Source organism: Schistosoma mansoni, chromosome 1, assembly GCF_000237925.1.
Source record: "Schistosoma mansoni strain Puerto Rico chromosome 1, complete genome".
Classification (NCBI taxonomy): Eukaryota; Metazoa; Platyhelminthes; class Trematoda; order Strigeidida; family Schistosomatidae; genus Schistosoma; species Schistosoma mansoni.
The window spans coordinates 42,869,776-42,941,864 of record NC_031495.1 but is presented as its reverse complement, the minus strand read 5'-3'; the positions used below and the strand labels follow the sequence as shown (position 1 = coordinate 42,941,864).

The 72,089-nt window shown below is 36.6% G+C and overlaps 5 protein-coding genes across 5 annotated transcripts in view; 3 read left to right on the top strand and 2 right to left on the bottom strand.

The window, feature by feature from the left end:
- Smp_165040 (putative tbc1 domain family member) overlaps window positions 1–13,756 on the bottom strand; it is a gene marked incomplete at both ends in the record, with an annotated part of 15,644 nt that extends 1,888 nt beyond the window's left edge. The window contains 7 exons of the mRNA XM_018794501.1: window positions 3,133–3,287; window positions 6,086–6,200; window positions 8,320–8,394; window positions 10,219–10,399; window positions 11,669–11,775; window positions 13,452–13,625; window positions 13,682–13,756. Of these exons, the coding sequence (XP_018648907.1) occupies window positions 3,133–3,287; window positions 6,086–6,200; window positions 8,320–8,394; window positions 10,219–10,399; window positions 11,669–11,775; window positions 13,452–13,625; window positions 13,682–13,756 (882 nt within the window). The remainder of the gene's footprint in view (window positions 1–3,132; window positions 3,288–6,085; window positions 6,201–8,319; window positions 8,395–10,218; window positions 10,400–11,668; window positions 11,776–13,451; window positions 13,626–13,681) is intronic.
- Window positions 13,757–22,290: 8,534 nt separating this feature from the next.
- On the top strand, window positions 22,291–38,003 carry Smp_165030 (hypothetical protein; the record flags this gene model as incomplete). Its single annotated transcript, XM_018794500.1, has 11 exons — window positions 22,291–22,316; window positions 22,347–22,504; window positions 22,538–22,611; window positions 24,336–24,556; window positions 26,208–26,793; window positions 28,885–28,970; window positions 29,847–30,024; window positions 30,455–30,617; window positions 35,913–35,969; window positions 36,370–36,461; window positions 37,704–38,003. 11 exons carry the CDS (start codon window positions 22,291–22,293, stop codon window positions 38,001–38,003), a joined length of 1,941 nt encoding a protein of 646 aa, XP_018648906.1.
- Window positions 38,004–38,926: 923 nt separating this feature from the next.
- Window positions 38,927–48,087, top strand: Smp_079570 (hypothetical protein; the record flags this gene model as incomplete). The annotated part of the gene is made up of 4 exons (XM_018794499.1): window positions 38,927–39,431; window positions 43,166–43,337; window positions 45,228–45,372; window positions 47,251–48,087. The coding sequence occupies 4 exons, from the start codon at window positions 38,927–38,929 to the stop codon at window positions 47,734–47,736; spliced, it is 1,308 nt and encodes a 435-aa protein (XP_018648905.1). The 3' UTR covers window positions 47,737–48,087.
- Window positions 48,088–50,741: 2,654 nt separating this feature from the next.
- Window positions 50,742–54,026, bottom strand: Smp_079560 (putative DNA replication licensing factor MCM2). Its single transcript, XM_018794497.1, has 8 exons — window positions 53,993–54,026; window positions 53,785–53,957; window positions 53,586–53,752; window positions 53,159–53,547; window positions 52,806–53,126; window positions 51,426–51,560; window positions 51,269–51,382; window positions 50,742–51,235 (listed from the first exon to the last, which is right to left on the bottom strand). Exons 1-8 carry the CDS (start codon window positions 53,996–53,998, stop codon window positions 51,029–51,031), a joined length of 1,512 nt encoding a protein of 503 aa, XP_018648904.1. The 5' UTR covers window positions 53,999–54,026; the 3' UTR covers window positions 50,742–51,028.
- Window positions 54,027–60,464: 6,438 nt separating this feature from the next.
- Smp_054840 (putative DNA replication licensing factor MCM2) lies at window positions 60,465–71,853 on the top strand (the record flags this gene model as incomplete). The annotated part of the gene is made up of 7 exons (XM_018794496.1): window positions 60,465–60,642; window positions 65,032–65,282; window positions 66,431–66,670; window positions 68,036–68,180; window positions 70,867–70,985; window positions 71,106–71,288; window positions 71,584–71,853. 7 exons carry the CDS (start codon window positions 60,465–60,467, stop codon window positions 71,851–71,853), a joined length of 1,386 nt encoding a protein of 461 aa, XP_018648903.1.
- Between the last annotated feature and the right edge of the window lie 236 nt (window positions 71,854–72,089).

The window sequence follows — 72,089 nt, the reverse complement described above, 5'->3', positions numbered from 1 at the left end:
GAAGAGGATTATGATAACCAGAGTAAATATTCAGAAATTCGGTTGCTAAATTGCATAGTATATAAATAGAACTAACAAAATATTTCTATAAAACGTCAGTATTATAGTACTTATGTAAGAATCAAGAGATGAATAATGAGAATACGTAAAAATACAAAAGTGAAGGAAATTAGAAAATTATCAGTATGAGGCCGTGGAGATTATTAAGTTTTTGATTGAGACCACTATTGAAAACCTGGAAGCACTGAACGGCCGTTTCGTGGATGCGTACTTCTGAGAAGTCCCATATTAGGTTCTCAATGGTGGTATAACATTCGTCGATTCATGATTTTAATCAAAAAAATTAGTCGAATATTTTTGAAGGAAAGGGTCTAATCAAAGTTCAGTTAAAAACTCACTTCAGTGCCGATGGCCTAGATTGCAAGAGTTGTTGTACAAACACCTTTTATATGCAGAGGTTAGGTTTTGTGGACATAGATTCCGATAGGTTAAGCAATATACTACAGACGAAAACGTAAACCTCATGGTAAATTTGATGGAGGACAGTGGTTAACCTTGAATGCTTAATTCAAGTCAACTCGATGTCCTGTATCCAACAAGTGAGGGAGAATAGAACTCTTAATCACTCTCATCTGTCCTTTGCTCAACCAAGACGGATGGTGTTCTGCTGTGAGATGATGGATTTGTTGAATTGTACACCCTATATAGCTGACCCCACAGGTGCGGTTGAATTGGTAGATACACATGGATCTGGTGAATTCAGGCAGTCTGTCTTTAGTGAATGTTTTAGCATAGGGAGGTTGTAGAAAATTGCACTCAGTTTGGCTGAAGCAAATGTTTTCTGCACCATCTTTCTTAACTTTCAAGTTATGATTTTCTCGATGGCATCATTTAGGGATTATAATTTTAGGAACAGTAACCCCATGGCCATACCATCCAGCTGTCTATGGTATTCATTGTTGCATTGGAATGTGATATTCATCGTGTATCTAAGAATCCACTTTTTTTTATTAAGGATACAGGAATTAAGGTTTCTATACGCTTCATACGTTCTTTTTCCATTACTGCAATCAATGTTATGGAATCTTCTGTTGGATTATATATGCATGCTTACAACATTCTACTCAACCTTTGCAAGTTCAATTTTTTGATACATTATGCTGATAAGTTCTTGTACTAACTATCAACCAACTTGACTTCTATAAGTATGCTAAATTTCGTTCGAATTAGACTTTGAAGTAATACAGGTTGTTAGGATTTAATGAGAACCCAACAAAATGAAATAAATTGATGTTGTTCTGCTCTAATCGTTGTTCCAGCCTGATCGAAGAACGAAATTCACTGACGGATTTATCAGGGATAAAATTTATACCAGATAGCTTCGACAGAATTTACTAACTTTGCATTCTCCAAAATAAATTTTACCCATAGTCATGTTTCCACTTGGGTAGTACGGTCGTAGTTCGTGTCGTTATCTTTTCACAAATTCAGTTCAAATTTTGGAAACATATTTATTTAACTTTATATATATATATATATATATATATATATATACTATGTCAGTTTTAGCTAATGATTCTAACTTTGAATACATACTCCTAGTAGATTTATTACTTTTCCAAATGTGTGTTTTAAGTCAAGCTACTTTTGATTGATTTATGTGTAGCCACGGATGTTTCATTTTCTTCATTTACTGATTTGTATTCAGAGAGGTGGCTAAACTACTGAGGTCGACGTAAGGGGAGAATCAGTGAAGCAAAACTGTAAGTTGTAACTTATATCAAATTGACAATCCACCAAATACGAAACGGAATAAAATACCTCGTACGACTTTATTTGGATCGACTTCATAAACGAGGAAAGATACATTGAGGCTTGATTATTATGTCACAGAATAATCAGTAAACACTGATTTACGCTTGAACAGCCAATGAGTAAAAATCCCACACACATACTCATAAATCCATGCTATTTATCTCGTACATCAGACAACAAGATAATCTCTTTTTCCACTTTAGATAAGTAATGTTTTAACAAGGTGGTTGTAACTGAACTAAATCGAAACTCAACCAATTAATAGTTTATTTAAATAAACTCTGTTAGGTTTTACTGATATAAACCAACATAGGTAGTAAGGCGTCTAGGTATTTTATTGAAGTAAACTCCACTGCATTCTTACCAAATACTGGTAACCTAATGATGTTAACATAGAAATAAAGAAGCCATGACAAACAACGAAAGCTATTTTTGGGGACATTATTTCACTTAATTCAAAGTTTGCAAAATACTAACATTTATTTTTGTCCCTAGATTATTCCATGAACCACAAGCTTCGTTTGATGCATTATTCACCGTAATACCCTTTTCTATTCCAGAGCTATTGTAATTTAAACGTAACCTACGGTACTTTATTTTGCTACCCTAATGTCCAGTTTGCACATAATTGTACTTTCATAATGGTTTGTGTGTTGTAGTCGTGTTATTCATTTATTCATGCGTTTTTTATACTCATCTGAACTGAGAATTGGGAATAAATAAAGAGGTGTTCCAGTTGACTAGTCCTCTCTCGCTTGTAAGTCAATCATGTGACAGAGTAGTTTTCGTCTCTGCCTAAGGCCGCATTTCTAGCCCCAAAGATGAATCAGTTAGCTTATTGTGTGAAGGCCTTGACTTAGATCGAGACAAGTTCTTACCAGTATATTATTAGGTAAGCAAACCGAAGACATAACAACCAACCATAGCTTCCCGGTTTAATTAGTAATCTTAACTACAAACGACATAATTTGGTCCAATTACCATAAATTAAAAAATATTTTTTCTGATGTGCTTATTTTGTAATACCATCCATCCTACTGCTACTTCAGACAATCTAGTCAAGATTATTATCTATACTCCTATTTTAAAAATTTAGCTTTATATTTTGTTTCATTCGATAGGTAATGATATACCTGGGTATTTTATCACTATGGTAATTAGATAAATTTCTATATCCTAAGCGAATTTTAGATTCAAGAATTGTATTTTTATTTACGTTGTTCTTCCGAAAATTGGGGATATGATAAAATCAGATCACATTGCTAGTAATGTTTAGAGTAATGTTTCTCATGGATGAATAAAATTATGTCGACTTACATGGTTAATAAGCACATCTTCACCGACTATATTTTTAGGTAGATTACGTAAAGATCCCATTAATTTCTCCATTGAATTCAAACGTTTTCTTGAATTTGAATCTCCCAGTAAAAGTTGAAATATAGAAAGTGCTATACGAAACAAAACCTTCACACCTAAAACAAGAATGAACAAAGAATATTACGCAAAACTCCATACCCTTTGATAATACAAGATTTGAATTTTTAATGCTCATTATTTCTCCTGTTACAGTTTACATTTTAAAATATTCGATGTTTATCAATATCCGTTTCATCTAAAAAACTTGGCAAGCGGTTATTTAGAATAGATGAGTAATCTAGATGGCAGATATTATCATGCTTGTATTAACTGTCTGTCGTTGTTTTCCCGTAAATTTTATGCTCTAATCCAAGAACAGTCATGCAACACAATTTATTACTCAAGTTTTTATTAGGAGAAACTATCGATAGTTCTTTGAAACGTCTTATATTGAATTATATCAATGAAATTAAGCCAGGAATACTATAAATGGAACGAAACATTTCATTACGAGCAAATACATTATATAATTCATCGGAAGATGAACTTGGCATATTCAAAGATGACAGTGATACAGTTACTAGGAATTGCACAAAAGACTTGGACGTGAAACTAATCAAAGCTTAAGAGAGATGAAGATCCACACTTCTTTCCCGGAAACATCAGAGAAATATGAATCCAATTACTCCAGTATAACATTATCGAATATTCAGCTACAAACAATATCGTTTAATCTTAAGTTCTGTATTACATTAACTAATGTTAATGAACCCAACGTTAAAATTCAGTTTTAAAGTCTAATTCGTAAGATAAATGACCTTACCCCTGTAACTGATAAGGATTATTAACAATTCAAAACAACTCTTGTATACTGTTATCAGAGAGTTCTGTTTAAGTACCTTCCAAGGTTAATAATCATCCTTTCTATAACTGAGTTATATCTGTGATGTAGCTAACATGATCATAATCTACATTCGACCGACAGAATAATAGATTAAATCACGTGAATGATAGATATTATCTGTGCACGGAATAACGTGGAAAGAAGGCTATTCAACATAAGGTTGGTTAATTCTGTTCAGACAATCCCCAGATTATTTAAGTAACTTATTGTGTCAGTGAATGAAAATAAACAGATTCAGCGAAGAAAACTTTTTTTGACAAAATCATTTATCTAAGCTTTATATTATTATTTATAATTGTTTGATAAATATATGAGTCTATAAAAAGATAGAAGAGATAGCATCATAAAGTGGATCGAGATTTTAAATATCAAAAGAGGTTTGGGTAGTAGTCGAGAGTTGAAAGAAGAACAGGTTAATAAAAATAGTTTATGGGTCAGAAATTGAAGGGAGAATTGTTCACTTAATAGATATGAAGAACATTTTAATCACTGGAAGATTTTTATCATAATACAAATATATATGAACGAAGAATATTTTTTAAATAAATTCTCCCCAAGATTTACAATTACATATCCGAATGAATGATCGAAAAAGTGGCCAGGTTTAAGGTAAATACATCGTTTAAAATCACAGCATTTGAATTTAGGATTGCTTGTAAAATAAAATGAAATTGTCAGTGTTTAAATGGATAATGTGCAAATCGATATTGCATACTATTGTATTCTATTATGATGAGAATCTTCCAGCGATTAAAATGTTCTTCATATCTATTAATTAAATAAACATCTATCATATGTCTAATCAAAAGTTATTAGAATTACAACTAGGTGACAAAATAAGTGATGATTATTTTTATGATTAGAATGGGGTTTGTAGAGATTGTAGTAATTTTAATTGTGGAATCCATGCGTTGACGTAGACTAGACCACTATTGAAAACATGGGAGCACTGCATGAGCGTTTCGTCCTGTTTCGAGTCCCACATGCCGGATCGTGGATGTGAACTGCTAAGGAGTACAATACTAGGACGAAACGACCGTCCAGTGTTTCCAGACTATTTTTATATCTATTGGCAATTAGTTTTAACTTTTGTGCTTATTATGTGTTTTCAATAAAATAATCATTTACATCAATTGCCATAAAAAGCTTATTACAATTTGTATTAAATTGACTAACTCTATAATTCTGTCCTTTAAACAATATATATATATATATATATATATATATATATTCTTGAACTAAGCAGTCAAAAAACATTGCTTTCGTATTGACCAAGTTTTTATCAGTTACTTGGCCTTTCCCCTGAGTGTATGGTAACTTTGTGATGCCAATGCTGACTTTGTAATCCTAAAATGTGTTTTGTCGATAATAAAAAATCTCATTCTTCATTGAAGTATTCAACTGCCACAAATCAAAATTTAACTCTGGGAACATGATTGTTCTACTACGTAATTCGACTGCCCAGTAGATAGTATTTAATGCAGATTATTCAAGGAGAGTTATAAAAAGAGATTTTACCGTAATTCTTATGTAAAGCTGTTTAGTATCAAGAAGACAATTTGTCCTTCTGGGATGATAACTGAAAACTCAACAATATATATTCATAACTTTACTTCTAAAAGTTTATCACCACACGTATTGCTTTTCTGTAAGTAATTAGGCTTTTTAAATCATTGTACATCAAAACAACTATTATAGCACAAACTTTCTGATTTCCTGCACATTCCTCCCATGGTAGCATTGATATATCTAATATCCATCAGTATAATACTTTGCCTCAAGCTGAGCACAAGTTATGGTTAAAACAATTACCATCGTAATTCACTGACGTAACAAAATGTATAATATTCAGAGACCATCGTAGTTAATAAGTTAGTAAAATAATATTTTATTAGAAACCCGAGATCTTCAATATAAAGTTACACTTGATAAACTGTTAAGTGATTGATCCTTTCTTTAACGTAGTGACTTGGCAGATATGTTGGATGTAGAGAAACTGTCTATACATACCTTCGAAGAAGAACATATCCCATATACGGAGGACTGTAGACCATGGCAAATTGCGTGTATACAAACACATGAACCAGTCAATAGCAAAATATATTGGCTCTGTATTACATTTCATCTATGTTCATGAAAGAAATAAAACCAATGGGACGATTCACACATAATATCTTTTAAGATAACAATAAGCTCACTGAATAAAAGTACGGTTTCTCTTAATGTTCTTTTTTATCCTATTCAAGTCTATTATAATGAAACACTCGTGCTTTATTTTCGTAGGCTTGGTATGGTTGTAGTGGCTTAGCTTCATCAGTCAATCACCTTGATAACCGTTATTATATAAATCCCATCGGTATTTGAAATCAGAAGGCAATAAGAAGTGGCGAATACAGTTTATCAGCGGATAGCACAGATAACAAATTTACAAGCACCTAGAGCAAATTTGGAGCAGAGAGGCTAATGTGTGTGAATGAAGGAATACAGATGCCAATTTATAGTCAAATAGAATCATTCGCAGCTAGTCAAGGCAATTAATAGGATTCGAGCGCACATATACATGGGAAAGAGAATGATTCATCGAGCGACATTCTTAGTGGGGATGTTCCATCTCCATAAAGTAGGACGCGGGGAACTGCTGCGAAGTAAACTCGCCCATTGGTTAGGAGACGGATTGTTATATCCTAGCGAAGACATAAGTGCAGATAACTCCCAGGACCTATTAATGGATGATTATTCTATATGTATTCCCATTGTCTAACTATTGAGTAATTAGATTATGTATATCTATATTCATCTTATTATAAGCTTCATTTCGACCTATTGATTATTATTATACGATTTACTGTTCTTAAATTATACTCAGTTTATTGATTACTGTCTCCCACGTTCACAGCCCCATTTGGCTTGATTTTGTACAAATATTATTTCCTAATTTATGGTGTGATGTGGTCTGTTTGCCTGGTATATAAACAGAGTATGTTTGAAATACATGGTTCGCTTAGATTCGCATAAAGAAGCTACTATTGTTGTTCTGGACTCGAGTGGACGGGCTAGGCGGATTAAGGATCAACAAGGACGCGAGATTACTCATGCTGATTGGACGTCCTTGATTGTCACCGTGTTAAGGTTGGAGGAGTCGTATTTCTATTGGTGGATAATTCAAGCGAGTTACGTCCTTGTTTAATTTGTAATGTCATAACAAATTAGCGACGACCTTGACCAAGACATAACACAGATATCTTGCCTACACCACAGGCGACCGAATTTAGCAAAAGCCGACTGGGCCTTCGTCAGAGACCAGGCCTTCAGTACTGATGGGACTCCCAAGATAAGTGAAGTGATCGATGGGTTCGACCACTTCGCTCATTCATTCAGGTGATGACGCAAGCCGATCCTGAAGTAACATTTTGCGTTTGGAGGGAGAAAATCACTTCACAAACATGCTTACACTGTTGTTTAAGGTGGTTAGAAGAATATGTATTTTATCAACTTCTCCAAGTAGCAGAGCTATATCATCTGCATATTCCAAGTTAGCAAGTGAATCTCCCGGTAGAAGATCAAACGATGAGTGTTGTCTCTAAAGTCATGTCTACGAAAAATTTGTATAGAAATGGGGAAAGCAGACAACCCTGACTAACGCCACTTAAAGTAATCTATTCCAGTGATAGTTTGCCATATGCCCTGACTACAACCAGTAGTGTTCTAATAGGCAGTTTGTACAAGGTTAATGTACTTCTTTGATACACCTTTAAACGACAGACACCGCCGCAAAACCTAGAAATCAACGAAGTTGAACGCTATCTTATGGTCAAGGAATACAACTATAGTCGAACGTCGAGAAGTATATCTATGTTTCATAACCTGCCAAAGGGTGAATATTTGGCTTAAAAATCCACGTTCAGGTTTGAAACCGGCCTGGTTTTCTCGGGTTTCAGGTTTGTTTATAGTCCTGATGAAGATTGACTTTCCAACAAATGATGAATGTCAGTGGTTGACTATTTTAGGCATAAATATTCTGCTAGTCAAATGGTAAATCCAAACAAACTATCAGAGTTGAAGCTTTTGTTTCAACTGTTTTGGATAAACAATCTGGTAACATTGCGAAATGATACTTGTTAACAAAAAAGTACCTTTATTTGATATTTAATAGGCCATTAAATATGCTATTTATCATCATATTTCAAGCATTTTTCTTACCAAACTCAAGAGAATGAATTTCACTGATACACTGGAAAACATACCATGTGATGGTATATATCTGGTTGATATTTCTTCACCAATTCAAATAAAATGTTCAATTCAATTTTAACACGTACCTTGAATTAAATCAGAAGTTAACAGTTATCAATATAACTAAAGTGAAAACAATCATGCATTTCGGAATAAAAGTAAAGATAAAAAACACCGAAAGCTCAAATTATGTATCTGTTTTCCGTTGAGAATTAAAGTATGATATCTCTGAATTGAAACTAATCCCTACGGTTAAGGAATAATTACCACTGACAGGTAAAGAATGGATAGCTACAATATAAGCCAGCAGTAGTAGAAAGCTATCAACAAGGATTTTTCCTGATAGCTGAATGGTTTTTGTTTGGTTCCTAAATAATGAAGTTTTTACAGCTATACGTTTCGAGGGCAAATATAACTATCGATTAGATGGGTTGCTCAGTCAACATTAACATCCCAAAAATATTTTCAAACTGATTGTAGATCGGTGAATTTAACAGACGATAACTGTTGGATTTCTGAAATAAATACTAATTAAACATGTTGGACGTGAGATGAAGTCTAATTCAAGTAGTAAAAATAACAAGTTCATTAAACATAAAAAGTAACAAACTATGCCACATAGTAAAATCTTGAAAAAAAAACTTTTTATTTAAAACAAAGTAAATATGTTATTTTTAAAAAGAAATTGACATGAAAACGTGACAATGGTTTTACTCGAAAATATTGTTGTCTCATTTTTATGCATCACATGCCCCCAAATGCTCTGGTACGGCCGAGAGTGGGAAGAGTCCGCTCTCCCTCTCGAAATGCTCTCACATGGCCATGTGTATATAACATCTACCAGCAAAGTCTTACTCACTGCCTTCTCGTGACATAACTGTTGTTTACGAAATAGAGAGGACGAGAAGCGAATGTCTGGCGCTTTAACCGGGGTGGTGGACACGGAAAGTACATCTAGGGGAGTTGGAAAATCCTGATTCCAAACCAATGGTGCACATGGGCTCCAGGATCCTCAGGGAACAAATGGCGTATGAACCAATTGTTGGTCGCCAGCTACCATGGGGTTGCATCTACTCACGATGCTCCACTGTCTTGTGGGTCAGACATTTGGGTCAAATGCTCGTGGTGTGGCCCCCTAAGAAAACCACCTGCTTCGGGTTGGGCACCTGGGCAGTATCACAGCCCTCACACAAATCGAATGAGACTTGTGCAGCGCATATATATCTGGTGTCTCTTTGTACCAAAATTTATGTGTTTAAATAAATATATAAACTTTTCCATTTACTGCTACTCATGTTCTGTAATCTACACCTCATAATCATGTCACCTTTCACTACGTCTTCCCTTTTAAATGAACGTGAATAATCGGGATACAAAACAGAATCGGAAAATTGCTGTTTATTTGGTCTTAAGAATACGCATTGTGAAGTCTATATGTGAAAGAGAATAAAACATTCTTAGTGGAATTACAGTACAGTAGATTATAATACTTTATTTTACATGTATTCAGCTTGCCCTTTTATTGTAATCACATAACCACCTTTTTAATTCATTTAGATTATCTTGAATGAAGAGAAGCTATGAAATGAAATAAATTCTTTATATATTAAAGTTTGATTTAAACAGATCTACCAGGACCATTAAATGTAAGAAATTCTTCAATATGTTCCATTTTTGGTGTATTTAAAAACGGTTAGCCAAAAGAATTGTATTCGTTTCCAATGATTGTTGGTATTTATCTGGAATCCCTAGTAAAATACTCTCACGTATGAAAATAGAAATATTTCTATTTAATAGTGGAACAATAGGTATTACCGATTTACTCAATTAGTTCTCTTGGTCTAGTTAAGTGAATAAATGACCAATCTCTAACAGAAATATAGTCATATTAGGTAAGATAATTGACTTACAAGATCTGATTTAAAATAATCGGTCATATATCGGTTGCATAAACAGACAAATGTCCAAAATGCATCCTCTTCTGGCATATGTATAAGTAGCGCTGCAGCAATCGGTGCTTGAGCTTGGCAATAGCCAGTAGCTGGATGTAGCAGAGAATATGCTTTGAGTACATTGAACAGAGACGCCCTTCTAATAAGTGAATAAAAATTGAGAGAAATAACTGTGTCGAAGATTTTTCAAAATAGTGGATGGTTAAGTCAAAGTATCGAAATAGATAGTTTATACTAAATCTTAAATGCCTCATTATTCTGTGCACGTTTACTTCCTTTTACCCATGTTAATATCTACACTGTTTTGCCGACTATCTTTCAATAACCCGTTTTGAAACATGGTGATTTAAACTGATATAATTTTGTACTATGTTACTTATTATTGCACAAGTCTACTAAATTCTCATAGCAAAACCAGGTTATTCCAGTTGCATTTCGTAGTTTGTCCTTTGTTCCAGGTTTGATAGACTTGTACGCTTCGACAAGTAGCTGGTTTCTAAAACTATTCCTTTGTACGATAGAGAAACATAATAATGATTATGTCATATGTCTTTGATCAGTATATTTTCTCACATGTAATCGCATACTGGTCTCTCTAGTGAATACAAGAGTTTAGGTCTTCATAATGTTTCTTTATAAAATGTGACGCATATCAACTCCATCCATTTGAAGATGTCTCTCACTTGTGACAAAACGCTCGCCCCATCACCGTCTTTAATGTTCAAAACTTAATTTGAAGTTATCCCGATTCTGGCTCTTCAGCTAACTTGAAATTCGACATTTTGGTAAAATTGGATGCACAGTCAATTTTCTCAAATCCAGTTCACCAACAATGATTGTTCAAGCACGAAACACATACAACAGCATCCATCCTATCTTTTTATCAATACAGAAAACTGATGGATATTCTTGCGTTGCATCATCTTCGTAGTATTCAGAGCCCTGAGTAAGACACTTGGCTCCCCCGTAAACAGTTGTTCTCTTTACTTCTCCTTCTACACCCTTCAAAATTTCACAAGTCATGTCAAAGTTTTCCCCAGATTACACCAAAAAGTTTATTAGCTTAACATATGTAGAGCTAACAGCTCAGGAAAATATCGACTTTCTAATTGATTGTCTTGCTAACCAGACTCTTAAATTTTCACCAGCGCTACTATCAGATGAAACTTTAAGTTATAATACTGGAAAACAGTGATTTTGTTTTCTGCTCTGTGCATAACCAAACTATTTAAACTGTTATACTTTGATAAGCGTCATGCACAGTATGATCTATTGAGTTGGCAATTCAGTTCGACACTAAATATGAGAAAATTTTCAATATTATGCTTTGATCTATGTGAGTGAAATATGTCTAATCAAAGACGGCTAGTGTAGTGACTACTGTTAATTAATGGCAAACTTGACTTACCCTATACCATGGCTTATAGCAAAAAGTACGTGATTAGGCAACTGTCTATCAACATCTAATTTGATTTGTGAAATTATCTTCGGATCACCCGGCATTCTCAAGAGTACCTGAGTACGGTTTAAATAAGAAAATTAGTAGTTGAGAAAAACAGGTTGCAGAAAGACTGTTCGTCTACACTGGTCACTAATGTACCAAGGTGTTCATAATAAATTAGCTACTTTTGCAGTTGCAAGAGCCTTTATTTTTGAAAAAATTCAGCATGACTGGCGAAGTTCAACCATGTTAGGAGTGGGACGAAAATCACCGAATGAACCAAACGGTAATCAATTGAGAATCGACTAACGTTGAGAGTATGAACTAATAAATTCTAACTTAGTGGATTTAAAGTCCCCTTCCGTCTCTTAGACCTGAAGGTATATCGCATGATTTCTGGTTAGTTGGTGTACACTGTTTAGAAGTCTCAAGCCACGAAAAAATATCTTTCATGTGTTCTTGAATTTCTAATGGCCCTTCATCTAAAGTAAGTCTGCAATCAAAAATGTTTTCAAAATGTAAAATCTCTACAGGTTTCCTACTTGAAAAACTATTGTCTGTCAAGGCTTTCTCTTACACTGATTATATTATGTTAAAAAAGGTGGGGAGGATAGAAGAGCGTGTACTCTGTTTTCCCATTAAAGATGTTAATAAGACTGAAAATGGATTGAAACAATAAACAGTATTTGACTGTTATAGAAAAATAATTTAGCAATAATAATGGGAGTTTTATTCCCATACAGCTTAAAAATTTGGGTTCCGTTCCATTTTTGTTGACATTGAGGACACATTAATCAAGTCCTCACGCTTCAATAAGTGCTTGGACACTACCGAATTTTCTACTGGTGGAAATCGCTGAGCTCATCAACGGCAAGGTCATCTTGGGCCCCATTAGATAGAACTACTCTGCGGTCCTATGTTGAAGAAAGGTTTGCCTACACTCTGTATGAAAATACCATAATCAGGATGCAGAAATTGTTGAAGTGCGCCTTCTGATTTATTTAAAAAGTGTAAGGTACTACTCCTAGATTCACTGGCGCTCTGTAGGAAGCCGTGGGAAATGATTGAAATATTTTTGTATCTGAGTAGATTTTTTATTGACTAAGTTGAAGCAAAGGAATGGATAAATATATAAACAGTGAAATCAAGAGCAGATTATTCTAGTCTCGGACATATATGGCACCATAAACATTTTATTTTAGCTGCAAACGTCCATGTTCCACTCTCCAGACACATCTTTGTATCAACAGATAAACAAATAGTCATATTCTTAAATAGATATAATCCACACAGAGATAATGCATGCAGCGACTAACATAGACTAAGTAGCTTATGATCTTTACAAGTGATATTCAAGATGGGTTTCAATTTAAACAAGTTTAAGCTGCAACAGGTGACGACTAGGGTTTACCTTTTGCAAACTCAACTACTAAAACACTGACGACTTTCCCTACATCATGAATCTATAATCTAATTATCAAGATAATTTCATGGGGCAAATCAACTCAAAACACCTCAGCCTATGATAATTATCATGTGTTTGTTAATATCTAAATATCTTTATTGTCAGAGAGGCTGAATATTAAAAAATATAAATGCGAACCGAAAGTCATCTTACTAGTTATCCTTACCAGTGATAATACCTAGGTAACCCAAAAATTTATTTTATAAGTCTTTTACATTATATTTAAGTGATATTTTCTCTGGAAAGTGAAAGTCTACATATTTTGTGTATATGTTTAGACCTTACCTGATATTTTCCACGTTCCATATGCATTATTTGATGGCTACCACAGAGATATTTCCACACTCTTGGACGTATAGCAGGTGCAATGCCTTTCCGACACTGATTTCTCACCCGATCTGTTTTATGATACATCCATTTATCCCATTCAGTTAGCATATTTTGCCATTTCAATTCTTTCTGTCGTATTTTATTCAAAGAGGATTCAGAAAGTTTCCTGCGTATTTTGGTTTAACCTGATGATTCGCCTTACCGCATGTTTGCTTCGCAGAATTGTTCACCTTCGAAAAATCCATAACGATCAACAGCATCGTTTACCATCAGGATATTGGCTGATTCGTCGAAACCTTTTTTATAGTTAATGAGAGGTTGTGTTTGCTATAAAAAAAACTAACCGGAAGCCATGTCATTTCAAGTTGTTGTGATTAAGCAGTCTAAAAGTACACATTCACAACAGGCTGCCTAACAATACAGAAATTAGATTTCTATGCCTTCTGGTTTGTATCGGCTTCAGAGAATTCAGGAATATTCAGGATAAAAAAGTCATTATTTGATAAAAGATATCTGAAAGTTTAGATTCAAAAATGGCTTGAAGACAGAGGTGAGTATAAAAAGTAGTCTTAATTGTTTAATGACAAATAAACCCTACGCGTCTCTCCGGACTCTCCTAAGATGAGCGCTTAAGACGCTGAACTCTTTTCCCCTTATCTCATGAAAGAATCCAAGCTGACCATTGGCGCTCCTCATGCCAAATGATGATTTTTGGGTCAATGTGTTGTTAAATTTTGTTCCCCTTCGGAAATAACTATCCCCAAGGCCATCACAGGAAGGTTCAGAAATTACGATCAAGTAAGCTAAGAGTGGGATCACGTTTAACTCACAGATGGGCAGTGGCTTTAGCGCAATACTCGAACGACTGATGGTAGCTTCATCAGTGAACATCATGAAGGTGATACTTGGCTTTCACCCGAAAACATGCTTCAAGGATAAGAAAAATTCAACTGACACAATGGCTTTGTTACTAAAGACCAAAACCAAGATTTTTAGGTCTGGTAACTATGTGCACTCCAAATACCAAGAAGATCTGCTAAAATGACTTCAACTAATTTTCCAAAGACAATACAAAGGGTTTATCAGTGAATGGAGTGAAAAAAGCGCACAACTCATCATTTTTAAGATCGTAATCATAATGAAACCTAACAGTATATCAAAGTCACATATATTTGTGATATGTAGTTTGAATAAATACAATTTACACATACTTATGGTTCTAATTAGAATCAAAAATGGTTCGTAAATGAGTTGTGAAAAATTCATCAGTATCAAAAATATTTTAAATAAAAGTCTCACTTATAACGTATCAGCCTTTAAACTATGGCTGTACTCATTGATTTCGTTTGTTATTTCAAATGCTGGCAAGATAGGACCAGTTCGGTGAGTTGAATAAACTGCGGTTGCGTGTTCACACTATGCTGTTTTTGAGACTCGTTAACTCAGCTCAGTGGAAGACGTTTTTACAGGTGAGGTGCGTTTGTGACAACAGACATGTTGATGTCGACAACAATGAAGTGTTTTAGAACTGCGTCAAGTTTGGGGAATTAACTGAAAAAAAAACGTTTATGTTCACAGAGAAGTTTAGGTACCTCTCAATGAAATCCGTGTGTTGTCCTAAAACGAGAAATTTCGAGGTTTTCACCGAAATTCTCATAAATTTTAGGTTTTCACCGAGGAACAAAGATGGATTCCACAAAACGTCCCCCAGAATTTTATAAACTTTTGAAACATTCGTTTTCTTTCTTTAGTAAAACCCCAATACTTCTGAGTTTTCTTATGAAAAATCAAAAATTTTCGCCGAAATTTTTTGGGATTAACCCAAAATAACTTAAAATTTTGGAAAAAAAACCTCGATTCGAGGAAACGTTTTTAGATTTTTATCTTATTTTCCCCTAAACTTAACTCGAAAACTTGCAATGTGGTCCTCCTCGGGTTTCCCATAATCTTGGTATTGATAACAATATTAGGGTGATATCAGAGACTTATTGAATACAGAATACACAGATTGTATATCCACTTACAAACAAACTAGTTTATCAAACAATTTCTCATATTAATAAGCCTTAACCCGTATTTTGTATGAAAAATAATAAATAAACTCAGTTTGTCTGTCATATGGGTCAATAAAAGTCGCGGTATTACCGTTGTCAATGCCAGTGACCTTCAATGGTTTTCAATGTCCAGTTTCGTTGCTGTGTGCAAGTAAAAACTGAAAGATTTTCATGTGGTCACATTTGTTTGCTTTTGCACGGTTCCGGGTCTTTGATAATTTTTATTAGACGGCAGTCCAACTAATGGAATGCACTGTTTTTGTCACTTTAGCAATTATTAGTGGGTTGGTTTATTTTGCAATGACTTAGCCTCATTGTCTCGGGGTAGTGGGATTTAAGACCAACCAGTTGTCACATTACCAGGTAGCAGGTTTTTTGGCGACAGCAAGGAAAATAAAGATGAGAAAAAACTGCATTTCGGGATACGACGAATATATCAGAATGTAAGTAGATATGTAAGTTAAATGGATGACAATCCAAACAGTGTTATCAGAACGAAGTGTGAAGTAAGATGGAAATAGAGATGATTTAAGGCAAAGAAGAAGCAAGCTAACAGTGGTAATGGTAGGTGGATTGCGAGGGATGCATCAGGTACAACTGGCTAAAGATTGCGGTGATAATCCATAAGTGAGTACGTGTTTATCAAATATCTTGCAAGAACTACTCACCTGGTAGTTTGTGATTTTTTGGTTAGTTGAGCATCCCAAATGATGGAAAGTATCGGTGAGGAGAGTTGAGTTATGTCCGAGTTTTCGCTCTTTGATGAGAAATCTTTTGGGAGTTACTGCACGCAGTGAGGTGGTGAGTTTCTGGTGGAACGTTTTAATTTAGGTGACATGATGCACTTATTATGGTGTGTCTCATTATAAAGTCTCCTACTGTTCTGCTATGGCACAGACGATATAATCGTACCCATGGAGGTCTGCTTTCGTAAGACTTGCTTCCCTGCTCGGTCATCAACTTTGTTGTTCCTGTTGGGATGATCCTGCAACTTTCTCGCAATAGACATGACAAGCATTTTATCCAATTAGCGTTTGATTAGAAGTTTAGCGGGAAATATCGCGAAAATGAAAAGTCACATGTAGAGGTTCTGAGTGGCTGATTACTACACTGCTACTATGTTTAGTAGTTTTCTAGAATTTTCAGGAAAACCCAAATACTTCTTAAATACTATAAAAGCCCAATATTTTCTGTACATAAATGAACCTTTGGAGTAAAGTGCTTCCCGCATATTTTGTGCCTTTTCTCTCGTATTCAATTCGCTTTGTAGTTCTGGCTTGGGGGTTACGAAACTAGCCTTGGATCCGAATATAGCGTTCAATCAGCAACACGTATCAGTGGCAATGGGGAATAATGACAATAAACAAGACCTATCAGTTTCTCTCTATACTTGGTCTAAGAGGTTCATCCCCTTTTTAAAAAATAGAGGCAACGTTGCGAACTTCGCGGTGAGCTCGCACGTACGATTCAAAGACTGATATAAATAATTCCTAGGTGCTGGTGTAGAATTGTGATCTAGTTCCGTAATAAATGCATTCATCTCTGTTACTGGAACAAAAGACATAATCCCAAAATTGTAGATTTGCCATGAAACCAATACTTAATCTAAAAGTTCTGACATAGAAGTCACATTATTTACTAAACCGACCAGTCCTACATTGACAGACAGTAATATGGTGTAAAGTACTTCAGAAAAAAAGTGTGGGTCAGGGTTAGAACAATATGCTTAGTATGAAGAGGAGTAAGTTACCCAAAGTGATCACAATCGCACGGCTGGGCCGTGACAGACTGACTGAGTACTCCCAAATTCATCATTTCTGAAATTCATGCTGTTAAATGTCAAATGTAAATCTTCTAGGTTATCGCATGTTCGACTTCACACGTCGCGTGAATGAGGACCAGTATCGCTATAATTCCATCCGACTGTCTTTGTATGAGTAGAGGGGCTGTACTTCCAAGCCCTCTGTGGCTAACTGCTCTGGGTGGCGCTTTGTGGTAGCAATTACCCGGGATTACCATGGAGAATATGAATTTTTTGCGTCATGTGAAGATAAGTGTATATAATATGAAATTTTGGCAGGGAGAATTTGAATCAATAGTTCATCATCTGCTTCGCCATTGTTCTAGGGCTCTCTTAAAGACTTATTATACGTTGAATGATATCACGTGGACCCGTATCGTTTTGTCGCAACAACTTATCCAGCTGTCTCATGCCAGCAGAAGATTGAAGATGCAGAGAATCTCTTCGCTGAACCTATTCTGATCTTCATGAAGTGTTTTGATCTGGTCGCGTGTTCTCGCACCTGGTAACAAACCGTCCCTTCTGTTATCCTTGACAATGTTGATAGAAATGCAACCGGCCTGTAACAATTTGAGTCCCTCCTGTCTACTTTTTTGGCAAATGATGAAAAAATAACCTCTCTCAGTTGTTTTGGCAGTTGCCAGGTTTCATGCTGGTGTACAACAAGCTTCTGTGCACGGTTAGAGAACAATCGAAGGAGGTCTTCGCATACTAGAGACCATCCTGGACCAAAGCATTTCAGTTTCTCTAATGCTAACCCGGGATATTTATGAGATCATCAGCTGACGTCAAAGTGGAACAGTGTCTCGCACATGTAGCTTCCTCGGTCTGATTTCATGGTAAAATTGGCACTAAGGATTTCTGTCTTGTTAAGCGGTCTTATCACGTCATACACTAACTAGGCATCCACTCAACCACAAGATATAACATTTTCACAATGACAGGAAAACGGAAACGGACGGTGGAGTAGCCTTATAAATGCGATCTTGCTTCGAAGTGTAGAGTTATGACCTGTTTTGTTATTAGTACCATCATAATGATAGACCTGATCTTCAAATGTTAGATATGTCATTTTTTGACTACCTAGTCTATAAGATCTTACGTGGAAGTCACATCATTGTCCTCACTGGCTCATCGTATCTCAAACAATTGACAATATGACATTATAGTACCTCTGAAGAACACATTTAGGCTGAAGATAATATATTTAATGAGAATAAAGACGAGTTATAAAGAATGACCACGTCTGAGAAGTCGGGCCATGCCATCCGATTTATCCAACTAATTCTTCCTGCCTTTTCCATTATTTATCTTCTCTTCGTGTTAATTGTTGAATATGCATTTTCCCAGTTATCTTATGTTCAGCTTTGAGGATTGTGTGGTAGGGACAAATACCACTACAGAAGGATATCAAGTGCACAATCAAGAGCTTATCAATCCTGATGAATGTGTATTGTGCTGAGTAAGGTTGTCAACCACCTCAAGGTGTCTAGCTGGAGTCATCTACAGGAAGTCCTTGCTGACATCCAGTACGACAATCGCATGCTGGAAGGGTTATCCCGCTCTATGCTTCTCGAATTCACTCATATCCTGATTCCACCAGACTTCAATCTTCCTAGAATCAACTTCGTGGAACATATATACATTGGAGGTGACAACTCTATTGAAGCTCTGTTCTTCAACCTCATCGGTGACCTGGGATTATTCGAAAATGTGAAGTCGGCAACTCGTTGGAGAAACAGTCAGACGCCATCACACTTAGCCTGCGTATTTACGAAAGAAAAATTCTTAGTTGACAACCTCTCACTATTGGTTCCCTTGAGTAAAAGTGATCACGCCGCCATAGCTTTCAGTTTTATCTGCGAAACTGAGCTAAGGCATCCTACCGACAACAGGCTCTGTAATTTCGAACGGTTGGATGTGTCAGCTTTACAGAAAAACTATGGCAAGTGAACTGGGAAGTTCACCCTTAACTTCGTGTAGATGTCAATTGGGATTTCTTACTGCACATGATCTTATATACTACAAAGCGGTCTGTTCCGCTAACGGTCCTCAAAATCTACAAGCATCATACAGTCATAAAGAACCGCATTCTTCGTTTGCTCAGCCGCAAAAGGCACTGCTGGGCGGAATACAAACGAACTGGTAACAACAATGCATACAGGCAATTCAAAAAAGTATGGAATATATGCACAAAAGCAACAAGAGGTGACAGGCTTCAGTACCAAAAAGTAAAGAAAAATAAAATAATAATAATAGAATAATAATAAATCAGGTTCTGTGTAGTTGGGAAGGATATTGAATTCACTTTAAAGAAGAAAAGGAAGAAACTAAGGATGTAGAAATGAAGGGGACGCTAAATACGTAAATAGCTTTATAGGCGTGTTTATGAACACAGAACAAGAAGTTGGGCGAATGACAATTGATTTTCCTATGACACTTCGAAGCGTAAAGTTAGCCGTCTGAGACATGTTGCAGGCTATGAATACAAGTTAAGTAACTCACCTCTAGAGGTGTCTCAATTTGTAAAAGATCTAGAAGTGTTGGTATCGCACGATCTAAATTCTTACTCTATCTATGACAAAAATTCCTTCTGAGCAAACTTTGTATTTGCAACGTCGAAGCACATTTTCTGCCAGCTCAATGAAGGAACTTTCAACCTGATCTTCAACTGTTTTATTCGTCCTCATCCAGAGTACGGTAACATAGCCTACCCTCCATCACTCCAAAAGGATAAGGACACTCTGGAACGAATCCAACGTCGAGTCACGAAATCATTTCTGGGACTCAGATTCGAGCCTTGTGAAGAGTGCCTCCAATCACTGAACCTTTACTCATTAGGGTACAGGTGCCTTAGAGGTGACCTCCTGATGGCTTACAGCATCCTAAACTCTTCTGGACATCCCCTTAAATACCTACTTAAGCTTAGTCCCAACACAAACCCAAGGGCCCTAGGGTTAGTCGGGTAACATCCAGAAACTGGAGACACGACATAGCAGAATGGACCATAGACACACTTCCTACTCTTTAAGTGTAGTCAAATGTAAGAATTCCTTGCCAGCTGACCTAGTCCAAGCGCCTTTCCGGGAGTCATTTGAGAGGAAACTTGACATATTCTTAAGGACTAGGGATAGTATCTTACTACTATTTGCCAACCTTTTATCTTTTTCCTCTTTCACCGTTAACATATCTAGCTTCCTACCTGAAGGTACCAGTGATTCACTGCTACTAGATACGGAAGCCTGTAAAGCGAAAGCTTCTTCTAATTCGTCCAGGACCATTTGAACCATTTGTTCACTTGCTACTAGACAAGTTTGCTCTAGTTCGTTTTCAAGCACTTGAATCATCCTAACTGATTATGTTGGTAATGATAGTAATATCTCATTTAGTATGAAACTGCTCACCATGACGATATTGGATTTAGTAGGTACCCGGTATACTCAATTCAAGGTCATAGTCTACTGTTTTGATGTACAAGTGGTTTTTTTGGTATAACTATAACCAGGTAATTCGTGATTTTCTTTCACTGTGGTTCTTACTGTGAACAATGCGATAATACGTCGAATAATATTCAAAGGTACTCTGAATGAGAAACCTGAATTTTGATAGACATAGTATACTAGGAGGTATATATATACCTCCTAGTATACTATGTGTTATAGTTGTGGTTGTTGCTATATAAACGACCCAGCTATTCCTATTGCTTAGTATTCTTATACTATGACACTCGACAAGACCCCAAAATCAGAACACGTTGAACAGGAATCAAATTGTATTCAAAATAATAATAATAAGTGAACAGCAAATCCGCAATCAGCAATCAATAGTTTAAATATCGTTCATATATTTATAGTATATGCATAAGAAGCTTATAGATTTTTCTGCAATAATATGCCCGGGCTGATCGGTTTAAAATTAACCAATCAGCGCGCAGCAACACCATCATGCATAAAACATGCTTAATCCAATCTATATCCCACTAACACTATGTCTATATATATTGCAATATATATTGCTCCAAGTATGCCTATATCCTATATTTTGCTCTTTGTTCCTGAAATGAAAACCTAAAAGTTACAGAATTCTTCGTAGAGCTTTTCATTTCCATAGTTTTTGCAAGTTATTTTGAAACAACTTCGGACTCAGGAATTTCGATGGGTGTTGATACTCACTATCGAAATTTTGATACTAATCAGTGAGATGTCTTGGTGATTATGTCGTTATTGCTGTGTTCCCGTAGGCTCACAGCTGTACGTCTGTCAAATCCGGATATATACCGTATTAGTAGGGAGGAACATTCATTCTTGTGACTAATGTATGTTGATAAGCACTGCTGTCCACTACCGCCCTAAGTAAGGTTGTCGCGCTGATTACAGTAAAATGTTAAAAAATGACAACATATTACTGAAAGCGAAATCGACATATTTATTATAGTTTCTGGCCTCAGTTTGTAAACATCTGCCAAATGTTCTGCATTCAGCTTCACACCAAATACTTGTGTTTTATATTTCTTATAGTTATCGCTAGGATGGTTCTGGTTACATGGCGTAAATTAAGTGACAGTTATTTCTTTTACATTTCAGGCTTGTCAATAGGTTTTTATGTTAGCTTCCTTCAAAGATTTCACTACACATCTTTTGATGGTTCACTGAAAGAATTTATTATGTTCATTCAATGAAATTAAGTATTCTATTCACACATCAGTGAAGATAGGTTTCTAAGAACGGATCACCAAAGTATTTATTTCGTGACGTTCATCAAAATAGTTTTTTAATACGGTTTAACTTCTCTCTTTTAGTTGGATCTCACTTTTTGAGGTCGATTTTCTTGGACATTGGATTAGTGCCATAATGGTGTGATTTCTTTCAGTGTCATGTGAAATATGCATGACCCTATTCTCCGAGGTTGTTGGTAACTTGCCTGAATAAATAGCATCAAGATGATTAGTAAATCAAATATTTCCACGTAAGCGAATTTACTTATTTATTTGCTTAGTTCTAGCTCATGCGGTCCATCACTCGAACAGCAGCGAAGGAGATTCGAAAGTACTCAGCTAAGGTTACATATGCTATCACGAAAAACAGAGGAAATTCATATTGATGAATATATTAAAAAGCTTGCACTGGACAATTGTTTCGTCACAAGCAAAGATGGTATGCCCAGATCGATATGCTATATCTTTTTAGATGTTTCAATTGTTTCCAAGGTCAAAACAACTTTGCCTGAAGCTCCTCACTCTTGTATTTCTACCCAAAATCCGGTTTGTAGATTCAATATACATCTTTATTTTCATGTTATTTTCAAGTGATTCTTTCTTCAGTTATCGTTCTTAATTCATTATTCACTATGGTATTTAAGCACTGGCAGATATCAATTACTCATCTACCACTTAAAATCGTTTCACCGAATTGGCAACGCCAGGTGAAGAAAAAACAATGGAACGTAAATGTGTTCCCAATGGTTATGATGAGCGAGTTATAAGGCAAAATAAGCCAATAGTGAAATGTATGGAATAATAGGATAGTCTAGATCCGGCCAACTAAAAAGGATGCATATATTCGTGTTATTGAGGTAGAGTTTAAGGCATGTAACCTATTTTTTAAATTTCATCTTGCGAACCCATCCTTCATCGAACCATATCCTTGTATAACTATGGGCACAATTATTTCGATTTATTTGCTATTTATTTTGTTAACTTTACCTTTTATTTACTTATTCAAACACATAAATATTGGTACAAGGAGGCGCCAGATAAATATGCGCCTCACAAACCTCATTTGATTTGTGTGAGGGCTGTGATACTGCCCAGGTGCCCAGACTGAAGCAGGTAACTTTACCTTTACGGTATGCGGTTGGACGACTTAAGTTAATGCGCGTTTGTGCATTGTTATTTTGACTTAGTATGTAATCCCTCTAATGCCAAATCTTAACATCCTAATTCGCATTCCAAATATTATTGAATGGTTGACACTATCCCTGTGTAATAAATTTTCAACTTTAATTTTTATTTTTAGTGATGATATAATTATTTGTGTACTGTTTTCTGCTATATTTCCCATGTAATCTTATCGGTAGTGCGTTTAATGGTCAAAACTCCGGGCTTTCGACCAGTTAGTTACATGATTAAAATCAACTTCATCTAATTCTGTTTAGACAGCAGAGTTTTATTAATCATAAAACCAATATGACTCATTACCTGCATTTAATAAGTGGATCAGTCACATGCGTCTGTTCAAGTTTCAACACCACAGCAAAGCAACATCCTAGAGCACTATAAGTAGTAAGAATATTGGGGGTAGTAGAAAAGACATACAAGATATGATTTAAAAAGAAAATGTAGATCCATAAATTAAAAAGTTGCAAGGTAATATAGAAACTTGGTATATAAGGGGACACAAAAGGTGGATCCATCTGCTGCATTACAGATTATTCTGAGACAAGTCAAAGTCTCTAAATGTTGGTTACGAAAATCACATGGACTCCAACCAAGTAGTTAGCACCTACCTGAACGGGTCAGTGCAACAGTTTATTACTTCATGGTCTCCCATATCTTCCTCACAACCTATTCCTGCGCCAGCCACCATTGTGTCGAGGTAGGCGGTGGTTGGGCTTACTTAATACACGTCCTAGCCACCTCAACTGATCTATTCAGCATACTTACTTTGGTAACTTGCGTCTTACCTTAACGGTATTCACTTAGAGGTCCCAACAGACACAAGCAGTACTTCGAAGATAAATATGATTGAATACTAACACCCTGTGAATAACCTCTATTTGTAAAGCCCTATTTCACATCCATGAAGTAACAGCAAATTACTGCACATTGTACTAGTCTTTTGGCCGGCAAACGGTCATTTCTCCAACACCATAAGCAAATCAAGCTTATTTGTCCTATTATCAGTCAGCATCATGAACCGCTACACACGTATCAGGTTGATCCCAATCCATTTTATCTTACGCGTGAATTCTTTTCTTTAAAACTAGCTTAGTCGTGGTGGTAAGTTCTCAGACCAAATCTCTGGTGTATTTTCAACTGATCAAGTGTGTGAGAACCCATCGCATTTACTTGATTTCCCGGAGGTTGGATATCTGAATACTGCGAAGTCATTTTCTCCAGCCACTTCTTTAAAGAAACCTTCTTGGTTAGTGAATTTCTCTTCTTTACCACCAATTTATGGCAATGCCATTCGTGCCGCTACAACAAGGTGTGTTTAAGATTATCTTTGTATAGTCTACACTTAATGTATATATTAGTTGATAGTTTTCTTTACGTCTTAATACTATTACTTATACTAATCTGGTGTTCATATTAATAATTTCAACTCGCTGTGCTGATGTGGTATGGTGACTTGAATCAACGAATATGTCCCACGTCTTACGTTGTCTAGTAATTAGGCCAGAGGAAGGGACTATCTGGGTTTACATCACAAGCACTAATTTAAGATTTTAGTCATAATGATCCATTGTAACCTTATACTTATACAGATTAAAATATTTCTAGGGATAAAAGCTTTCGCGTACATTTCTGTCACTATCAGTTGAAACTAATAGGTTGATGGAAGTTGTTGATTAGTAGGTAGAAATGTCATTTTGACAGAATATATGCTCACTTTTTTTTTCTTTCGTACTTTCTCTGTTGGTTTAAATTCAAGTAAGGGATGTAAATAAATAGAAGTGTAATTTTCTGATGAGGTTTCAATACTCTGTTTGTAAATAATGAAATATGCTAAAGTGCTTAAAGGAATAACTAGATAAAACCGTGAGCATATATCATTATTTTTTGTGATATCCTTTATTGGGTTATAGATATACAATAACTTGATTATACTGGCATATAATTAATTTAGATCTCTTTGAAATTAAGCAAGTGTTGCTCTTTTAGCAGCTGCATGTGCTGAAATAATGCAGAAAATTTGTAGGTCAAGTAGATGCCTTTAGAGGTGTTGATTTCTGCGATCTAGGTGGTATGATGGCCTAGCTTTCATTGTCGTTCTGGACATTTTCTGCGCCTAACACATGTGAAAGTATGCTCTTTTGTTACTTCATAGTGCATAAAAAACGCCATTGGAACGAATTCTACTGGAAAAACATCAAAAATTTTGATTCGGATATCTCCAAGAATGCCAAGAAATTTCTAAAAGCTTGAGACTCAGATCAACTAACAATCACTAGGTACATCGACATTGACCGATTCTTTGAACTTATACGAAAGAGATCGACCGGTTACAAGACCAGAGGTCAATCGACAAAGACAATCAACTTAGATCCGAAGGCACATGAAGACGATATAGCCTACGATGACAGCCAATCACAAACAAGGCCATCGGAATAAGTCGATTGAACACTTGTGAGATAACTAATAACGGTTCTAACTAAAAGTGACGAATGTATTAGTCAGTCATTTGGTCATATTCAACGTTAAACCTGGGACATATGCGCATTGGTTCAAGTTGTCACAACACATTAGAACAGCGAGATGAGATTATAAAGCAGAATCCAAGAGTATTAGGAATAGTAACGGTATCAGTAGTAGTAGTAGTCGTAGTAGGATTTCGGAAGGAGAAAAGGTTGTATAGGAAGATTTCGGGACCCATAATATAACGACAGAAAAAAGTAAATGCATAATTATTGTTCCTGCAAAATGGGCTCGTTGTATTTCAGCCACATTCAGTTAAGTGTTATTTGTGAGTGAATTGCTTGCATTAAATACTGAAGTATAGCTCAAACCAGGTCAGTTAGCTTCACATTCCACAGATGGCCACAAATAATTCCCAGTTTCTGTTTATTTCTGTAACAAGCATTTTGGTTTGATCAGTTAAACGTTTCGTGATCTGAAAATTTTTTTGTCTTTCCTAGTTATGGTCTCGACAGCTCAATAATTTACGAGATATTTCGCTCGTCGAATTTGAGCACAGAAACATTGTATCATATTTGGTCACTTACAAGCTGCACCCGACCTGGTTGGTTTACACCGACTGAGTTAGTGACTGCCTTAGCTTTAATCGGCCTGGTACAACGTAAGCAATGGGAATTCCAATCATGTTCTCTTTCCGAAACTATTACTATCCAATCACTTTACGAACAAATATGTCCACCTGTCCCTATGATACAAATCCCTAACTCCAGTAGGCTGTCCAATTTTACAGATACGATTTCTGGGCCGGAGTTAGTTACTTATGAAAATCTCCCAACTAGTTTTCGAGATTCACTGGTCTCAGGATGTTCAAAGTTTCCCTTTCAACCCCCCATAGTAGCATTTTCTGCATTTTCCAACCACTTGGATAGCGATTCTCGTCACCAATCTATTCAGTCATCTACAAACTCCAGCACATTAAATAATTCTGTTTACAAGATACCAGATCCCTTCACGCATTTCGTTTCATCGAGAACCCCACCTATAAATGACCCTGAGTGGTCTGATTTTGCTTCTTTTAATACCTCTGTAAGTTATTTTTTACGTTTGTCATATCAACTGTCAATAAAATAGGATTAGAAATACTCTTTAATCTCTTATTTCTTTATTTGAACACATCAATATTGGTAAAAGTGGGCACCAGATATATATATATGCCACACAAAACAATGAGAATAGGAAGGGAAAATGAGGGTGGGGAATTCTGTGGGACGACATTCGTAAAACATGTCCAAGCCACCGAAGTCGATGTTTCAAGATGGTGACACCAGTTAAATTATTGTCTCTGTGTCCAAACACACGGTGCCAAACCTGTACATTATTAACATGGTGTTGCCACTGAATGTCAGAAATCCTTCGAGAAAACAGTGATCAAACACAGAGAGTCGTCTAACATCCTCAACTCGGAGGCCACGTTTCACAGGAATAGAGCAAAACCACTCTCGATGACATGTTGTACACTCGGTCTTTTACAGCCGGACTAACATCACGAAGACACCAAAGATGGCCCAGATTGGCACAAGCCTCTCTGGCCGACACTGTACGTGAATTGATCTCATCACTGACGCCAACACCAGAACTTACTCAACAGATACCCAGATATATGAACTTCTCGGCTTTGCTATCTGCTCAATATCACTTGGAAGGTGCAAAGCACAAGCCGCGCCTACAGACACTGACTACCGACTGATTAAATGTGGGTTGCATGGCTCGGGTATCATGGGACAGTAAAACAATATCATCCGCATACTCGGGGTTGAAAAGTCTTTTTCTCCAAGTAACAGATCCACACCACCATTACCTACATCCATCAGAGCTGTTTCCAGAATATCAGGATGTGAAAGTTGAAGAGGAATATTGAGATTCGGTAACCCTGCCTGATCCCATCGCTTTAATGAATTAATGGAGGTGGTTGTATGTTTTCACTCTATCTGAGGTGTGAGTATATGGGGCGTTCAAGATGTTAAAACAGTTTTCAGACACACCTTTCTTTAATAGGCAATCCCAGATAACAATCCTCTGCAAAAAATCGAAGGCGGTTCACATGTCAAGAAACACTACGATTGTTGGTTTGTGATAAGTATGACGATGTTCTAACATTTGGCGGAGGGTGAAGATATCTTATCATGTCTTCACTCTTTAATTTCTAATCATTGGGAAATGCTCAATTTATTGCCTTGTCATGATGTATATGATTTCGTTAATATTATGATTTTCAGTTACATTTTGGACTGTTTAGATCTAATCTCATTGTCTATTTAGTTATTTAAAGTAAACAATTTGTTGGGTACTGAACCTGTTGATGACTTCCTATTTGTTCTTAAGGATATGTAGTGTTTAGGGTTCACATCCAGTCCTGAAACAATGAGACTTTCAGAAACAGAGACTCATCTTTTAATTCATGATTAGTCATATGATCATGCTTATGGGAAAACTTCTTGTCGAATTTCGTGCTGATGATGTCGTTCGAAGGACGATGAAAGCTTCACGACCGAACGATCCAGTTCAGAGAATAAAACCCCACCAAAAACTTCTGGTCGCTTGATCTGGTATACATTCAACACTGAGCATTGCTTCTCTTTGTTAAGTTGGCATTTACCGATATATAGCAAATTAATGTACTTTTTTACCGCTTTATCTTATACTGTTGGCTTTGATGCCCATCTCCACTAATCTATTTCTTAAGATGTTTATAACTAAATAGTCTTATTACAACCAGTTATGGAAGTTTTCATTAGCTATATTCTTTTTTGTGTAACGGATTGTCATCTACTCATATGGGTGTTCTAAATTTAGTGGGAAGAGCAAGTTTTAAATCTATAAAGACTCATGACTTATCAAAAAACCTTACTATTTCACTAAACTTGGCATTCTACCTCACTACTTTTAATCCTATAACTCTGTTAATTATGCAAACTTTCTGAAGAGTATCGGTCATCATATATTTTTGACCTCTTGAGGAAGACATCAAAGCCGGTGAAACCAACAATCAGTAATTACAAGAAAGGAGAATTTAGTATTCTATTTCATAGCATTTTAGTACCATCTCTTTTTCTTTATACTTTATCTACTCTGTTTTAGTGTTTTTCTTTCACCTGCTTGCTGATTTTGGGTTTTCAGGTTAAGCAACCAGAGCTTAATAGTAATAATATCCCGAAAGTCGCTACAGAAGCTGATATTAATGGACAGGAAAAATCAGTCATGAGGCAAGTAATATGTTTAGATTTTAGCCACTTTCATTCTACTTGTTAATATCTGGTTGTTTACTTTTGATATCTTTATACTTATAATCATGTATTCTTTATGTTACCCAACTTTTGATAAGTCCTTTAGTAGCTATCATGTCTTATTCAATGTATCGATCTCAAATTTATTATCTATCGAAAACCATCCAAACTCATCAAACCACTCTTCGACATTCCTGATTGAGTTTGATAACTTAAAACTATCCGAGCAAAACTGGATTAACTTTTATGACCATGGTGTTATTGGATAAACTACCGTATTTTCGTGTTTCGCCACTTCATTTCAACATCAGTAGTTTCATACGTAATTTTCACGAATAATATGTGTGGTTTTTCTTTAAATACTTATATATTCACAGCGTGATAATCGACTACACCTTTATGAACTGTATGCTAGTGAAAATATTATTGTCACCACAGTTATCTAACTAAGATATTAACATGACTGTACTCAAACATGTTTCATCTTATCTCAGTGCTTAATGGTCAAAAGACAGGAACTAAATATCTATTATGGTCTGTAGTCGTCGATGTATAAATGTTAGAGTGATTTGTCGACAGCATATGTGATGTGCATAGTTAAATACCAACTGATTGTTTCGTGTCTGTGAGATTACTCTGTCAAGGCTGATCCAGTTCATGTCGATAGACTAGAATTTTAAGAAGAGTTCCCTGAATTAATTCTATTGTAGTCACTAGTTTTCGTATGATACCTGTTCGGTTGTTATTTCTGACTTAATCTTGAAGATGCTTTTTCCCCTTCATTATTTGACCGTTAATTATACTTAAACATTTATATCTTCAAATTGGTTTTATTTCTAATTACTTCTTTTTTAGCTCTCACAACTACCTATTTGATGAAGAGTTTGGAAATTTTCAAACTAGTTATTCTGTTAATGCATCAAAACCGATTGAAATTTTTGATAAGCTTTCTCATTCGAATTCACTAGCTACAGCAATTAATAATACTCCGTTAAAATTACCAATACAGAAAAATGCTTATAATGTTGTGCAGGTTAGAAATATTATATAAAAACGCTTGTCTTTTAATTTTAAATAAACAAACAGTTTCTCACTTCGTCTGCATAATCTTCACTGAATAATAATTAAGCAAAAACTAATCGGAGTGTTTGACAAAATATAAGTTTTACCTTCATACATCTGCGCAGAATACCGAGCTTTATCAGATTCATAAGTTTTTAGTGTTATGTTACATGGTGAAATACTTAGCAATTCTAAAGTGTACTATTATGTGAAGTTTAAGATTTAAGTCTGTTGAATATAAAATAATCAATCATTTAAACCATTTCAATGACATTCATTGAAACTGTTTGTTCACAAAAAACACTAATGATTGGATATATATAAGATTATATTTCCACTAAAAGGCAACTGTACTTCGATTTTTTACTCAGTAAATTTGTAATGAATTCTCTTGATTTCAGAATAAAATGAATTCTTCAGAATCTTTATACGAACAATGGCTTCATTGTTTGACTGATTGCCTGAAAGTATTCAATGATTCATTGTTAGTTTTATCTTCCCTTAAAAGTATGGAAGATCAGTTTGAATTTGCAGAAAGTGAAGAAGGATGTAATTTCTTATTGGGTATGTCTTCAATAAATATGTTATAAGATGAAATAATTCATCCTTTAACAATATTTATTTCAATTATAATGTTTTAATCCAACTTTGAAGTAGTTTGTCTTCAGGATTAAGTTTCTCCTTATCCTTGAAAAGCAAGTGAGAATTTTTTAAAAAAACATGCAGATCCTAATAATTTTTAAAGATAAGGTAACTACTACTGGGAAATTACTCTTGCTTCAACTCTCATTCACACAAATCGTATTCACAATCGTATGATAACACTCCTTTTTATTCCTTTTTTATACTACGTTACTTAGGTACTCCCCTTTATTCTCATTTTGCGTACTTTATTTTTCAACATATACAGCAGCTCACCTCTGATGGGAACCCTGTCCTATTTAAGCCATTTCAAGTCACTGATTGGTCGAAAGTTGACGGCTGCCATTGGATACGAATACTGAAATAGTATTTCTGAAACCACGTATAACATTCAAACTGGCTTCCTTCAACGTTCACACACTAATACAGATCGGACAACAGATAGGGTTGGCTATGTCTTTAGAAAGTCTCAACATTGATGTCTGTTGTCTATCAGAGACCTGTGTTTAAGACTTATTTATTTATTTATTTAAACACATAAATATTGGTACAAAGGGCCACCAGATACATATGCTCCAACAAATCTCATTTGATTTGTATAAGGGCTGTGATACTGCCCGCGTACCCAACCCGAAGCAGGTGGTTTTCTTAGGGGGACACACCCGGAGCCTTTGACCTAAAGATCTGATCCACAAGGCAGTGGAGCATTGTGAGTAGATGCAATCCCATGTTAGCCGGTGACCGACGATTGGTCCATACGCAATTTGTTCCTTCAGGATGCTGGAGCCCATGTGCACCATTGGTTTGGAATCAGGGTTTTGCAACTCCCCTAGCCGGACTTTCCGTGTCCACCAACCCGGTTAAAGCGCCGGACATTCGCTTTTCGTCCTCTCACTTTTGTGAACAACACCCTCGCCACGAGAAGGCGGTGAGTAGGACTTCCCTGGCAGGGGCTATATACGCGTGGTCATGTGAGAGCACTTCGAGAGAGAGGGCAGGCCCTCCCCACTCTCGGTCATACCAGGACATTTGGGGGCTGTTTAAGACTAGTGAAGTACTACAAATTCGCTCTCCGTCTTTCGCTTTGGAGAACTTGTTTCATATGCGTTTATCCGAGGACCCTGTGGCACCTTCGTCTGGCTTTGCTGGCCTTGGTGTCACACTAAGCGCTAAAGCTGAGGCAACACTGACCGGTTGCATTCCCATTAGAAGTTGGTTATGTGCTATTAGATTAGAAAGATCCATCAAAATGCGTAAAGACCGGTGTTAGAAACGATGTCTTTTCATCATCTCCACCTACACTCCAACAGATTGCAGTTCGGATGAGACCAAGGGTGAGTTTCACTACCAGTTAACTGTTAAATGCTTTCGACGGATATTGTAGTACTAGCCGGAGACTTGAATGCTCAGGCCGGGCGTCTACCCACAGAACAGAGTTGTTCAGGTGGTCGATGGGGACTTGTTGGTCTCAGGTCAAACAACGGTTACCGTCTACTGCGGATTTGCGCAGACTGCGACCTGTTTCTGACTAACACTAACTTTCGACACAGTCATCGCCAATGTGCTACCTGGTGTCTTTTCTCTACATCTCAAACCTGGACTCACATTGATCACATCGTGATCTACTGCCGTTGGTATGGTTGTGTACAAGACTGCCACTCCTTTTGGAGTACGTATCTGGTCTCTGATCATGCGCTTGTTTGCACTAATCTTATTTTATATTTCAGTGGCCAACGAATTCATCGTCCTAAACAGATAGATGTCAGTAAATTGGTTGCGGCTTCTGTTGCAACTAAATATCAAACCGAGCTAGGTTCTAGGCTAGCTATCAACCAACCGAAAAGTATGGATGAGCATTGGCTGTGATACTTCGGTGATTGTTCGAAACCCGAAAAAGGTTGACTCAAGAGGAGCAGACTGGTTTTCCTTCTGCCCGAGGATGTATTAGTCGTGTCTTGACCCTCCGCCATATGTTAGAACATCGTCATACTTATCACAAACCAACAATCGTAGTGTTTCTTGACATGTGAACCGCCTTCGATTTTTTGCAGAGGATTGTTATCTGGGATTGCCTATTAAAGAAAGGTGTGTCTGAAAACTGTTTTAACATCTTGAACGCCCCATATACTCACACCTCAGATAGAGTGAAAACATACAACCACCTCCATTAATTCATTAAAGCGATGGGATCAGGCAGGGTTACCGAATCTCAATATTCCTCTTCAACTTTCACATCCTGATATTCTGGAAACAGCTCTGATGGATGTAGGTAATGGTGGTGTGGATCTGTTACTTGGAGAAAAAGACTTTTCAACCCCGAGTATGCGGATGATATTGTTTTACTGTCCCATGATACCCGAGCCATGCAACCCACATTTAATCAGTCGGTAGTCAGTGTCTGTAGGCGCGGCTTGTGCTTTGCACCTTCCAAGTGATATTGAGCAGATAGCAAAGCCGAGAAGTTCATATATCTGGGTATCTGTTGAGTAAGTTCTGGTGTTGGCGTCAGTGATGAGATCAATTCACGTACAGTGTCGGCCAGAGAGGCTTGTGCCAATCTGGGCCATCTTTGGTGTCTTCGTGATGTTAGTCCGGCTGTAAAAGACCGAGTGTACAACATGTCATCGAGAGTGGTTTTGCTCTATTCCTGTGAAACGTGGCCTCCGAGTTGAGGATGTTAGACGACTCTCTGTGTTTGATCACTGTTTTCTCGAAGGATTTCTGACATTCAGTGGCAACACCATGTTAATAATGTACAGGTTTGGGACCGTGTGTTTGGACACAGAGACAATAATTTAACTGGTGTCACCATCTTGAAACATCGACTTCGGTGGCTTGGACATGTTTTACGAATGTCGTCCCACAGAATTCCTCCTGCATTATTTGCCGACTCTGGGACTGGTTGGAAAAAGCGGAGAGATAGTCAGTGTATGACATGGTGTCGTGGTATGAAAGAAAGCTGTATAGGACAGGCCTCTGCTGGTCCTTCATGACTCCTTGGTTGGGGTTCTAGAGATGGTGTAACACAATGGCTAGAGACGTTATCAGACGTGGCTCAGAATAGAAGCCAGTGGCGTTCGTGCTGTAACCTTCTTTTACTTTATTCATAAAGAGTGGTTATAGCTTCCTTAACTGAAAGAGTTCTTTCTGGTTGTATTCTTCCTGACTGATCTGCTTCCCCCATTACTATTATTATCATTGTTACACTCTCATACGCTAATTACTCTTCAATGTTTCTCTTCCTTTTGTTATGTTTACCCTCCTTTTTATCTCTCTTCACAACTTCGTTGTTACTGTATAGCTCATATGTTTTTGGTGTTCCATGTACCAATGTTTATGTGTTCACATAGATAAATAATTTATGAATTCAACAAAAGTTAGCATCTAAAGCTCCACATCGGATAGCTTCGAGGACCTTCGTTATTACGAAACTACAATTTTGATGTCAACTTTTAAAAGTGTGACTGTAGATAACTTCTGATATAACGTGGCAATTTAAAATTTATCTTTTCTCAACAGCATATCTAGTTTATAATGGTTCTAGATTGGATACTCGAATAGTACACTATACACAAACTAGGTCACGTTATATGAGATGCCTGGTTCAGAACCAGTAACAGAAAACCAGAGTTAATGCTAGACAATACATTATTCCACACAATTATAACCAGTCACTCTCAGTCAGTAGAAATCAATGGGGAAAAGAAATCACATTTAAATCAGTATACTGAGTGTCCGTTTCTGCACGCTCAATGACCGATCACATTTACTCTGACATCCATCCATCAACTTTGCATAAACATTTCAAAGTAATTAGAAATTGAGGTCATTTAGGAGGTGAATTAGGTATGTTTATTAAACGAAGGGCAACTGGTTTTATCCCTAAATTTATAAATTTAATGAAATAACAACTAACTGCATCCTGATTTACTTAAAAGTTCTCATTCAATGTCTACTGGGATTGTGTATGTAGCCTGTTGAGGTGTCTCACAATGAGACGAAATAGTTGTCCAATTCATGGTTTTCAGTGGTTCTCTAACTATGATCAGTCGGATATGTAAAAGTGCGAAATTACACGAATTCGCAAAATTCTATAAATTTGAACTCCCACTCAATAGAATATTATGAATATGTAATTTTCAATATAAACATTTTCACCCGGTTATCATTTATCATAAAATTGTTAAATTAAATTTTAGTTGTGATGTAGTGTATTCTGACAGATATAAGTAGTATACAGCACCAATTGGCAGTGGAATGTCTGCAAGCAGAAGATTGAGAAGACCTAAGTGAAGAGAAGAGAGAAGGGAACTGAAAGCAATCATGATAACATACGGCATGAAGGAACAATCAAGTTTCTAAGAAACAATTCAAATACGTGCAAATGATGTATTTAATATATGATCTTCATATTTTACTAAACCACTGTGCGATTTCGCATTGGACAATAAATTGGTCTTCGCCACCTGAGTTTTCCGTTCACCACAGTAATACTTATAATAAAATGAAGTTTTAATTTCCACTTCACCCGGAAAATGTAAAACATGTGACTCAAGTGACTTGATTGTATCAGTATACACGAACAATGACATCTTAGAAACTGAACGTTAAATGGTTTAATTGTTTTATTTGTATGGAAAAGCCATGCGAAAACAATCAATTTGATGTAATAAAAAAAATGGTATATTCCAAAATCAAACCAATATAAGAGTTAAACAGCCTGGATTTATCCGTTTTGTTTTCATTGTTCACTAAGCATATCGTACCCTGTACTTTGGGTCATTTTCTGTTCATTTAATGGATGAGTATGATTTTAAACAAAACTTTCATTTCGAAGTCTAACATTTACTGTATCTGTGTTTTTCGTCTGGCGTTTTGAGATGGACTACACTGAAGATATTAATAGAAGATATTCACAGACTACTCCGGCCACTGAAAATAAATTCTTTGATGAAAAGTACCATTATATAGAACATATCCCCTAAACACGAAATAATGACGGAAAGTTCTGAATACTATAGTGTTGGTGAACATTGAGAACGTTACCGATAACCGCAAATGCTGTATAGATTTTCATCATATAATATTAGTTATATCATCCAAGTTATCTGAAATTTTTGTGAATTAGCATATGCAGACTTCAAATTAAAGTAATTTTTTGAAACCATTTTGTCTTAGTTAACCGTAAAGCATATGTGTTATTTCGTTTTATTGCAGATGCCACTGAAATTTATTTGATGACAAGACGAATTAGCATTTCAGCCAAGAATTACAGTGAGTAGTTATGCTTCTTAAATAATCCACTTTCTTATTTCATTAACATTATTGATTTAGGTTTTAGATTCTTGTTAGCACGTTTCAATCGTTAAGTTAAATAAATCCTAATCAATTGATTTTATGAAGAGAAATAATGTTGCTGAATAATAACTTCACAAAGCTAGATTTTATAGCTTACCTCACAGACTGATCTTAATTAAACAACTATTGAAATATTCATCATTTGTATTATTAATTGAATAAAATAGTAATAAATTTATTCAATACCATAAATTTAGTTACAGTAGAGTATTTCCAGTACCAGTTGTGCAATATATATATATATATATATATATATATATATATATATATATATAGTTCTTATTGTCCCATTACCTATCTTTTAATTTACATTTAGATGTACTTAATCCGTCTATGCATCAAGTGTTTACGGATATTGAAAATTCATTTCGTAAATTGTCATCATTTGCTGTTGTAACTGATCTAAAGGTATTTTTTAAATATTTGTTATTTATCATTATTTGCATGTCGACCTAAAACAAATTTCTGTATTATAGTGTACAACTCGACTAAATGGCTGGAATCGCCCTAAGGGTGAATCCACCAATGGGTTGCAAACATATATTGGTTTGCGTCTTGCTTGTGTTTACGTTGTATGGGGGAGTGTGTGAGAAAATATGGAAGGGAAAGGAACTGACGACTCAGCATACATAATTCACTTACATTCAGTGATGGAAGTAATCGACAGAAGTTAGCAATAACACAAAGGTAAGATCAAGATAATCTGAAGATTGAAGCTGGGAGTTAGCAGAATAAGATTTCCAATCCATTATAATAGTACTCTTTAAAGTTACCTTTCATCCCGGATCTCACTATAGAATTATATTTTTCACAGATTACGACTAACTACTTTGTTGGTAATGCTTCTGTTAGTATAAATAAACATTTTTGATAACCACTTTTAGAGATCGTCGACCATATACCTTGGTCAAAAAAATGAGCTCTCAATTTTTATAAAAGATCATTTTTACTTGAAAGAAATCTTACCAACCACTGTTGTTTCTGACATTAATTCTAAAAAACATGAATAACGAATGAATTTACTCTTTCTGTTGAGTTTGCCTAAATTTATAACGAACTCTTTAGCAGATTTTCGGTGTATAATATCAATTTTCCTTATAATCTGTCTACTGATATGCAGTTACAATACTTCCTGTTGATATTCTTTATCTAGGTAATGATAGAAACCTCAACTCAGCATTTTTGGTGAAACGTATCCATCACAGGACTCAATGCTCATTTACCTGTTGTTTAAATGGAGACAACAAAATAGTAATTTGGATATTGTAACGAAAAGACGTCTCATTACGCTATCCAAACTTATCAAAGGGACTAGTTGCTCTAAAACAATAATTAATATTTAAAATGATCTGTGAGAGTTTCTAAACTATCGATACAGGCCTTGATTATTTGTCGAAAATTTCTGGATGTCTTTAAGGGTTAGCCATTAAAAATACTAGTTTTGAAGGAGTGAATTAAAATTAGTGTAGACAACTTAGTGAGTAAAAATGTGAATTTTTAAGAAATCTTCTCTCCTGACTGATAATGGTCATATTTGAGGAAATAATCCATTTCCCAGTAGTCATTTGTTAGTTTTTATTAAACTCCACTATTTATTTAAAAGTTATTTAAACTTTATTTTTACTTGTAATGAACTTTCTTGGATTTCAGAATAAAATTGATCAGGCTCTTAAGTTTGTTTCAACATCAGAAAATGAATTTGTTATTGAGGATTTTATGAATTCAACTACATTCTCATATTGTGGAGTTTGTCTTTCATCGATCAGCCTGACTGATGGCCAGTGTATTAATAATCATTGCAATGGATCATCCAGTTTTTCTCAACAACAGCAAACTAACTATCATTTAGTATATATTAATCTAGCTGGTCGTTACTATCATATACCATGTGCTAATTTCTGGATGAATCGTATCAATCCGTGTTTACCTGCTCTTAAAATCCCATTGTAATCGTTGTGATGTAACATCGAATTCGTTTCGTTTCCTGTTCTAATCAAATGTTTTGTGATTACTCTTTATATATTCTGTATATTTATGAAGCATTTCATTTATTTTGTCTCATTTTTGTTCACTGATTTTGTTTTGTATCATTATAAGCTCCATCTTTTCTTCAGTCTGTATTCATCTATGATCCCAATTTGTTGCTGTTATTATGTTTTTACTTCTTGATCTATCTGTGCTTTATTTCTATTTACTGTGATGCAATAAAATGATATTTTATTTTTGACCAACAAAGAGTTTTTTCATTGCTTTATGACTGATTTAGCAGTGTTTGATGATAATGTTTTGTTCTTTACGTGATATTGTTGGGAGCGTCTAACCTGCCTCAACAAAAAACTGTGTGTGTAAAGAGCTTTTAAATAGTCTTTATGATCAAGTTTGTCAAATTAGCGTTATTCTAATCTACTAATACTCGAATGATTACAGCTAACTAAAAGGTATTAAAAGAAGACTGAACAAAATTTTATCAGGGTTCTTTATCAATTCACATTATTCAGAATCTGTTTAATTTGGGCTAAATGATTTCGGATCTTAAAAATCTTTTAGAATGCAACAAGAAAACTTGATTTGTTTATATGCGGAATAAGATTCGTCTACCAAAAATTCTAATGGAACCGACTAGGTGTAGACTGCGTTTTATAAGACATATAGTCGAATTCCGGACAAATGATTCTATTGCTACTAGTTCAGAAACATGTGGTTGCTCTAAGAAATTTTTATATAACGTTAATTACTCCATTCCACTCAGATACAAATTGTGTTTCGTTAAACTTTAATGATTATTAGCTTTGTTTATTTTAGTTATTATTTACTTCCCTACTTGGTATGTATTCTTTTTCATTTCAGGTGGATTTTATCAGTCACTTTTTGTTATGAATAGTTCTGTGTCGTCAGATATATCAGATCAACATGGTGAAGAAATACTCAATTCTGGTGGAAATCAGTTAGATTGGCGTTTGAAAGCCTGTGAATTGTTGGAGCAACATATTGAAGAAATAAAGTTGAATAATACCAACTTAGTACTTGAATCGTGTGTACTAGCATCGTGTTTAAGAGATCTTCTTGTGGAGGTTGAATCTCTAAAAACATCTTCCGTTGTTAACTCACTTGATGATGAGAAAATCATGGAATATTTGTTACATTACCAATCTGTTATTTCACTTGATGAATTAGCTGGTGGTGATTTATTGTCGTTTACAGAAGACAAATATTCAATTAAGGAGTCTAATAATTTGTCACATTGTACAAATTCAAAGAATTCTTCCTTAGGTATACATGAAAGTCGAGTAGTTCAAGAAAATGTGAAACAAACGTGTGAAAATGTTTCTAATCTTTCAAATATTCACACTAATGATAATCGACCATCTCTTCATAAACGTTCTGCCGGACACGTAGATGAAGAAAATATTGATTGTGACGATCCTGAATTAATACGTTCTGCGTTTAGACTATTTGCAAAGCATATTGGTCCATCTTTAAAACGTGAACATCGTACAGCATTCAATGCTCCACCAACTCAAGATTGGTTAGCTGAGCAACTGCTATCTAGATGGGATGAATTAAGTGCATCTGAAAAGTTCACATGGCGCAAACGTGTTAAATCCTCCTAATTATTTGTATATATCAAGGTGTTGAATAGTGACCATTACCGTGGTAAACTGAATTGTATAGTAAAATGGAACTTCATTATGTATATATTTTGAATAAGTTTTTATTTTGATATGTTTTTAGCGAATAAAATTTTTCTATTAATCTGTATCTCTTTATACTTCAATTGTGAATGTTTGCTTCTTGTCGGTTATATTGTTAAAATTTAAAGCAATTAGTCCATTTTATAAATTTGTACAGAGCAATAAGACGGAGTTGATGCGAAAAATGTGATGTATTTGCGCTATACATTTCGACTAATCTGATCATACATATATTTGTCAAGGGATTTTATATGGAAATTAACAAAGGTCAATTAAATGAAGATTCAAGAAACCAAGTTATAATTGTCCGATTATTCCGCCTTATGTATTTGTGTCCACACAAACATGACGTGACCATACATTTTATACCTAGACATGTGGAATCATTGGCTTAGTACTTCCAATAACAACCAGTTTAGGAGTGTAATATCGTTTGCTTAGTGGGTGCTTCTAGCCTCTGTCTTGAAATCATACTGCTTGATTCACCACTATGACAGAAAGACGTAAATAGTTTTCTTCTGAATATAATTAAAGAAAGGTTTTGGTGTTGACTAAATTTTGCATCTATTTACAAACATTAGCGGATAACCGTCTGATATCAGTGTGTCATGTAGCAGTTTCGCATCTTCTTCAAGTGTATCTGTAATGCACATTCTTTGAGTCTTGTTGCAGAGGCACTTTATCAAGCCTCAATTGTGTCGTAATGAACGGAAAATGAAAATTTGGATATTGCTCAGTCCAGGTTGACTTCCTACAAACTGACCAGAACTATATCTAAAAATTGGCAATCGGTTATTACTTTCTTCATAGGTCATGACGATGTCATTCTGTACACTATTGAGTTTATGTAGTAAATAAGCAGCAACAACGTTCTTATCACATGTGAATAAGATATCATCCACGTATCTCCTATACAGAGTTCGTGGATGAGCTCACTCGTCATACTTTCAGCATATGACATACACATATCAACCAAGGGAGGTCCTAAAGGTCTACCCATAGCAACACCATCAACCTGTCCAAATTTTTCACTTTCAAACGTGAATTGAACTTTTACAGTAAATAATAAAAGTAGTTCTTTCAACAGTGTTGAGCGAATAGGAAAAAAGTGGAAATTACTTGATATATGGTCACAAAGTAAATGAACAGTCTTGGTTGAAGGTACACTTGTAAAATGAGAGTTTACATCAGAAGAATGCATAGTCATTTCTTTGATATTAGTGTCATCAAGTAGACCAATTATTTCAAATGTATCTTCCAAGAAACCTTCATTTAATTGGCCTTTATTAATTTTCATATAAAATGCCTTGACAAATATATGTATGACCAGATTAGTCGAAATGTATAGCGCAAATACATCACATTTTTCACATCAACTCCGTCTTCTCATTGTTCTATTACAATATTGTTAAAAGTTTTTGAAATATTTTAAAATGCTTGGTCGTGCCACGTGATATTTGTATTTAGAGTGAAGGAACGTTTTCTGGAACTAAACATTCCTGTCACTGTTAAACTCTTTGTAACAATAAATGAATTTGCCAAAATTATTCGTTGAGTTAGAATGGAAAAAACAATTGGTCAATTAGCTAAAACACTATAAAATTTGTCACAATACTGACTTGAAACATATGCTTTTTGTAGCTCTGTTGTTCATGCATTAAAAACCGATTAAATACTTATGTATATCTCACATTTCCAATCTTTATTATCAACTCCTAAGCCATAAATTTAATGAACAATAGAGTTTATTTTATATTACAGAATAATGCTCGCTGAGCAATACATATGTACTCTAGATATATTCAGTGCTTCATGTTCTTTATTGTTTGTTTTCTCATTGTGTAAAATTATCTTTTGAAAATAGTTGGTAATTTCGCCTATTCTCGTGTAGCTGTTTGTCCAGATATGGCCTCATTATTATATATCTTACAGCTGTGTAGAAAGTATTTGGTCTAATTGTTTATTCTGTTCTATTTTAACAAATTCCCTAATGGAGATAGCTGTTATATTTAAATATAATTCTTCTTAGCTAGACGACTTTCATATGAAGCTAATAGTCACTTTAATCGTAAAAACCAAATATAAACTAAATAATTTCGGGAAGATTATTGTTACAGTAACGGTAGAATATGTACTGGATTATTAGTTATGTTTAACACAATATTATTCAATGTGATGCCCATTAAACCTACTACGTATTTGTTGTTTTTTTACAAGAGAATTTTAAGTTTCTGGTTTCAAAGTTGATGTGATGCATATATGTGTCTTCAAGTTACTGATTAATCTGACTTCCTATTCATACTACACTTTCGTATTTACCTGATAGTTGAGAAAGGTATTATCTGTTAACCCTTTTCATCTTTTTTTAATTTCAAAGCACACTAGCACAAAATTTATAGGAAAGTAAATATTAAACGATTTGCAATAACCTGTTGACTGGTTTGTGGGTTTTAAGCATCCTGATGTCAGCCAGCATTAAATTTAATTTATAGACACATTTCGGCCACTATTGTGAACTAAGTAGTATGGTATTAGATAATCCAGTGACAGACTGAGCTTTGAACATCAAATTTTACCCTCTTTATTTTTTCGGTTATATTTTTTCCCGAAGACTTTAGAAATGTCAACTTTTGAAAAAGAGCAGTTTAATTTAATTCTCTATAATTTTCTTCTCTATACCCTGAATTCATTACCTTAGGTTATGTTTTGTTTATAGTACTTTTTAGATTATGACTACATGTGTGATAATACTTTATATGATAGAACCATTTTTTTCGTAGTTGTTTGGATGCACTACAATAACTGCTGTATTCATTGTAAACTCCTAGACACTGTAACATTACCTCAGCAAATGTAAATATATGTCCTAAATACTCATATCATTTAAACTGATAAGATACAAAAACCCCGGAAAATTGTGTAGTATTTGCTATTTCTGTTTTCGTAGATATCTATTAAAGGCCAAAAAGCATAAATATTACATATAAAATGGAAACTTAGGATGTTTGTGTTACATTCTCTATAAGTGCTAAGACGCCTCTTTCTTTACAAGCATAAACGACAAGAAGGCCATTTATTCTTTGCTTCGCTGTCGTTACTACTCAAAGCAATTGACAATAATCTAAAAATGTATCTTTTAGCTAACTTTTTTTACTATAAGGAGTAACAACAGATTTGTTGAACTATCGTAGATTGAAATTCGTTTAACTATTACGTAAAATAATTTGCCCTTTTTCATGTTTTCTAACACTCCTGACACTGAATAGATATAAACCGGTTGTTTTCTAACATATGTTGACCGAGAAAGTTTCATTGTAAGGAATCCATGATATATATATCCCTCTATAAAAATACCCACTTTACTTGCATAATGTATATTGACTTTTTAAATTATTTAAATCGTACTGTATAACAATATAGTTGGAAAGATGGTTGAACAAAACGATAATTATCTGAAACAATTGGGTATTAATATGAATAACTTAGAAAAAGAAATGGATTCAGCTATTGCCAAAGAATCTAGATATTGGCTTGAAAATGATGCAAAAATTAGAGCTGTTCAACAAGGAGTTCCAACCTATGATGATTTTAGGTTAGTATCATAAAGTAGATTTTTATGTATGCATTGATAATATGACTTTTTTCCTGACATTTTCTTCTTCATTATTTGTCTGATCTAAATTACATTTTCATTTCGTCATAAGTTGCACAATATGTGATTGCTGTAAATTTTTTTTAGATATGGGCATATTGAAATTTCTTTTTAGATTGTATTATTGCTATAGTGAACAGAATATTGAATAAGTATATACCCATGTTGTGGTATTCAAATTATTAATTGAATACCTATTTGAAAATGAAAATATTATTGGGCTGGCTGAATTATTTTTGATGAAATGAAGCCGTAACATTAAAAAATCTATTACGGGTATGATACCTGATAGGTTATTGGATAATGGTTGGTTATTGATTGTGTATGAAAACAAAAGTAAACGATAAATCAAGATGAACTCTCGATCACGCTAATTGGAATACAAAATATTTTGTGAAAGCAAATAATGCTTTAATGGTTATCAAACTTTATTAATATTTATTTTCACAGTTGAATTCACGAGTCAATTTAAGCTAGACCACCGTTGAAAACCTGGAAGCACTGGACAGTTATGCCACTGTATTTACTAATTCAAATGTTGATGGGAATACAACCAAGAAGTAATAATTACGTTGTGTAATTTTTTGTGTATAAACATATACCCAAAATCCATCAAAAAATTTGAAACTCAGACTCGATAATCTTTTATGGTCGACAAACTTGGTATGTAATCGAAATGAGTAATGGATTATTGAATAAATCTATTTTAGTCTTATAAAAATTAAATCCCACTTATTTATCTAGAAACAGTCTCTTGCTTCCATCTGGTGTCGAAGTATAGTAAAAGAAGGCTAGTGGCAATCAAATTAAGATATGATATCAGTCCATAAAGTCACTAATTGTTAAACTGAGATCATGTCCAGTTGTGCAGGCTTCTTGATTTGTGTACTAGGGATAATCGTAATTTATTTTTCGGACCAGCTTTTTAAATACGAGGTTAAATTTCATTGTTCTTATGAATCAACTTTAAGGATGACAATCACATTTTCGCATTTTTAACACATACTTAAGAGAATTCCGATAGTATTATTGAAAATTCTTTTAAACGATGTACTCAAGCTTCAGTTGACTTCTGTTACAAAATGGACATACATACTAGTTTTCATCTAAATCGTTCACCCTATTTAGATATGTACTAGTTTTCAGATATCTTGTCCACATCAATTTTTACAGTGCAAAAGCTGATCGTTTTATTCGTCGGTACACATATTGCCTTCAAATTTTTTGCTGTTGTCTTTTTTGAATAATCAAAATAGGTATTCTGTAGATGACATCTCAGAACCTTGTTTTTCCGCTTCATTACTACATTTTTCAATATTTTCATAATCTCTATGACAGTCTTTGCGATCCGTTGCTAACAAGGTCGTGAATGGATGATTTCTTTGTTACTTTTCTTGAACAAAACATACTATACTCTATAGACTTTTGTATTTTACTAGTTATTTGTTTATCAAGGTAGAGGAACAACAGAAAAGAAAATGGTTTTATAGTTCTTGGTGTTTAGCTGCAATTTAAATATCTACTGTAGTCTAATGGTGAGCCGCATAAAACAAAGTGATTTTAATTCGAAATACTTGTTCTTACTGGTTTACTGGAAGTAAAGGAGTTTACATTCCAACCAGTACGGTCAAACTCTGGATATATCTATAATATTTTAATAGTCATATTCCTTTTGGCAGCTCTCAAAAGGGATTCAGTACTAAAAGATAATACAACACTTTTGCAAGTAACAGCTTTAATGTAAATATATTGTATAGAGTAATCTAAGCATTTGAAAAATTTTGATTGGCTTGTCTGTCGATCGAAGATGTTTCATTTTCTTTTCCTTAGAGAGCTTGTCGCTGGATGCCATTTGAAGCCTCTGGATCGCTTAGAACTGACCAATACTGTTGGTCAAAGGTCCAGCTGGAACTATTCAGCAATATTATCAAATAATAATAGCTTGTTTCTGGAACCTGGAATGAATTCAACTATCGTAAGTACTCACCTTTAGTTATTTCAAACACTATTAGGGTATTGATGGGTATATATCTCTTAGGAATATGCTATTTATTTAAAACGCAAAAGGTTTTGAAACAATGAAATGTCAATAAATATTTTAAACGAGATGAAGTGATAATACTGGCAGAACATCTCAAAACGAGAACGACGAACATTAAGATGTGGAAACTGTTACAATAAAACCGACGTTCAACAAATACACTAGAATTGAATATACCTGCGATAGCAAATAAACTGTGTTATTGGCTTACATGAATACTTAGGAGTGTGTGATAACAAATGTATGTTATTTTTTATATAGTTGAAATCATGAGTCAATTGAAGCTAGACCACCATGGAAAACTTGGAAGCACTGGAAGGCCGTTTCGTCCTATTGTGGGACTCCTCAGTAGTGCGCATCCACGATCCCGCCTTCGCGAGATTCAAACCCAGGACCTACCAGTCTCGCGCCAGAGCACTTAACCGATAGACCACTGAGCCGGCCGGCATCCAACGGTGTTGATGTCTAACCTCAACCAATGCACGAAATCACGCGACCAACTTCCATTGTACTGAGGTAGATACCTGTCTCCACCTGACATGGATTAACTCCACTGGTCACGACTTCTCACTAGAACTCCAGGAATTACCTCAAGGAGCCAGTCACTAGTAAGCATATGCTCACAGGTTTTCCGTGGTGGTCTAGCTTCAATTGACTTATGATCTCAACCATATAAAAAATTACTCAAATCTCCACAAAACCCCCTTCTGATATGTATGTTACCTTGAATGCTCAAGGGTTATGAGAAGTGTTAGGGGTTACTGAATGCTAATAAGCAGTATAAAGTAATACACAAAGGGGAGTGGTATAAAAAGAAAATAATAATCAAGAATTCTAATGAAATCAACTATTTTTTTTATATTTTCAGTTGAAGAGAAAATTTATCGCTACTAATTCGACTTCATGAATGATCTTATCCTCTAGCTATTTATGTAAAGTAACAGCAGAGTGTATGGGTAACCCTTGAAAATTAATGAATTAATATTGCCATTATTTACCGAAATATGTGCGATTTCAATATAAATTGATTCTTCACTGTACTCTATCCAGTAATTATTCTACTCACTTAACACTGAAAGATCGTGACACAAAAAATGGGTTGTGCGATCGAGAGTACCGCATGGTTCTAACAATCAGTCATAAAAAATGAGTTTGTATAATTACTAAATATTGACTGATCCTAAAATAGTGATTTAGTGGGTAGTTTCAAATCCTATGCATAGTCAGTTTATCCTCTTATTTTACTGGTTTTAAGTGAAATACGTTTCTTTGTTCCTATTACATGTATTATATATATTTAATCAAATATTTAAAATTGTTAAGTCGGCTTACAGTAAACTCTATCAGAGCCTCCAGAGGCTCATAAAGAGCCCCAACCAATCAGCGATTAGTCAGAAGCTATATTACTAAAATAACGAGATCCTGATTGGCTGTTTAACATACTGCTACTATGGAAACTCAAGGTCTCTTAATTACTATAAAACCCCTGTATTTTCTGTACATAAATGAACGTTGTAGTAAAGTACTTCTCTCTGATCTTCAAGTCGTTGAATAGTTCTAGCCTGGGGTTATCAGAATAGCTTAGGATCTGAATATAGCGTTCAACCAACAAGATATAACAAAAATCCTGACAACATTTGCGCTACTTTCATTTCACCGAAAATTGCGATTTGATACCAAATTCCTCCAGGAATTCCGACACAATTTGTCGTACTTAAAAATTCATTTTTATTAGCTTCCAAGTTTGTTCAGTTTTTATGTAATCCACAAATGTATTGTTCTTATATGTATCATATTTTGGCTTTGTTGCAGCCTATGAAATCCATTACCACTCCACAGGAATTCGTTGTACAGTGGCGTCATATCAAATCATCATCCGCTAATACAAATGGCGCTTTATTAGAGTTATTGTTCAATCAAAATAATGAAGTATTAGAAAATCTTTTTAACACTGGACTGGGTGTGTCTTTTTTACCCGAAATACTTTCAGTATTAAATCATGCTGTTGATAACACGGACACTATATTATCATCATCTGATTATAATATCAACATCGTAATATCCAAGGTTTCTATGATTCTTGCAAGTTTTCAAAAGTCTAAACAATTTTCTTTAGCAGTCGATTGTTTGCTAGATAGTGAAAAAGAAACTGCACACCACTTAATTCAAAAAATTAAAGACATCAGAGACAAACTTGGACTTTTTGAAGATGATGGTGAAACTTTGAGGAAAATTGCGGATACTTTTAAATTGAGTAATAGTTGTTATGCTGTAGATGATGTTAGTTCCTATGTCTAAAGGTATCTGAGACTTTCTTGAGAAATTTTTCTTGAGTTTATTGTATTCGGAACTTGCATTCTGTTTATTCGGCACATGCATGTTATTGTTTGTCTTTGTATTCTCTTGAAACATCACTTCCAAAATATTCCCAGTTTAGACAGAAGCTCAACGTGCATTCAAGTTCTTGAGTCAAATTACAATTTTCCTTTATGGAACTAAATGTCCGTCATTCTTAACCTCAATATTTCGATCAACATGAATTTCGACCTATAAACTCTAAAAACATTTTTTACTTTATGAAAATAAAACTTTCCCTAATGTAAAGCATATTCCTTCCAATAGTATGCTAATAAACGTTCTTCACCACCTAACGTCAATTATGTTCGACACCCCACACAGTTCTGTTGTAAAACACAAAATAATGATTAAATCCTGATGATTTCTTATAAAGTAGCTGGTGATAATTGGTTCGAACAAATAAATGTCTGTAACAATGTCTTTCATATCCTGATATCAATTACCGCTCTATCAACCATGATGATCAGCGAATACATGTCACGGGAACTAATAAAGCAAGGGGTTAAGTTCAAGGGCCGACCATAGCTGTTACCCTAATGTGCTGGTAGGCCTTACCTATCGTAATGACTACACTAAAATATATATGGGCTGAGACACATGTTCCTTCAGATCCGATCATGCTAGACAGGTCGGTTGGAAAATAATAAGACTAAAAGCACCAACTTACGTTTTAGGGGGCGGTGTCATACTGCTAACTGAAGTGGGTAAAGACAACAGTAAGTTGTTTCCATTAGGCAACCAACATCTGCAGCTATGCTGCGTTCTCACAACAGAATGAAAGAGTTGTAGAAGGTCTAACCTGAAAATTTCACAACTCACCACAAGTATTTCCGTCTCCAGCGGTAAGGCTTTTTAAAATGAGAAACTAACACTTCGAAAACTTCCATAAAAAAGCCGTATGTGACTAGGTTCATACATTTGCCGTTGAGGTCTGTGTTAACGCTCACAAGTCGCTAAGACTACCATTGCTTCAGTTTCTTTTTCAAGTCACTCACAGATTATCAACCACGTTGCGGGCATCGGTAAGTGACAACTATTCTCAAACATCTATCAGCATGTGAGATCATTTTGTTGGCGGCCGAATTCTTCCCTCAGCTCTTACTAATTCTATCCAAATGGAAAATACTTTCCATATATCTTAATTATCGTATAACCGTTAATGGACTGAGTTCACAAAATCTTAAACTTGGTATCCTAAAATTACACACTGGTCTGCATGTTAAAACACCAAATGTTTAAACAATATCAATGCAGAGGACCGGTAGGATTTTCCCTTTCAGTACATGGAGTCCACTCTGCCAGTTCTCGTGAACTGCCTGGTGTATGTATAAAGTTAATTTCAAAAGCAGAAGAGGCTCTGTCAGGCTGGATTCCAATAGACAGTCGCTTGTGTGTTGTTCAAACAAGAGGAATAGTATGAACTCTAAGAAATAGGGACACACGCCGTTACCTTCACGTTGTCTTCGCCTACGCTCCCACTGATTGTAGTTCAAAGTTAGGGATGAATTTTATAATAAGCTATCCAACCTTCAAAAAGCTAGACGCTCTGATTTAAAAATAGTGACAGGTGATTTTAATTCCTAAGTGGGTACACTGAACCAAACCGAAAGGCGATTCTGTGGATCTTACGTTGCCGCTGCTCAGTACACGGATAATGGTGAGTCTTCTGCAACTTTGATCACATAACCGTCTCTCTCTGACAAACACTAACTTTAGACATAAATAAAACATTGTCTTACGTAATGCCCCCCACAACTGGCTCTAACAGATGAGATTGACATTAGCCAGCGTTGGAGAGGCTCGATAGAAGACTGTTGCTCATTTTAGAGCAAATATTCAAACTCGGATCATGCTCTATTTTGTGAACGTGTTTTTCTGCATCTTACTGGACGTAGACAGACCACAAAGCGAAATTCCCTTCAAGTTCGAATTTATGTTGAAAACAAGAATATTTTTCAGGAACAACTAGAGAATTTAGTGAATCGTCAAACTGATATTCAAACAGAAGTATCTCCCAATGATATCCAAAAAGCTGTGGAGACAACAGTGATATATTCCTGTAGCTTAAAGCAAACGGTTAGGAAACGTGTGTGGATTTCGGCGGGGTCTACATAGCTGCTAGGTAGCCCGAAATTCATGCCATCTGACTCCAAACGCGATGAGGAGCGGAAGCAGTTTAAACGTAGGCTAACAAAGCGTACGTGATGGTCGTGAGCAGTGGTGAGTAGCGAAAACAGAAGAGATGAGAGAAGGCGGTGGATAACTGTTCAAGGAAACGGGTATCGAGAACCTGTCTGTTGGTGAAACTGTCTCGGAGAAGGACCGGACTATTGTACACTCCCCAATCCAGATCAGACGGATGTGCAGAACACTTTAAAGAACACCTCAACTGGCCTTCAGAAACACCTCAGTTACCCAATGACTCTAAGCAACCTAAACAGCAAAGTGATGCGAGTCATCCAACTCTTAATGAGGTTGAAAAGGCTATGGGTAATCTAAGGCGAGGGAGAGAAGCCGGACCTGATGGATCAACCCGATATTTTTAAGGATGGTGGTCCAGTTCTAGCAGTTTAATTAACTCAGGTATTAGCTAAAGTCTGAGAACTGGACGTAATCCAATCTGACTAGTCTCGATCGCTGATCGTCTCAGTTTATAAGAGAGGATAGAAATCCCCTTGCAACAACCAAAAAGGAATCAGTTTAATTAATATAATTTCTAAAATATTAGCCTGAATAATACTTCTGCGCCAAACTGGAGCTCGCGAAGAGCAGACCCGAGAAAACGAGACTGGTTTCAGATCTGGACATGGATGTATGGACAAAATATTCACCCTTCGGTAGGTTTGGGAACATAGACATACTTTCCAACTATAGTCGTGTTCCTTTACCTTAAGGTGGTGTTCAAATCCGTTGATTGTGAAGTTCTTTGGTAGTGTCTGTCACTGAGAGCTGTAACAAAGAAGTGGATCAACCATGTGCAGGTTCTCCACAAAGACTACTGGCTGTCAGATGTTGTGCAGAACTGCTATCGGAGTTGGCTACTTTTAGTGAAGTTTATCAGGAGTGTCTGCTTTCTCCATTTCTATCAAACTTTGCAATAGATATACTTTTATAGATAACACTTCTATCGCCTGACGTTTCTAAAATGACGAGAATCAGAAACTGTCTCCGAATTCGACAGAAAATCTGGCACGTCGGTCCCCTGTGATGTGACACTGAAGTTCAAAAAAATTTAACAACAGTGAAAACATTTTGCATTTAACGTACCAGGATTTTTAGGCTCACCGCCGAAAAGTGCCAGTGCAATGCCACGTTTAATATCTTCATGACCATACACACTTGGAGCTATGCTAGCAAAAATTCGATCACCAATCCTTTCATCACGTGAAAGTTTCAAGATCGCCCTTGTGTCCTCATCAGTTAATGTCCCCACAGCGACCTGCATATATAAACAAGACCGAAATCTACTCACCTTATCATCTTTGCGAACAACGTTGTTTGCTAATATGACAGTTGCAAAGACTGGAAAACCATGCTTGGTATTGAGTGACCCATCATAGCTATGTGTATATACGCCAGTTAACTCCTACAATTGGATTCATGATTGACTGAATTGAAACACAACTCACTATTTCATCTCCCGGTTTGCAGCTATCAACCAGATCATCTAAAAGAATAGCGTCTTTAGACCTAGGAAGACGGCCTGCCGGAACTTTGCCTGGGCTTTCCTGAAGAGTGATACGTTGATAATTTCTATAAACTGTCTGAAAAATAATTCAGAAATTAGATGTGAAAAGTCCTTATCACGACTGGGGCAGGCAAATACGTTACTAGAATACATTCGGCATTTATAGGAATGACAGTAAGCTGTGCATATGTTAACAGTATTTACCACTTTTTCTCTTTGCCTTTTAATTTCCTGGAGGTTTGTTGTTAGGTCTAGAATTTTACGACACGAGGAATGTTTAGAAAACCTAAGAAAAGTTCCCTGTTCATATTCTTATCAAACAAACATTTGTCAGTCGAGGTGTGTGACGGGAGCTTTGGACAACTCAAATTATTCATTCCAAATTTTTCATCAATAAATTTCTACAATTGTTACAAGATGGCTTCCGCAAATTAAATTCATCGTGATTGGCAGATATAAGTGATCGGGACATGATGCATTTTCGTCCAGACAAAAATGCTAAGTTTGTGACCATGGATCACGAAAATGATACTTGCTGGCACATGTGTATCTGGTGCCCCCTTGTACCAATATTTGTGTTCAAATAAATAAATAACTACACTCAGAGGTAGACACTTCCAATAAATAAACCACGAAGAGAAGACATACACATTTACACCGTAGAGTTAAGGAAAATCTTAAATAAGGACAAAAATAAGGTAAAAATCATTTGAGATGAAAACTTTGAACGCCTCAGAAGTCCTCATATTTGCGCAATCAATGCACTGGTAACAGATAAATCACTAAAGTCATTTAAGGTGGACATGGGGATCATTTTACCTGGAATTATATCTTCAAAAGCGTCAAACCAAAATGTAAAAGTATAAAGTCAAGAAGAATACATATTTCTTTTTATTCCAATAAGATTTGCACATAATTCGATGCATAAAACAATGAAGAACTATAGTGTAGGTTAATATTTGAGGCACTTTTAGTCAAACTAATTCCCGTGGAGTTATTACAGGAGGATTCTTGTCACTAATATGAAGACATCAGCTAACACATTCGTTTCTAAAAGTAGGCACTACTCAGTTGCGACCCCCCAGTAAAACCGAGATTTTGAGGTGATATCGTAGACACTGAAGGCTGTTTAGCAAGGTCTCCAGCATATGAACTGTAGTTTCTGAGTGTTATTATCGATCTTTGGACTAGGTGACTCGGGAGTCTTCATTGCGTTGACCTGGCTTGCGGTTTTACTAAATTCATACAACACACAGTTAACATAAGATTAAATCATACGAAAATGGGGGTAAAACAATTGGTAAAGACTAAAAGTGATTACCTGTTCCATGCTTAGTTCGAATGGACCACCTGATTGGCAGTCTGGACAAGTAGAAGGCTTGACTTCTGAGCCCGTTTGGTTTTGAATGAATGGGCCCAAAAGACACCCACATTTCGTACAGTTGTAGCGGACTACGCTTAACTGGGGAAGAACACCGGAACTGCTTGTAACTACTCCACATGTTCGGATAAGCTGGTTAAGATGAAAATGGCGAAGACATCGGAGGTCCTCAATGAGAGGAAGGTCGTTTATTCTAACATGGACTCGGTTAGTGATCCTATCATAACGAGGGAACCGAGTCAATGTGACCTCGCGAGCAGCCTAGTCGTATTAGAACAGAAAGTTAACTTTACCTCGTCAAAGATCTCTAAGACATGCTGAGGGGCTTCTGGTAAAAAATATGCTAGGACTTGCTCCGCCGATGCCAGGTGTTGGTAGTCAATATGCAGACTATGTTTGTTCTCTCTTGCCATTTGTACTATACGCTCAGCATATACGTTCCGATCGTTTTCGTCCAAAAACGTTCTGAGAAATGCTTTAAAACGGTTTTTGATTTCTTGACGAGTGACAGGTTGTTGAACCCATTCAACTACAGACATCCCCTTCATATCCTCCAAGTTCTCAATGCTTTCCAGGACACCCTCAGGTTCTAAATCACCTTCATCACCTGCAGCGACTCTCTCCGCAATACGCCTGCGGCGCGCAGGAATTATTTCTTCCTCCTCTTCCTCACCGTATAAATCTGAGTACATAACTAGTATAACTTATAGGAACTCTTACCGGCTATAAGATCACGTCTAAGTCCACCAGTAGCAAGCAGACGCTCACGGTCCCGTCGTCTCATTTCACGTTCAGCTTCAGCACGAGTATTCGGTGATAATTCCTCTAGGTCTTCATCGGGGTCCGCAAGACCTTCCGCCTCATAGACATCGAGCTCCGGGATAGGACTGAGGTAACTGGACAGAAATTCGAAAATTACCGATAGTCACGTTCCATATCGTCACCGAATAAATTCTCTCCAGATTCTTCTTCTTCATCAAGATTATCATCACCCAGTATGGCGGCGGATTCGTCCTCAAAAGCGGGTTCCTCTGGATCAGGGCTTGCTGCACCTGAAAGCCCACCACCATGGCGACCTGATAAGTCTGAGTTCTACTTCTGTCAAACTACTTGTCTCAACCACTTACCGACATTTACAAAAATTCAAAAGTTGTGAACTGAGCGCTCGCTGGTGATTTCGACTACTTTAAATTCATCTGAATATTGAACTGGAGTGGATTCACTGATCACATGTAAGATATACATATTTGGGAAGACCACTAACTCGTGACATATGGAATTGTGAGGAATTGATAGACGCAAAATTATCAGTCTCCGTGCATAATTTAGTAAATATATTAGGTTTTTTGAAGTTTTCAAGTAGTTCTGAATGTTTTTGGACGGGCTGAAGGTAGTTGGCGTTCAACGAGCTTCTGTCTCTAGTAACAAGGGCTCACAGACACGTGATGTTCGTGGTGTTCCAGATCATTACATGGCTACCCCCAAGCATTCGACATCTTGAGGAATATCCGTCTAGTGCTTTTACATGCAACTCATTTGAATTTGAAATTCAGTACGCAAAACTGTTTCATTGATGTTTTCCTAAAGCGTTCCAAAGTATTCTTATCTCTATGAACGTGATGGACAATGCGGTGGGAAAACTGTTAGGGGCACATGGGATAATGTTCAACAAAGATTCTCGTTATTTTCTACTGTCGGCAAGTAGATTCCCAAAATAAATGGTTTTGTAAGTCTTCGATATTAATGCAGGTCACCTTTACCATACTGGACACACCCTAACTGGAGACGCTAAGTCAAGCATCCGCATCAGATCACGATTGTGTACGCCACGCTACGCATCCCTCGCAACAATTACTCAGATGAATTCATATATTTATGTATATGGGATAACGTTCGTTAGTGGTCTTTGTACTAGGTCATCAATAGGCACAGATCTGACCCCTGTCTTCAACCCTCAGAGATCAGAAACATTGAGGAACCTCATGGGCTGTTTGATAGTTGAATTGTTCGTAAGTCTATCGCGCGCTCAAGTTCGCTTTTGGCTTTTCCTAGCCTTTCACGAGCTAGTACGGAAGCCCTCGAGAATACAAGTGGTTCAGTGGTCACGATGTGATGTGTTTCATACAGTTCAGGATACTTGCTGAGTATCGGTTCAAAGTATGGATCATTTACACGTTTTAATTGTGATCAAGTATAATCTTAAACCAGAAAGCGAAACTCAAAAATCAGTAGCTTAGTATTTCTGTCTACTAACCTGCGTTTGCTTATGTCGATGAGCAGATTATATATATCAATGATTGGCATTGGCACATCTATAACAGCAAAACCCAGTGAATGAATGTGCGAAGACTTACGTTATGGTTGTTGTACCCTTTACCATTCGTGATGATCGGCTGCTTGAATACAGAGTCATGTAGACGAACGTTAGTTTTCGCGGGAAGGACGTCAACTTTTGTCCTGTTGTCGATAAGATAGCAAGCCACTGCTGTCACACCAGTGATGTGCAACAGATGACCATATCCACTGCCTACGTTCCCTGTTAACAGCTACCTGCTTAAAGTTCCACATGTGGTTTGAGTTTTGAGGAAATGAGGCGCCTTCTTGAGGATTTACAACAAGTATTGTGGTAGTGTAGTACACGAAGACTCGATTCAGAGAGCCAATTTATTGTTTTATGCAAAATTAGGCAGTGCTTTCGCAAAATATGAAGATCATACACTAAATACATCATTTGCACATCCTTCTTTAGTCTTACCTTACATAGTTCATGATACTTCCAATGTAATTGTTTCCCTAATTGCTTTCCGCTTTCTTTTTTGTTTTCTCCAATCAAATTTTATGATGGCAGGCATTCAACTTCTGACTGCTGCTGCAACTAATTATATCTGTCAGCACAAAAAGCCTCAACAACAGTGCTCTCACTAGTTAGTATCATCTGTTTCTCGCGCTCTGGAAACAGATTATTTTCGAAATGAGCTTCATTGTGGGTTTTGGGGATCGTTTGTGATCATGACGAATGTTAAGTGGGCGATAGTATTACAGAGATATTTTATTTCGTTTCATGTCAACGACGTCTTTCACTAGATGGAACATACTTCGATGCTGAAGTTCCTGGTGATATCCGAAATCCGATCGGCAGGTGCAGTCAGTTCATAAACTGGATTAGTTTGGGATGAAATGAGAACCGCTTTGACCTTTAGGGGAAGATTAGATAAAAACTTCTGCCTTAAAAGTCCTTCAAAAGTTTTATACCCGATAACCTGTCACATTTACAAATATACTGATGCGAAGTCACATCCAATTCAATGTTATGGAACAGTCGATCTAACCTTCGCTGATGTGTTGCGTCTTCTTGTTTGTGAACGGCCTATCGTAAAGTATCGTTAGTTTCAGAAACATCATTGATAAACATACAAGGTGAAGTCTGCTTGTCGAACTATTACGGTAGTGACTACAATACTTCAAGGAGCTGAACACAAGGGTCTGTCACGCTCTGCTTGTGGTGGTCAGCTTCTGCATAACGGAATAAGGCATAGATGTGATCAAGCTAGAATGACATGAGTTGCAAAGTGTTGGTCGCCACGGTCTTATTCTTTGAAAGCTAATGTGTATACCACAACGTTAGTCATCGCACATTCATTCACTGGGTTTTGCTGTTATAGATGTGCCAATGCCAATCATTGATATATATAATCTGCTCATCGACATAAGCAAACGCAGGTTAGTAGACAGAAATACTAAGCTACTGATTTTTGAGTTTCGCTTTCTGGTTTAAGATTATACTTGATCACAATTAAAACGTGTAAATGATCCATACTTTGAACCGATACTCAGCAAGTATCCTGAACTGTATGAAACACATCACATCGTGACCACTGAACCACTTGTATTCTCGAGGGCTTCCGTACTAGCTCGTGAAAGGCTAGGAAAAGCCAAAAGCGAACTTGAGCGCGCGATAGACTTACGAACAATTCAACTATCAAACAGCCCATGAGGTTCCTCAATGTTTCTGATCTCTGAGGGTTGAAGACAGGGGTCAGATCTGTGCCTATTGATGACCTAGTACAAAGACCACTAACGAACGTTATCCCATATACATAAATATATGAATTCATCTGAGTAATTGTTGCGAGGGATGCGTAGCGTGGCGTACACAATCGTGATCTGATGCGGATGCTTGACTTAGCGTCTCCAGTTAGGGTGTGTCCAGTATGGTAAAGGTGACCTGCATTAATATCGAAGACTTACAAAACCATTTATTTTGGGAATCTACTTGCCGACAGTAGAAAATAACGAGAATCTTTGTTGAACATTATCCCATGTGCCCCTAACAGTTTTCCCACCGCATTGTCCATCACGTTCATAGAGATAAGAATACTTTGGAACGCTTTAGGAAAACATCAATGAAACAGTTTTGCGTACTGAATTTCAAATTCAAATGAGTTGCATGTAAAAGCACTAGACGGATATTCCTCAAGATGTCGAATGCTTGGGGGTAGCCATGTAATGATCTGGAACACCACGAACATCACGTGTCTGTGAGCCCTTGTTACTAGAGACAGAAGCTCGTTGAACGCCAACTACCTTCAGCCCGTCCAAAAACATTCAGAACTACTTGAAAACTTCAAAAAACCTAATATATTTACTAAATTATGCACGGAGACTGATAATTTTGCGTCTATCAATTCCTCACAATTCCATATGTCACGAGTTAGTGGTCTTCCCAAATATGTATATCTTACATGTGATCAGTGAATCCACTCCAGTTCAATATTCAGATGAATTTAAAGTAGTCGAAATCACCAGCGAGCGCTCAGTTCACAACTTTTGAATTTTTGTAAATGTCGGTAAGTGGTTGAGACAAGTAGTTTGACAGAAGTAGAACTCAGACTTATCAGGTCGCCATGGTGGTGGGCTTTCAGGTGCAGCAAGCCCTGATCCAGAGGAACCCGCTTTTGAGGACGAATCCGCCGCCATACTGGGTGATGATAATCTTGATGAAGAAGAAGAATCTGGAGAGAATTTATTCGGTGACGATATGGAACGTGACTATCGGTAATTTTCGAATTTCTGTCCAGTTACCTCAGTCCTATCCCGGAGCTCGATGTCTATGAGGCGGAAGGTCTTGCGGACCCCGATGAAGACCTAGAGGAATTATCACCGAATACTCGTGCTGAAGCTGAACGTGAAATGAGACGACGGGACCGTGAGCGTCTGCTTGCTACTGGTGGACTTAGACGTGATCTTATAGCCGGTAAGAGTTCCTATAAGTTATACTAGTTATGTACTCAGATTTATACGGTGAGGAAGAGGAGGAAGAAATAATTCCTGCGCGCCGCAGGCGTATTGCGGAGAGAGTCGCTGCAGGTGATGAAGGTGATTTAGAACCTGAGGGTGTCCTGGAAAGCATTGAGAACTTGGAGGATATGAAGGGGATGTCTGTAGTTGAATGGGTTCAACAACCTGTCACTCGTCAAGAAATCAAAAACCGTTTTAAAGCATTTCTCAGAACGTTTTTGGACGAAAACGATCGGAACGTATATGCTGAGCGTATAGTACAAATGGCAAGAGAGAACAAACATAGTCTGCATATTGACTACCAACACCTGGCATCGGCGGAGCAAGTCCTAGCATATTTTTTACCAGAAGCCCCTCAGCATGTCTTAGAGATCTTTGACGAGGTAAAGTTAACTTTCTGTTCTAATACGACTAGGCTGCTCGCGAGGTCACATTGACTCGGTTCCCTCGTTATGATAGGATCACTAACCGAGTCCATGTTAGAATAAACGACCTTCCTCTCATTGAGGACCTCCGATGTCTTCGCCATTTTCATCTTAACCAGCTTATCCGAACATGTGGAGTAGTTACAAGCAGTTCCGGTGTTCTTCCCCAGTTAAGCGTAGTCCGCTACAACTGTACGAAATGTGGGTGTCTTTTGGGCCCATTCATTCAAAACCAAACGGGCTCAGAAGTCAAGCCTTCTACTTGTCCAGACTGCCAATCAGGTGGTCCATTCGAACTAAGCATGGAACAGGTAATCACTTTTAGTCTTTACCAATTGTTTTACCCCCATTTTCGTATGATTTAATCTTATGTTAACTGTGTGTTGTATGAATTTAGTAAAACCGCAAGCCAGGTCAACGCAATGAAGACTCCCGAGTCACCTAGTCCAAAGATCGATAATAACACTCAGAAACTACAGTTCATATGCTGGAGACCTTGCTAAACAGCCTTCAGTGTCTACGATATCACCTCAAAATCTCGGTTTTACTGGGGGGTCGCAACTGAGTAGTGCCTACTTTTAGAAACGAATGTGTTAGCTGATGTCTTCATATTAGTGACAAGAATCCTCCTGTAATAACTCCACGGGAATTAGTTTGACTAAAAGTGCCTCAAATATTAACCTACACTATAGTTCTTCATTGTTTTATGCATCGAATTATGTGCAAATCTTATTGGAATAAAAAGAAATATGTATTCTTCTTGACTTTATACTTTTACATTTTGGTTTGACGCTTTTGAAGATATAATTCCAGGTAAAATGATCCCCATGTCCACCTTAAATGACTTTAGTGATTTATCTGTTACCAGTGCATTGATTGCGCAAATATGAGGACTTCTGAGGCGTTCAAAGTTTTCATCTCAAATGATTTTTACCTTATTTTTGTCCTTATTTAAGATTTTCCTTAACTCTACGGTGTAAATGTGTATGTCTTCTCTTCGTGGTTTATTTATTGGAAGTGTCTACCTCTGAGTGTAGTTATTTATTTATTTGAACACAAATATTGGTACAAGGGGGCACCAGATACACATGTGCCAGCAAGTATCATTTTCGTGATCCATGGTCACAAACTTAGCATTTTTGTCTGGACGAAAATGCATCATGTCCCGATCACTTATATCTGCCAATCACGATGAATTTAATTTGCGGAAGCCATCTTGTAACAATTGTAGAAATTTATTGATGAAAAATTTGGAATGAATAATTTGAGTTGTCCAAAGCTCCCGTCACACACCTCGACTGACAAATGTTTGTTTGATAAGAATATGAACAGGGAACTTTTCTTAGGTTTTCTAAACATTCCTCGTGTCGTAAAATTCTAGACCTAACAACAAACCTCCAGGAAATTAAAAGGCAAAGAGAAAAAGTGGTAAATACTGTTAACATATGCACAGCTTACTGTCATTCCTATAAATGCCGAATGTATTCTAGTAACGTATTTGCCTGCCCCAGTCGTGATAAGGACTTTTCACATCTAATTTCTGAATTATTTTTCAGACAGTTTATAGAAATTATCAACGTATCACTCTTCAGGAAAGCCCAGGCAAAGTTCCGGCAGGCCGTCTTCCTAGGTCTAAAGACGCTATTCTTTTAGATGATCTGGTTGATAGCTGCAAACCGGGAGATGAAATAGTGAGTTGTGTTTCAATTCAGTCAATCATGAATCCAATTGTAGGAGTTAACTGGCGTATATACACATAGCTATGATGGGTCACTCAATACCAAGCATGGTTTTCCAGTCTTTGCAACTGTCATATTAGCAAACAACGTTGTTCGCAAAGATGATAAGGTGAGTAGATTTCGGTCTTGTTTTATATATGCAGGTCGCTGTGGGGACATTAACTGATGAGGACACAAGGGCGATCTTGAAACTTTCACGTGATGAAAGGATTGGTGATCGAATTTTTGCTAGCATAGCTCCAAGTGTGTATGGTCATGAAGATATTAAACGTGGCATTGCACTGGCACTTTTCGGCGGTGAGCCTAAAAATCCTGGTACGTTAAATGCAAAATGTTTTCACTGTTGTTAAATTTTTTTGAACTTCAGTGTCACATCACAGGGGACCGACGTGCCAGATTTTCTGTCGAATTCGGAGACAGTTTCTGATTCTCGTCATTTTAGAAACGTCAGGCGATAGAAGTGTTATCTATAAAAGTATATCTATTGCAAAGTTTGATAGAAATGGAGAAAGCAGACACTCCTGATAAACTTCACTAAAAGTAGCCAACTCCGATAGCAGTTCTGCACAACATCTGACAGCCAGTAGTCTTTGTGGAGAACCTGCACATGGTTGATCCACTTCTTTGTTACAGCTCTCAGTGACAGACACTACCAAAGAACTTCACAATCAACGGATTTGAACACCACCTTAAGGTAAAGGAACACGACTATAGTTGGAAAGTATGTCTATGTTCCCAAACCTACCGAAGGGTGAATATTTTGTCCATACATCCATGTCCAGATCTGAAACCAGTCTCGTTTTCTCGGGTCTGCTCTTCGCGAGCTCCAGTTTGGCGCAGAAGTATTATTCAGGCTAATATTTTAGAAATTATATTAATTAAACTGATTCCTTTTTGGTTGTTGCAAGGGGATTTCTATCCTCTCTTATAAACTGAGACGATCAGCGATCGAGACTAGTCAGATTGGATTACGTCCAGTTCTCAGACTTTAGCTAATACCTGAGTTAATTAAACTGCTAGAACTGGACCACCATCCTTAAAAATATCGGGTTGATCCATCAGGTCCGGCTTCTCTCCCTCGCCTTAGATTACCCATAGCCTTTTCAACCTCATTAAGAGTTGGATGACTCGCATCACTTTGCTGTTTAGGTTGCTTAGAGTCATTGGGTAACAGGTGTTTCTGAAGGCCAGTTGAGGTGTTCTTTAAAGTGTTCTGCACATCCGTCTGATCTGGATTGGGGAGTGTACAATAGTCCGGTCCTTCTCCGAGACAGTTTCACCAACAGACAGGTTCTCGATACCCGTTTCCTTGAACAGTTATCCACCGCCTTCTCTCATCTCTTCTGTTTTCGCTACTCACCACTGCTCACGACCATCACGTACGCTTTGTTAGCCTACGTTTAAACTGCTTCCGCTCCTCATCGCGTTTGGAGTCAGATGGCATGAATTTCGGGCTACCTAGCAGCTATGTAGACCCCGCCGAAATCCACACACGTTTCCTAACCGTTTGCTTTAAGCTACAGGAATATATCACTGTTGTCTCCACAGCTTTTTGGATATCATTGGGAGATACTTCTGTTTGAATATCAGTTTGACGATTCACTAAATTCTCTAGTTGTTCCTGAAAAATATTCTTGTTTTCAACATAAATTCGAACTTGAAGGGAATTTCGCTTTGTGGTCTGTCTACGTCCAGTAAGATGCAGAAAAACACGTTCACAAAATAGAGCATGATCCGAGTTTGAATATTTGCTCTAAAATGAGCAACAGTCTTCTGTCGAGCCTCTCCAACGCTGGCTAATGTCAATCTCATCTGTTAGAGCCAGTTGTGGGGGGCATTACGTAAGACAATGTTTTATTTATGTCTAAAGTTAGTGTTTGTCAGAGAGAGACGGTTATGTGATCAAAGTTGCAGAAGACTCACCATTATCCGTGTACTGAGCAGCGGCAACGTAAGATCCACAGAATCGCCTTTCGGTTTGGTTCAGTGTACCCACTTAGGAATTAAAATCACCTGTCACTATTTTTAAATCAGAGCGTCTAGCTTTTTGAAGGTTGGATAGCTTATTATAAAATTCATCCCTAACTTTGAACTACAATCAGTGGGAGCGTAGGCGAAGACAACGTGAAGGTAACGGCGTGTGTCCCTATTTCTTAGAGTTCATACTATTCCTCTTGTTTGAACAACACACAAGCGACTGTCTATTGGAATCCAGCCTGACAGAGCCTCTTCTGCTTTTGAAATGAAGTTGTTTTCTTCAAACAACCAGCTTAACAGTGATTCTGCCTTCCCACAAGCAGAGTGCGGTTAGAATAGATCGACCCTAAAAATGAACACCTTACCTTATCTCACGGATATCCGTCTCTCGGCGGTAAAGTATCAACAAGTTCGGAGTTAATACAAAAATTACCCACAAAAGGATCGGGTGTATCTGACCTCAAGTAGTTGTTCCTTGGGTACCACGGTCACACTTTCAGGTCACTGCTTCCAAATGCCCTGGTACGGCCGAGAGTGGGGAGAGTCTGCTCTCCCTCTCGAAATGCTCTCATATGGCCACGCGAATATATAGCCTCTGTCAGGGTAGTCCTACTCACTGCCTTCTCGTGGCGAGGGTGTTGTTCACAAAAGTGAGAAGACGAAAAGCGAATGTCCTGCGCTTTAACCGGGTTGGTGGATGTGGAGGATCCACCTAGGGGAGTTGGAAAACCCTGATTCCAAACCAATGGTGCACATGGGCTCCAGTATCCTGAAGGAACGAATGGCGTATGAACCAACTGTTGGTCACCGGCTACCATGGGAATACATCTCCTTACGATGCTCCACTGCCTTGTGGGTCAGACCTTTAGGTCAAAGGCTCCGGGTGTGGCCCCCTAAGAAAACCACCTGCTTCAGTGTGGGCACCTGGGCAGTATCACAGCCCTCACACAAATCGAATGAAATTTGTGAGGCGCATATGTATCTGGTGCTTCCTTGTACCAATATTTATGTGTTTAAATAAATGAATAAAATCTCAGGTCACTATGACCAACTCTAACCCGATTTCTTTTTCAGGTACCCTTCCACGGTGTGGGCAACCGAAAAGTGATAACTACCCTCATACCTCTAACATCACTCAATATCACTGTATTCATAATCAATCTCCTTCAATCCCTATTATTCCTCCCACCTCGACTTTCGACTTCCTCTTTCGGCTTCCTCCTCAAGTGTCACCATGGCCAACGATTCTAGTGCGCAAAATACTGTCTTAGGTCTACTAGAACCTCGCTCCAAACTACACATTGAAGCCTTCAACGTACGTACCCTATGTCAAATCGGCCAGCAAGCCTCTCTGGCTAAGACCCTAGAATCTCGTTCCATTGATGTGTGCTGTGTTTCCGAAACACGCATACAGGATCCCAGTGTGGTCGTTCATTTGACCTCACCTCGCCTAAATGGACAGCCGACGAAATACACCCACCGTGTATCTGGTGACCCGATGGCTTGTTCTGGTGGACTTGCAGGTATAGGCATAGCACTTAGTACGAGGGCAGAACAAGCACTATTAGAGTGGATCCTCGTTAACAGTCGCCTGTGTGATGTCCGCCTAAATGGTTTTGTAAAAACTCGGAAGGATAGGGACACACGTCGTTGCTTTTTCGTCGTTTCGGCCTACGCTCCCACTGACTGCAGCCCGGGTGAAGTTAAAGATGACTTTTACAGAAAGTTCTCTGAACTTCTTCAAAAAGCTAAGCGCTCAGACATAGTATTCGTAGCGGGTGACTTTAATGCTCAAGTAGGCAGCTTAAACCAAACAGAAAGACAGGTGGGTATTTTAGTATTCCGGCTCAGCGAACAGATAATGGTGATCGTCTGTTACAACTATGCTCAGACAATCGTCCACTTGTCGACTTAAAATACGCAGATGACAGTCCTGTTTGGTGAAGACTGACAAAATGCAGAGTCTTCTGTTAACACTGAGTAACAATGCCGGGATATTTGGAATGCTTTTCTCCCCCTTTAGATCTGAATTGTTTCTCCAGGACTGGCCTGCGTCAACACCTGAACTAAGGATAGGGAGTGAAGTAGTCGAACGCGTCGACAACACCTATCTTGAAAGTCTGATCAGCCCTAATGGGTTGGTGTCTGACAAAACCTCAGCACGGATTCAAAAAGTTCCTTTGGCTTTTGCCAACTTACGTCACCTATGGCGAAGACGAGATATCCGTCTATCAATTAAGGGACGAGTATACTGCGCAGCAGTTCGCTCTGTTCTACTCAACGGATGTGAAACATGGCCATTAAGGGTAGAAGATACTCGTGAGTTACTAGTATTTGACCACAGATGTCTTGGAAATGTTGCTCGCATCTGCTGGGATCACCGGGTAAGTAATAGTGAGGTTAGACATAGGGTATGGCGCATATTGTATCTGGTGCCCTTTGTACCAATATGTATGTGTTTAAATGAAATAAAAAAACATAGGGTATTAGGGAATGATAGTAAATCAGTTGAAGAGGTCATGAATCTTCATCGACTGAGATGGTTGGGCGACGTGTTACGTATGCCTGAACACTGATTACCACGATGCGCAATGCTGACTAGTATTGGGGATGGTTAGAAGGGAGTCAGGGGCGGCCAATATTTCTACTCATTGGGATATTACAAATATATTATTTCTATTTATGTTGTGTTTTGTTTTCACAGCTTTTTTCTAATTATTCTTATAGGAGGAAAACACAAGGTACGGGGTGACATTAATGTTCTTCTCTGTGGTGATCCGGGCACTGCCAAGTCTCAGTTTCTTAAGTGTGTTGAGCAGCTAGCTCCGAGGAGTGTTTTTACAACTGGTCAGGGAGCAAGCGCAGTTGGTCTAACCGCATATGTTACTCGCAGTCCAATGAGTCGGGAATGGACTTTGGAGGCTGGTGCTCTTGTTCTTGCAGATCGTGGTGTTTGTTTAATTGATGAATTTGATAAGGTGAATGTCTTTGTACTGGATGTTTATATGAGTTATGAACGCTAGTTTTTTTCAATTTGTAAGAGAACTGGTGTTCTTGTAAGTATTTTTCTTGGTTTGTGGGAACCTTTCCAAGCCAAAGAATCACAGTGTATGCAAGTCTGACTACTGTTGTACAGTATATCAGAGACCCACAAACCTCGAGTCTGTTCTATGTCGATGCGGAACGTGTTTCATTAGTATTTACCTGTGTACTTTTTAGCATCGGTGTCCTATTAAACTCTAGATCAAAAACAGTTATATTTTGGATTCTCAATAACAGTTTTTTATCTGTTCCTTGATCATAATTTTTAACGTAATCAGAAAAAATTGGTAAAGATAACTTCTTTTTGGGAATGTATGCCTACTTTCCAACAGATTGTGACCAGGACGCGATTAGGCGTGGGTTTTTCATTAACTGGAGAACCACAACAAACACGTTCATCAGATTCAGTCGTGCGAGCTTAGGACTTGCGTTAGTTATTTAGGAAGCCTTCAAAAAAGCACGAAATTTTTCGGTCAAAAGACGTCCTGAAGTTAAGTGAAGCAACAGTTTCGGGTAACTGACGGAAACCGTTTAATATCATATTGAGGTACAAGTAGCTAAAAGTCTGTCAAGCAATCGTTGATTTCAAACTAAAGGATGCAGATCATATCGATTTTTTGTGTAATGGGGGTTATCCGTGTCATTAGTTTGCAGTCGTCCTTTATATTTCAAGTACTTTGCGCTTTTAAAAGTGAGTTGGTTCTAGAAGTTAGCAGAAATTTTTGTTTTCATTCATTCATAGCAATGAACCATTGGGAAACCTGACTTAACGATCCGAAAACCCTGTGTTCGTTTGTCAATTATTTCGATGACAACATTCTAAACAATACTAAGTCTCGAAATAATATATTTTAAACTTGTAGTGGTTATAATATTAAACGTTACAAGTTTAAAATACTAAAACCGTTGGCTCGCATTACTTACTTAGACCTGTTCTCTATCGAACTCTGGCCTGGACAATCCTTTCTAGGTGCTATTCATCCTTTTGATGTCTGCTTCCAATTCCTGGCTCCCGTTCTTTGCATTACTTATTAACTCTAGGACTGGATGGGAAAAGTAAAGTGATTTCTGTTTCCTTTTACAGATGAACGACCAGGATCGAACATCTATACACGAAGCCATGGAACAACAGAGCATCTCAATAAGTAAGGCAGGTATTGTTACAAGCCTGCAAGCAAGATGTACTATCGTTGCCGCTGCCAATCCTATCGGTGGTCGTTATGATCCAAGCATGACATTTTCCGATAATGTGGATCTGAGCGAGCCAATTTTGAGTCGTTTTGACGTTCTTTGTGTTGTTCGTGATGCAGTCGATCCTATTCAGGTGACTAATGACAACCGTTCCTTAGATACTTTCGATAAAACAATTAGTATTATAATTTGCCCTATATACAAAGATTTTATGCTTGATTGTTTATTTTTTACATGTGTTCAGATTAATATCCTAAGTTAGCTACTGGTATTATGGTTCTATCTATTTCTCTAATTTCTGCGAAAGTTGATGGTTCGTTTTCTACAAAGTTCACGATTTATGCTTCTGCAATATCTTACCATATGATTAAAGTAATAAGTGTTGTATTGATTATGACCAACCAGTAGCTGTAAACAAAAACATTGTGTGAAATAACCACGGTGCCTAAGTTTACAAAAATACTTGGGGCTAACAATTAGTTAGGTTATTTTTTAGCAAATAAATTCTGTCTTACAAATTTGATAATACTTTTAACTCTGGACTCCGGGTCTCCCGTTTCACTCTTTAGTTAACCACACATTGGTCCTGTTGTCAGTTATCTGACTAAGATCTAAATGAAATACACATATCTGTCAACGTCACTACTTTGTTAACTAAGTTGTTGTTTCTCAATATCAGAAGTTCTGACGACTTCCATTCGTTTGTTCTAAAAAATTCACCGATCTTTTACTTTGAGACGTAGACTCTCAGAATGGTGACATCATACTGGAGGTGTGTAGAGCTTGGTTTACTTTGGATGAAGGGGGCATTCGGAATCCGATTCTAGATACATGTTTTGAAACATCTTACCCTAGCTTATATGTACTGACATGTAATGAACACCGTTTTGCTTTATGCTACTTATAAGGAACTTCAGTAGTACATTTTATGCACTAAATATTTGAGTTTACAGCAGAACTATTCAATAAACGATGTAATTGTTTATGCGATGCGTCCACAGTTTATTTTGTTTGACAATTATCATATTAGAAATGCTGGAAAATATCGATCTTGTCTTGTATTTATCGAATTAGTAGTCCTAGTTGTGCTCAAGATCTCGGCGATGTAATTATTCGTCTAATTCTCTTTTGGATGTGGTATGTTGCCTGTCTTAGATGGTTTGACCTTTGTGCGGATAAACTTGTAAATAGTGCGATCGAAATTCTCGACTTTCACTAATCAAATCCCATGTCCACCAAACGTGCTTTAATCGCTCGTAAAGTAATTCTCATAGCTTTCAATTTTATTTATTTGAACACGTAAACATTGATACAAGAGGGCATCAACAGCAATATATATATATAGCAACTTTACCTAAGTTTTTGCGTTTATGGTCGTTGATATTGATGGGTTTCACTGCGATTTACTTTATATTCGTGGTTTAAACGAGTTCGCTCTCTTATTTTTGCTAATAAATAATACTGAATGCTTCGAAATTTGTTTGTAATATATCGACAGGATGAAATGCTTGCACGCTTTGTTGTTGGCAGCCATATGCGTCACCATCCTAATATGACGCCTGAGGAGCATGCTGCTCTGAATGATCAGTTAGCAGAACGTGGTGTTCCCCGAAGTGGTTCTTATGCAGACATCCAACCACTAGATCAGGTAAGTAGTAATGAATTCGTATATATATAATATATATATATATATATATATATATATATAAGTGGTTCTTACACATTATGTAAACATAATTGTCTGAGTAATTTGTCACTCATGACATGTCATCACCTGCTGTAACGTGTAATGTTAAGTAGAATCATAGTAGGTTCATAAAAACCCGTCCGACTCTAATGTTGTACTCTTTGCTCATCATACTTGTCTTTCGCAATAATTATCGTTCATATTCTGTTTTAGGGGCTTTTAATGATTTCCTGACTGTTTATTTGTGTTGTTTCCATTCATTACAAACTAGCCCAAAAATCTAAAGAGTAGGAAGGTAGTTGAACGCATCGATTGCTTCACGTATCTGGGATGCTTCATCAGTCTTGATAGTCCAATTTCTGACGAAATCTCGATATGAATTCAGAAACTTCGGTTAGCTTTTACCGCCTTGCTTCACTTTCGGCGTAAGCAAGATATCTTCAGTCACAAATTAGAACCTTATGCGTAAGTTCATCCGTTCAGGTTGTCATACCTTATTAGCACATATAGATGAAACTGTTTGGGCATGCGTAACACATATCATAACCACCCCAGTTGATTTACTGCCTCATCAAGTGGTTTTCAATCCTTCGGACATCTACATTATATATTAATACAAATACACCATATATTTGATTACTTATCGTCTGAAGATTTTATTTCAAGAGTGAAACAAATTAGTTTCTCAGTTAGACACATGTCTAACCATGAACCCATCGGCTGAAATATTGCATCAAATGCAAGCCAATAATGTGAAACTTGGGAATGATGTTTTCTTTTACAATGCAGAAGAATATCCGTCCTAATTTTAAATGGTCCCATTAGTTTAATTGCTCTTACAATAAACATAGCTTTGCGTAGCAACTTCCTTTATTAGTGTTCTGGACCGATCAAACTATACACTCGGTCAGGATTGCGATATACATTTATTCTTTTCCAACTTATTTTTGGCGATATACCGTTCAATTTCCCGATCTATATTATGTATTGTCGATGCGGTATCAATCAAGTATACCCTGAGCTACGCTATTCTGTGTTGTATGTTTGCAACACAAATTACCTCACAGAGAATAAGCAAAATGTCACGCCTTGTCAATGTAAAGGGTTCATACAGGTTACAAAAAATTTGTGATTATCTTTCGATAGCATATAGTCATTATGTGATACTTGTAATACCAATATTAAAGCAACATAAGTGTAAGTCAGTTGAATTTCTGGATCGATGTTCGTTTATACTTTCCCCACTCAAATTGTCTGTTTTCAACGCAAGCTTTATTCTTCACATTGATGTAGTCATTTTGTATCAAGCCTCAAGTGAAGTGCTTGTCTTTAGCAAATGCTATGTGTTGACAGAAAAAAGCTACTGCCAAATAGTGCTTAAGATTTATTGTAATTCGTTTTCATTAAAATATAAGGAAATGAAGCTTCTTCGGTTATTCAGAATTATGTACAGCAGTTTTACAATACTTCAAGTCTTATTTTTAGATAATATTTAGTTACTCTCCTTTAAATGCTAGCTCAATATCAAAACATACATGTTTCCCTATTTCTTAACCATGAATTGTAGTTGCCATGTAAATTTGTGGTCGTAGACATAATACATATTGACGCAAATATGGTGTAATAAACTGTTGTATATTTTTATGGGAACTCGAAATTTTATAGCGTAGTTTAATGGAACTTTACATACCTATAAATGTTCTATTTTTGAAAGCTTTTATTATTTTACTTCACCACCTGCAAAATATGTGGTTTACTATGCGGATTTTGCTTCTTCAAATAAGTGCTTTTTAAAAACACGAAAGAAGTTCGTTTTCGTAATTTCAACGTTTGTTTAACAATGTTCAGTGATGTAGAAACCCAACCAGTAGTTTCGTATAACTAACCGTTTAGTTTCTCAACGGACTAATTTTGGCTTATAACGGCGAGTTTATGTGTATATGTACATTTTTTATTTTGAGATTAAGGTAAGTAAGGCAACTTTGCGTTATCGCTCGTTGAACCTAATGGCTGTTATTACATCGCTTTAGATGCTGGATTGATTTGGTTGCTCTCGTCAGTCGATGAGGAAAATCTCTAAATATTTCTTCAAATTCATAGAAATTCGGTCATCTAAACTCCGCATAATTTTATAACAAATTCATCCCGAAGCGTTCATTCGCTTAAATATATGTTGATTTTTTGACGCATTCCTTTACGCACTGTTTTTGTTTGTTTCCATGGTTAGATATAATTGTAGTCAACATCATTCTTTTGTTGCTCTGTTTTGGTTTGACATTTTGTCATCGTTTTACCAAGCTGACTTGGAAATAACCAATCAATTGAAGTCTTAAATTAAGATAATTTATTCTTATTTATAGTTCAGTCTTTACTAAATAAACCCCGATTTGCAAGGTCAGCTAGTATTTCATTGGATTAATGTTTTAATTAGTCTTGTTTAGTTCCATATGTGTGAAGACATAAGTAGTGATATTCGTTTGTTTTGTTTGTGTGCAGTCGTTAATGTATATAAAAATGGCTGAGGTTTTTAAATATTAACATTTATTGTTAATATTTAAAAACACCAACCATGTTTTGTAATCCAATACATTTCGGTCACTTCACTTAGAATCGTACTAGATAATGTTCTGTTTTACTTCGACTTCAGGAATTGCTAAAGAAATACATCATTTATACAAAAGACCGTATTCATCCTAAGCTAAACCAAATGGATCAGGACAAGGTTGCTGCAGCTTACGCTGATCTAAGACGGGAATCCATGGTTAGTCTGTGTTATTAGTCATGTTATTGATTCTTTTTTCTCTTACTCACCATTTACGATACTGAGTTCGCTCTTTATTTATTCTTTGTGATCACCTAATGTGATTTTTTAATCCTATAGATAACTGGGAGCTTACCAATAACTGTCCGACACATTGAATCGGTAATCCGTTTGTCAGAAGCACACGCTCGTTTGCATTTACGGGAATTTGTGAATGAGGATGATGTTAATATGGCTCTCCGTGTCATGCTGGAGTCATTCGTGTCTACTCAAAAATTCAGTGTCATGAAGTCAATGCGACAGGTTGGTGTTCCACAAATTTTATTTGTCAGTTGGTTGAAGTAAGCGCCTTTTCAATTACTACCTGCGTTGTATCCAGTATATAAACACTGGAAATAAATTTGATCTCCAGATGGTCACCAAACTCTTGTATCATTTTTATCTCTGTGCCTAATTACTCATCTCATTCGGTGTTAGCCAGTCTACGCTCTTTCAACGTTATTAGTGTTAAGCAGTATAAATTCTTGCTTTGTTTTTACCTTGACATACTATTTACTCAAAGGTTTCATTGGTTTACTTATCTTTTTATTATTTCCAGACTTTCTCGCGATTTTTGAGCTATCGTCGCGACAACCAAGAATTGTTATTGTTCTTGCTTAAACAGTTAGTCCAAGACCGATTAGCTTTCGAACGTGTTCGATATGCTGGGAGTCAAGAGTGGCGCATCGAAGTTACTGAACGCGAATTTGCTGAACGAGCCAAGCAGATAAACATCAGTTCTGTTCGTGCATTCTTACAAAGTGACCTTTTCAAGTCACATCATTTTGTGTATGATGCCAGTCGAAAAGTTATCGTTCATACGGTATAAATGTGAGCCAATTATTGTCTAGTTCATTGTAGCGTCTTTAATGACTTTATGCTAAGCGATATAATTTCTAGTTTTTATAGATTTTGATTTCAAATTGAGTTAACAATCTGTTTCTAAATTACTGTTCATTTACCGGAGGCTGTGTGTGGAGCAAACTGAACTGCCTGAGCTGATTTTACATCCAGTTCAGGTGTTAATGTAATTTTACAGATTGCACTACTCATAGCCTTCGCTAG

What these genes read in the sequence shown, in the direction of transcription:
- Smp_079560 (XM_018794497.1), bottom strand. An exon ending in TCGAACTAAGCATGGAACAG is followed by an intron (nt 51,561 to 52,805) that starts GTAATCACTTTT and finishes ATTATTTTTCAG; the next exon opens with ACAGTTTATAGAAATTATCA. An exon ending in TTGTTCGCAAAGATGATAAG is followed by an intron (nt 51,236 to 51,268) that starts GTGAGTAGATTT and finishes TTATATATGCAG; the next exon opens with GTCGCTGTGGGGACATTAAC.